General features: G+C 41.5%; 2 protein-coding genes across 2 annotated transcripts; both read right to left on the bottom strand.

The window, feature by feature from the left end:
• Positions 1–17,092: 17,092 nt before the first annotated feature.
• Positions 17,093–19,001, bottom strand: Pou4f1 (POU class 4 homeobox 1). Its single transcript, XM_048340801.1, has 2 exons — positions 18,879–19,001; positions 17,093–18,244 (listed from the first exon to the last, which is right to left on the bottom strand). The coding sequence occupies exons 1-2, from the start codon at positions 18,999–19,001 to the stop codon at positions 17,093–17,095; spliced, it is 1,275 nt and encodes a 424-aa protein (XP_048196758.1).
• Positions 19,002–29,763: 10,762 nt separating this feature from the next.
• On the bottom strand, positions 29,764–61,027 carry Obi1 (ORC ubiquitin ligase 1). The gene is made up of 6 exons (XM_048341202.1): positions 60,916–61,027; positions 52,070–52,205; positions 49,495–49,586; positions 46,729–46,977; positions 42,836–42,924; positions 29,764–31,905 (listed from the first exon to the last, which is right to left on the bottom strand). The coding sequence occupies exons 1-6, from the start codon at positions 60,985–60,987 to the stop codon at positions 30,375–30,377; spliced, it is 2,169 nt and encodes a 722-aa protein (XP_048197159.1). The 5' UTR covers positions 60,988–61,027; the 3' UTR covers positions 29,764–30,374.
• Positions 61,028–72,089: the final 11,062 nt, after the last annotated feature.

Here is a 72,089-nt window from a genome sequence, read left to right as displayed (position 1 = left end):
TGTTCATTCCAGGTGATATTTTTTTAATTGAACATAAAATGTCCCTTTTAATCATTAATGCTAGACATTTAATCTACATAATCCAATGTGAGATAAAAACTTGAATAATCTTGAGCAAGTGTAGTCACATTCTAAACACAATTACAGTGCTTCTACTCAAATAGCAAAAGAGATTTGTTTCTATTATGCAGTCTGACAAGAAAGAAAATCATAATTTAGAGGAAATGCAAAAACTATAAACCATGCTACTTTGTGTGTTTTATTGTTTCTTTGAATCTATCAAAGTCTGTAAAACATCGGAATTCAAATATTTTTAATAAAAGTTAGAAAACAGATAATTGCTAAGAATTTATCTCATTTACAAGCACTTATAATGAGTTCCCAGTTTCTTAGAAGAGTGCCTGGTTGAATTCAGAAATCTAACTGAACTAGTCCCAGGAATAATGGATACATATTTCTGTTGCAAACATATGTAAGGTAAATACTTCATACTGAGAGATCCGTTAAGAATTTGGAAAACAAAAATGATTTCCGATAGATCAATTCCTAATCTGCATCCCATTCTGAATCTCCCCAATTGCCTTGCTAATATAAAAAGAGTCAGTGGCTCTTTAACTCTGTGAGTAACTGAGACCCCTCCTTTGCAGAACTCTAAGGAGCCTAGAATCACCTTTCTGACCATCTTTCCTGTCTTCTATATATCCTCATAAAATATTTACTGTTCTTCTGAATGACCACTCTGATTATCCTTAGACTCCTTTCAGATTCCCTGATGATGTCATGGAAATGTTAAACCCATTATGCTAAGTTAGGACCTCTATCTGCAGTGACCTCTTGGCACAAGCTTCGAGGACAGCATGATATTTTTACATAAAAGTTAGTCTTCATTCAAATCTTTGAGGTCTGATCCTGAAAAAAAAAAAAAAAACCTGACAGTTCAATCAACCCTAATAAATACTTAACTAGGTCCACGGAAAAAATAATAATACAATTCACACAAAAAAATCCATTACACACTTACAATTGAGTAATAAAATGTCTATTAAATGTACAATTATTTTTACCACATTTTATTGGAAAAATAAGCATTTATCCTAATTTACAGGTTTAACCCAAAGGTGGTGCATGGCATTCTTTTTCATTAAGTGATTAGGGGAGTGATGAGTGACAACACCCAGCTCTAATTATCTTGAATGCAGTGTTTCAAATTGATCATGCATAATGCAATTACAAATCATAATTAAATTAATTTATATTGATTTAAGATTTTACAAGTGGTTAATAACTACAATGTAGTACATCTATTTCCACAGCTAACATTAATATTTTCAAACTACCCAATCATTTCCTCTTTTTTACTCCAGTGTGTTCTCATTTAAAAGTTCATAAACTTGTAATTACTTTATGCAAGTGAAGGCTAACTTCTAAATCCTAAGAGTAGATGGCAGAGATGTAGCTCAGTGGTAGAATTTGTGCTTTCTCTGGGATCACTACCACTAAAACTACCCACCCACCCCCCAAAAAAATAATCCTTATAGGTAGAATTTTGAAGGATTTAAATCAGGTTTCTCAAAGAAATGATACCTAACTATATTTGTGCATTTAGGATCTAGATCTAGGCTTAAAATTGTGTCTTTCTCAGAAGCATCTTTTTCTTCCCATCTGTCAACCATTCAGCCATACCTCAACTGTCTTCACAGCTGGTTCACATAAAATGATTGCACTTTCTCAATATTGTTTTGCTGGAATCTCTGACTAGAGAAAACCCAGAGTTAAGCAGTGTGAGGACAAGAGTCCATTCCTAGATATTGGCAAGGGTGGAGGAGAATCTGGAGGCTAATGCCAGGTCAGAGGGAACGCTGCCCCTGCAACAAAACCCAGAGGATTTGTGCCTTCCAGGTTAATCCCCCCCGCCCCCGTTCTCCTCACCAACAGTAAAGGAACTAAGTTCCTTCATAGTCTCTACATGTGAAGGTGACGTGGGCAGATGATGGAGGAAATCCAAGAACATCCCCTTGCCCTAGTTAATCTATAGAGCTGAAGGGGAAGTTGAGGTAATGAGTGACCTGAGACAAGACAGATTGTGGATGGGATAAGGGCTTTGAAAGTTACACCAGCATGCTTTTGTCACAGAAACAAATATTGGACAAGTTTATCAATTAGTCTGACAGGGATTTGCCACATTGCTAAAGGACCATTCCCTCACCTTGCCATTCTTTAGCATACTCTAAAGATAAAATCTGGTCCTTGTTTTCTCCAATAAGCCTGGGAACTGGGAGTTGGTTGCATGGATTGTTGGCTTTCACATTAAACAATAGGCCTATACTTGAGGTTGTTGTTAGTTGTTGATGCTTATTTGCTTTTGATTTCCAGTGGTTTTCTCTGAATGTACTGAATCTCTAGACGGGGGAAAGAAAATGAAGTAATCAGATTTCTAAGGGCCAGGTTTATATCATTTCTTCTTATTATTAATTATTATTATAAAGGTGATGTACAGAAGGGTTATAGGATACATAAGTCAGGTAATGAGACAATGTCCCCGCTCACAAGTTGCATCGTTCATTAGCAACATAGTGTCTAGTGAGTACCACTGCTGCCATTTGTCCACCCTTTGTCCCATCCTCAGATTGCCAGTTTCTTTTAAAAAGTGGCAGGTTTCTAAGAAAGATTCAAAGCAAACATGATAGGCAGAGAGCCCTGGTCTCAGTAGTCTCAAACTTCTAAGCGTGCAGGTGTCAACCAGAACAAGTGCAAGCACGAAATTGCCTAACTCCTGGAGCAACCTCTGCGGCACGCAGATGACTGCTCACTAGCGACCCCCGAAGGTCTTGGGGAGGAAAGAACACATTTGGGAGCTCACTTGCTCCAGCCAAGCACCGGGCTCCCTTTGGAGGAACCCGCGGGCTCTTCGCTGCTACCCGCAGCCTGGCGGGCCTCGGGTGTGGACACTTTCCCCGCAGCCAGCCTGTCTTGCCTTGTGTAGACGCAGCGCCAGATTCTGGAGCCACGATCGTGAGCCCAGGAACGGAGATTGGAAGGGAAAGGGAAAGGTGGAGATCACACCACAGAACAATCAAGATCTTGGAGCTTCCCAGCAGGAACTGGGCTGAAGAGAAAACGTTCCCCAAAAGCAGTCATAGCCAGTTCTGGGTTGCGAAGGGCGGGAACTCCAGAGCTGAGAAGAAGAGGCAGTGGGAACAAAAAGCCTTCCCTTTTATCGGTCACCTTTGGCCTAAAATCTCCTCTATGAGTGGGGGGAACCATCGCCATGATTTCAGATCCCAACAAGCTGAAGCAAGACTTCCTACATTCTAGTTATACATGCAAGCACGCGCGCACACAGCGGGAGCGAGAAATGAAAGGGGCCAAGTTAAGTGGTTTTGCCCGGACCTGATCATCTCTCCACCTTCCTGTGCTCTGTCTACAAAGCACACTGTCCCCGGCACTCGGGCCACAAACTGCGGCCCCGAGACAGGCATTGCAGCGAATGGGACAGTGCCAGTTCAATTGCTCCTGGCTTCCCTGGTCCCAGGTCTGCCAGCGTTGTCACCAACTGGTTAAAAAGCAGTCTTCCAACCTGATTCGAAAGCGTGCTCCTTTTACTCCAGCACTTTATCATAAGAAATGGAATCCTGGTTTATTCTCCCCCACGCTGCTCAGAGAAACTCTCGATAATGAACCTCTCATCCTTCACTGAACATCTCAGAAACATTCTGGCAGTGTGCGAGGCCTTTGCACTTTAAACACTCTGAAAAAAGGAGAAAAAGAAAAGTGGCCCTTGAATAGTTTCTACCCATTTCTGAAACACTTTGTTGGACTAGAGAATAAAATTCAATTCAGTCACCTTTAACCTATTATTTTCCTTGACCAATAAATATTCAGAGACATTAGCATGGGTTACCTTGGACTTGAATTACAGTCAACTGCACTCAACACTAAGCCCTGAGACCAGGCAATACCAACCATGATCTTGTGAAACTCTTTCCTTCTCTACAAAAATTAGAACATTTTCTGGAGATTCATCAGAAAAGAACTATTTTAGATTTTTTTAAAACTCTTAGTAGAGTGTCCTTACAGAGTATCATGTTTAGTATTTGTAAAGATAAGGTGAGTTCCATTTATTGTGTGGGGAGGGCTTCATTTGACTTTTTTATTTTTACTTCTATATTTTTTATCTTCTTTATAGCATCAGTATGTGTGACAAGCAGTCTGGGTTGTTAGGTTTCCAAGCAGGAATCAGTTTAAAATGCATAGATTCTATTATATGTACAATTTAATCACAAGGTATTTAAAATAGACATTTCCATCTAAAATCCAATCAGAAATCAACACGCTTCCTCCAGGCATTAGATGATCATCTCGATTTTGCATTTGTAAACTGGGAGAAATAAATGTGACTTGTGGATAGCAAGAGGTCAAGTACGGCTGCTCAAATATTTTTCTTACAAAATGACGGATTTATTAGACAAATAAGTAGCCCGGCTGATGCAAAACCCCCAGTGATTGAATTTTGACGTTAAGTCAACAACAACTCGAACTACATCAGTGCTTCAAGATTTAGTTATGATGGTAGAGATTACTGAACAAATAAGAGCCAGAAATGAATACAGATTTCTGAGGATCTGCCCCTGGCACCCTCTTCTTGACATTCTCCTCCATATGCTCCCCTATTCATACTGTATTATAATTAAAGGACTTGCCTGTGACTTGCGATTGGAAAAGAACTTTAAAATAATTAGGCTTTTTTTTCTATTTAAAAAAAAAAAGAGAGACTGGCTCAGAGAGAAAGCCAATTGAGTTTCATGCTAAATTCCTTCATGGCCTAAAAGTCACCCACCATTAGAATGGAGAGAGAATGCAGTTGGTAGGTTTTGTTTTGCTTTGCTTTTGCTTTTGCCTTTTCCTTTTAAGATTTTATTTTCATTATGAGTTCTGTTAACATACTCTCTGTGATGGCTGGTAGTCTTATAAAACACTTCATTCTGAAAGATTTGAGTGTATCCCGTTCATGATGAGAATTCACTGCTGAATAATTAAATTGCCTATACAATCCCAGGAATATTTTGGATTCACTTCTCCCAGTTTGCTGCACTCCTCCTGGAGCTAGCCATGGTGCTGAAAAAATCTTGTTCCAATCTTTGGGAAGAGAGGGCTTAAGGAAGTTTTGGATTACCTTTGTTCCTCAATTAAAGCTACATGTAAACATAATTGTTTTTGCCTATTTACGGAGCAAGGCTCTAATCTGTTCTGAGTGTAGAAATCTATGAACATTTATTCTAGATGTGACTTCCTTATTGTGAAATTGTGACTCCATTTCCAACTGACTCTTGTTGAGCTAGTTGAGAGTCCATTGCTTCTACCTTCTTCTTATTATTCCATGGTCATCAGCTGTTGTTTGATTTCTCCTCTATTTAAAAAATAACAAATATATCTTAAGAAAACAAATTTTTATCTGAGTTGAAGATTTAATCTTAGCAAAGGACTTGAGAACATTTCTCTTTGTACTAAAAATTTGCTTTCTGTATGTCCAGGATACAGACCACTTGAACCAATAAACTGATACCAGGTAATTAGCCCAGAATTTCTTTAAACACATTAGTACTTCTATTCTAAAATAAATTCCCTAGCTTCTCCCAGCCTTTTATATATTTCCTTCCTGTGTAAGCATGCACCCCTAATTTATATATGCTTTCATTATGCTGATTTTTAAGTAATCTACTCTTCTAGGCATTTTCTCTAGGTAATAAACCCAGCTTACTAACGCTAAAATAGAAATAAGATTTCTGAAGCCTAGTGGAATACTGCATAATTATTTTGTCACTCTTGTAGGATTAAAAAAAAATAACTTGTTCAATGCATCCCTCCTACTAGAGAGGGAGAGTGTTTCTGTTCTTCTGTTTAAAATATTGGATAGGACCTTTACTGCAAATATGCTTCTGTTTATAACATGCCTGAACTTATTTCTGCATTTATATTTCAATATGCTCTTTAGAATGCAAAATTCCTGTCAAATTAAAAAGTGCTCATGTTCTGCCCACTTCCAGCAAATCACTTGCAGCACCTAATAAATCCAGCTGGGGTTCCTTCCATGGCCTGATGCTGCTGAAATCATTATTGTCCTGCCTTGTTTCATGTCAGAGGCCTCTTCGCCTCATCTGTCATGAAACCAATTTCACTTTATTTACATCCATTTGCTAGTTTAATTACTGTGCTGATGAATAGCCTGAAGGAATTAAGTTACGAGTCTTTGGAAACCCAAAGCGACAGATATATGGGCTACCTTTTAACTACAGGGAAGGAAATAAAAGCTAGTGGCATGCACCAAAATTTTAAAATAATAAGTGTTCTCTCTACCTAGCTACTCTTGAAATTCAGGATGATTCTTTATGTATTTGTCATCTCCTGGATAAAATATAGGGCTTTAAATCCTGTCATATTTGCAGATTGGCCACAGTTCCTTACAATATAATTTTCTAGATTTAAATAACATCCCCTCATTTTTAAAACTAGGAGTCACAGATGACTTCCCAGCCAAACCAATAGTCCATTTTTAATTAAAGATGCCTACTGGTGTTAACTTTTTTCTGCAACTAAAAACTTCCTTCTATTCAAAGATAGATAGGTGCCTTCATAAAAGCAGGGGAAAAAATACCCAACCTACATATTACAAAGTGTCTTGCTTTAATATTGTAAACATTCTAAAAAGCTTTCATATACTACTGTTCTTGTCATTGAACTTTCACAATTATCTTTAAATCATCACTAAGAGCATTTTGCTATCTTTCTCTTTTTGCATGTCCAAAATAATACAACATTGTATATTAAAATAAAAAGCTTATGATGCAGGTGAACAGTCTGTATTTTCAAATGTATGCACATAGTCACTCATTTACATACACACAGATGTGTGTATAAAACCTAAAGTTAAATTGTGTGTCACTTTATTATCTTATAAATTAACTTCTGTGGGATCAGCCTTCTAATCATGAGACTGTTAGAGAAATACTGTTCAAGGGTATTTCTAAGTTGTACCATTAACTGTAAGTTTTAAAACTTAAAATTGATCATTCAAAATTAAAGTCTTCATGTGGTCTGCTATTATTGGCTGTCGATTAAAGGCAATAAATATGCCCAAACTAATACCTGAGTGTACATTTCTCTATCTCCAGATGCCATTGTAAATAACAAGCATGAAACTTATAAATTTAAAAACTTGAATGTTTTTCTTTCCTTGCTTTCTTGCTGCTATAGTTTCTGGCATTTGTACTTCCACTTGATTTACATAATAATGATGAGTTTTAGGCACATGCTAAATATATTCATCTTTGAAAATGAAAGTTTAGCTTTTTCTCACAGACTTAGCAAAGTTACTCATTTGTAATTTCCTCATGCTGCCTATGGGTACTTCCAAGGTTGCACAAACTTGCTAAACTAGATATCTAACAACAATGTTGAATATTCAAGCACAAGACAGACTTCTAAATAATGAAGAAATTAGCAAAATAGGAGTTTAAATTTGTTTTTATTTAATGCTTTTGCCACCTCATACACTCTGCTGTTTCATCTACCATAAAAGCAGCTTGAAAGAGGGATGCAATGTGAAGGTGTTACATTCTCTATCAGAACTAAAGGTGGTGAAAATCCATGCAGATATATACTAACAAATTACATATTCATTACAAATCCCCCAGGCACTTCTTTCCAGGGCCCCTTCCATCCCCAAATACACATTTTCACTATTCCCTGATTACTGTTAATAAAGCTCATCTATAAAACAATATACACAAGGAAAATGACTTCTTTTAGTACTAAGAGAGTCTTGGCTCTAAAAGTTTTGCAATAATAAAGAAGCCCTAAACAGAACCCTCCAGGTAAAATGTTTTTTAACGCAACAGATCCATTTATCAAGTCTTTTACAGACATTTAAGTCTTTTACAGGATAGGAAAGCAATCTGCATTGGCTTAATTATATATTATACATATTTATATTTTTTCAGTAAAAGAAATGAGTTTAAATGCTTTCTCTTTCCATCTCCCCCTCCTCCATCTATCTTATTCTCCCCCTTCCCAAGACCTTCTCCTCCCTCTCTAGCTCCTTTTGATTAATAGATCCATGTGGCTAACGGCCTGACATATGGTGTGCGAAGCAGCTTGAGATAGTACCTTAGGCATCCCCTACGGCCATTAACATATTAGGGGCTTATGTGCAGTCAGACAGTCAGACCTCATCCAGAGCCAGCATTTGCAGTAAGGCTGAGCCCAGAGCTGTTTGATAGAGTTTCAATAATGCACCACTCTTCCCTTTTAAGGCAGTTTCTTCTGGTGCTGAAACACTGGTACAGTATTGAGTGAAGTTCAAAATTAAGACTCAGTTACATCCAGTAGTGGGGGTGGTGGTGCTTACATTTGTTTGTATGTGGATATGCACGTGGAAGCACAGCTTCAAGCTCCTGAGTATTGTTAGTACACAGCATCACCTGGATTTATTTTGTTTAAAGATTGATTTTGCTTAAAGTCTTCTTTATACCCAGAACAATAACAGTACAGTAACAGTCCCGTTACTGCTAGAGATGGTTCAAAAGGAAAAACAAAGCACAACAAAGATATTTCTTTCAATCATGGAGCTTGAATTTTCCCTGGAAGAAATTAAGTGCATTTTTAGATCTGTACAGGTAAACAAAGATAAAAAGCTACGAAACATAATTAAATTTTTACTTTGAAATGTGTGACTATATTTAAGTATATTTGTAGCTCAAATCCCAGAAGAGGGAACAAATCTTACCCTATAAAATCTCAAAGTTGATTAACAGCAAATCTTGACTATCATTCTGAAAGGTGAGAATCTCTCCAGAATATGTGTCTGTGTTTATATATAAAATTTTTATATATTAAAATTTGAAGGCAGGGGATATAGCAAAAAAAAAAATCAAAGCTTACATCTCACTTGAAGCTTATTTAATTCACTTTAACCCCGCAACTGAAGCTTGAAATTCACTTTGCCCACGCTCCTCTGCCAGCCTCCTGCTGATAAGCCACTGTTCCCCCTTTTGAACTATACTCTGGCTGTTTGCTTGGCAAATAAATACTGTTCCGCCCTATTAAGCCTTTTAGGTAGTTTCATCTTTGGATTTCTCAAATATGGAGCTAATAAGGAGGTACTTTGATGCTGTTTTACTTTCAAACTCTAGCCCTGAGGCGTTAAAACGTGCAAGAAGGTAACTGGAAAAGTAAATCGCCATGAGCAAGGCGCACCCTCCCTTTCAAAATCGCCCGACCCCTCTGCAGTGCACAGCGCAACAGCCCCCCCCCCATACACACTCTGTCCTGTTTCTGTGCAGAAATAGGTCCCCTTGGCAGCCCCTGGGGTTTTGAATCGGTGCCACTGTACCCGGAGAGTGAAGAAAGAAAGGGCACTTTTAAGTTTAAAAGCCCTGGAATCCCTTGGGCTTGGGCTTGGGGGGGGGGGGGGGCGGGGAGAGGGAGGGCGGATGTTGGGGATGTGGAGCTTGAAAACCTCTCCAAAAGTTGGTTCTAGGCAATAAAACTTCCGGTAATAAAGTTGTGCACGAGGCGTGGCGGCGCAGAGGAGGTGCACCCGGACGCCAAGCGTAGCCGCGAGCTTCAAGTTCACATCTCACGTGGAAGGGAAGACTCCGCCGGAGAACTAAAGCCTGGACTACACTCGCTCCCCCGCCGCGCGCGCGGGCCCCCGCGACCCCGGAGTTGCACACTGGCATAGAAAACAATCAAAACAAATCGGTGTGATTTAAAACTGGGAGGAAAGCGCCGGCCGCTCTAAAGTGTCATCCACGTCTCAGGTTCATTTCCAAAAGAAAGGGGAAACACTTCGAGAGAGTCCAATGCACTCCGCCTGCTTCCTCCATGCCCCCACCCCCTTTTTTTTAATGCCCACATTTCCACTGCTAACTCTTACAACGCAGCTCAAAGATCGCGCGGAGCGCAGGACACTCGAGCTCCAAACGCAGTCAGTCCCCGCTCTCCTAATCACATTTAGCTTCTCTTTCTCTCATCCCAACGATTTAGTAAAGTCGCGCAAGTGATCAAAATTAACATAAATCATTATTAGTTATTAGGATTTGCTCTAAATTACACTGTGAATATCGCACCAGCCCCATCTGCCGCCCCTGCTCGCGCAGCAATAGATTGCAGATAAAATAAATGTCCTTACCCCATTAGAAGGTTCCTGTCTCTGTAGCCAAAAGCCAAACAAAAGCAATAAATACCGGGCTTTTTCCTCTCCACTATTCAGCTGTGATTCTTTTCCCCAGCTCTTCCTCTAGAAAAGCTCAATAGCTGCCTGAAAATATTGCATTTTATATCACCAAAGGGCGATTAATATTGCATTAACTGTATTTAACATTTTTTTTAAGCGCGAGTAATCTACAATGAGTTCCTTTCTGCTAGGAAGTAGAGGGGGCCTCGGAACCATGGCAGACCGCTCCCGATGCCCTTATGAACGTATTATTTGTCTCACCCGTAGTATTTTTTTTTAAATAATGTTAAGAGGGTGCCGCGCGGTGTTTGAAGTGGAAGAAGCCGTGCTAATGGTCTGCTTACAGTATTCTGACCCTGTCTGGAGACAGCCAGGTCTCTGGCTTCATTAAATGTTTATTGTCAACACTTGGTGGGGGCGGGCAGGGGGAGCAAGAGACTGGTGTAAGTGAATTTCCACGCTGGAAACTGTCAACACTTTGTTTTATTCTCCTCCATGTCTACAAAAGTTTGTATACATTTGGCTGCACTGAGGCTAAGAGGTAGTTACCAAACAAACTTTGGTCTGTATTTCGTTTTGCTTAGCAGGTACGTAGTCTCTTTCCTCCTACAGCCCTGCTTTGACCAACTCCTTTAGCTCGCGCCACGTTAGCCCTTTCCAAGTGTCTTCACTTCTTCTCTTTTCCTCGGTCGAAATGGAGATCGAGATAAAGATCCTTTCCTCCAGCTAACTCTGACTGAAGCGACCTCCCGTGGATGCTGGCTGGGACAGTGACTCTTTCTGCTTTGCTTTCTTCTTTTTCTTTGCCCCACCTCTGGGCTTGTGAGTGTTTTACCGGCCATTCTCTGACATTGCCCACCTCCGTTTGATAGTTAAGATTTTGAGCAGCCCGCCATCCTTTTGCCCAGCGTACAAATCCTTCCTTTCCTAATAAGCCAGATCTGTATCAGGACTCCCGGCAACGTTGCACCTTAGCAACCAAACCGAAGCCATGCTCCTAGTTCTACCGATCCTTTCTAACACGCGCGACAGCGTTTAGAAAGTTTCGTGGGAGGTTTAAGCTGGCTGCTGACTTAGGCAACGAGATGCGTACTGGTTATTTTCCACCCCCGTGAGGTTTAAGTCTGTCCCCTTTGCTCTGGGAACGTCCTCGGAGCGGAAGGAACCCAGGCAGAGCGATGCCTACTTTGGAGCAGCAAAGCTGGAGTTCCCCGTTTGGGGGGGTGGGGGTGGGGGGGGGGAAGAAGAGAGGCCTGGGTGCACGCAGTGCGCATGTGCGCACTTGGCAGCGCTCCCCTAGCGCTGGGTGCGCGCCCGACCCACCGTTTTCCCCGCGGTCTGCACCCGCTGGTGACTCGTACGCACGCGCGTGGGGGAGGGGGAAGGGAGTAGGGAGGGTCAGGCCATTAACCCCTTCAGATCCTACCTGGTCGGGCTGAGTTCTGGCCTGGGCCGGCATGCCCTGGGCTATCCCGCGGTCCGAGCAGGGACGCAGCTTCGGGCACCAGCCAGTCCCTGGGCCTCGAGCGGGCAGTGGAGGGGTGCAACCCGGCCCACGGCGGTCACTCCGCCGCAAAGCGGAGAAGTGCGCGCTTGGTGGCAGTGGGTCTAGGAATCTTGCGTGGTTGGGGGGTGGGGGGGGGATAGATGCCCCCCACTTCGTTGCAAATCCAACCGGATCCACTCCGCTTGTGGTTTGAAATTGCCCGCGCCAGCCTCTACCCCCAAGTTCAAAAGTTAGGCGGGAGAAAGCGGGGAGCTAGAGAAGGCGCGGGGACCTCGGAAATAGCTGCGCAGGTCCTGGGAGCGCCCGCCACCCCGCCCCAGCTACAGATCCTCCAAGCTTTGGGGAGGGAATCAGCCAGGGCTGTCTCCCCATCAAGCTGACTTGACAACAATTATGAAAGTTTTTAATTAGCTTCTTGTTATCATTCACTTTATTAATTTCCAGAACTCTCAGGCCATGAATTATTCAAAAAGGCAAGGCGAGCCCTGGTGGGCGGCCGCGCGCCCCGGCCTCGCCCGCGCCCGGCTGGACTCTGGCCTGGCACCCGGCCCTGTCCTCTCTCAGCCGGGCCACAGTGAAGGCTCGATCAAATATTAAATCACGTAAATTATTGCGACAAGGCTCATCTCGCAGGTGGAAAGAGACCCCCGCGAGAATTAGATTTCGGTTGCCATTTAAAAACAACAACAACAACAACAACAATTAAGCTTGCGGTGTCCTTTGAAACAGCCCGCTAAGATTGTGTGGCTGCGGGCTGAGGCGGCAGTGGTAATAACACCGACGGCAGAAGTAGACATAACAACGGAGGCCTCAGCTCCCCGTCCCTCTGGCCCCCAAGATCATTAGAGAAAGGCGAGGATCATTGGTGTTTAGCCAGTCAGATGCTCCAACTTCAACTTCCCGACCAAACTATGAGGACGCTTCAATCTGAGAGCTGGGACAGCCGGGAGAGCGGCTGTGTTTCTGGAAGGCGAGCCCCGGGGAGACGTGGGCAGGGCGGTAAAGGGCCTCTGGCTGGAACTAAGTGAGACCTCGCCATGCTCCGGCACACCCTGTCCTCTCTCACGCGCGAGGCCACGTGTAGGAGCTGCCCTCCCCCCCCAAAAAAAATCTTAGTTTCACAAGAAAATACAAATTGATACAGTCACGGCAGTGGGTGCCTACAGTTTATTTATGAGAGTATAATCATAGTTGAGAGCAATTTAAGAACACACATTAGACAAAAATCTATCCAGAATTTAGTTGATGGATCTTGAGGACACCGTTTCTTAGAACTTAAAACAAGAGCAGGACCCCGCGCCAGAAGTGGAATAGAAGACAAATCTAAGACGAATGGATGGCGTTAATGTGGCAGATGCATTTAACGTTGGTTTTGTTTGTTTCCTTTCCTACTCCGCCTCCTGGATTTCCTGAGAAGCTGCAAGGCAAACGGAGCCCAGCTCCCCCCATGAAACTTGGTTTGAGAGTATTCTTTAAAAGAACTGGAGTCACACATGTCCACCCTGACAGGTGCGGAGACAGTCTTCGCTTGAAGTGCCGCAGTCCAGAACCAAAGCACTTCTGAAAGGCATAACCTACCGCAGAATGACAAGCCTTTATCATCCCTTCAGGAGGACATTTAAAAAAATCTTCATGGGTTGACACTTAAGGAGTCTTGAAACAGTCTTATGATTTCTTACAGCCTATATAGATTCACTAACCAGAAAGCAAAACATTTTTTGTTCTGCAGAGCTTCCTGCCACATAGGAAATTCTGCAGAACATGTGTTTTCATGATGTTTTATTAACATAATAGTCTGCTTTATTTTCGGGGCAAGGATTTTGTTTAATACAAAACAAATGCTTAAAGTCTTAATACATACATTCACCATTATAATACAAATGTATTTGCCTGCAACGTTTCTGCTTGAGATGGTTTTAAAATGACTTTTGTAACTCTTTCCATTTGTTCAGTCAGTCTTGATTCTCTAACAATGATATGTGGCCATAGTTTTGATAAAATAACGTATATTCTTTTACAAATACATTCTATTAAAACTCTGATATTTCAAATCAATAACAACGGAAGCAAACCAAGTTTGATGGGGGCCTATTTTTACAAACGCCTCTGGTGGGGTTTTTTTTTTTGTTGTTGTTGTTTAAATCAAACAACTGTTTAAAATCACAGCTTTTAAACTGTACTGTTCTTTTTTGAACACAATGGTTTCTTTCACAGATTTGCAGGTGAAATTAAAGGTAATTAAAACAAGATGACTTCAGAAGGTATAACTACAGCTATTAAGAAACTGTACATTTGGCATCTGAGCTACTCCCAGGTCACCAAGAAATGGGGAATTTCTGGTCACTCTGGAGAGTGAGTGGCATGCTAAATGTTCTAAATGGACAGAAGCACTTGACAAGATAACCTGAACAGATCAGCGGATGATATTTGAATTTCTAACATTTTTTTTTGGTATTTTAGGAGAGGACAGTACATTAAAAAAAAAAAAAACGTTTTCAGGCCAGTTATTTATTACTCTCCACCAGTCTGAATGGAGTGCTGTGGCTTAAGAATATCTTCAGTTATAAAAGAAAACAAACTTTGATGAACACAGGCAACTAATATAGAATTCATTTTATTCAGAGCACCACTTTTCACATTAGTTATCTGAAAGTGAATTCTTATTCAGCAAAAAGGAAACAAGATAGAAAGAAAGAAAGAAAGAAAGGAAGAAAGAAAGAAAGAAAAAGAAAGAGAGGAAGGAAAGAAGAAAGGAGGGAGGGGAGGGAAGGAAGAAAAAGGAGAGATGGAGGGAAAGTAGGAGGGAGAGTGGGGAGAGAAGGAAGAAAGAAAGAAAAACAGAACACAAAAACCATGATCATATTTTCCCTTCCTTTGGTCTCCCCTTGACAACCTACCACCCATCCCCCACACACCCCTTTTTTGTTTGGTTGTTTTTTGTTGTTATAAGAATCGTTTCATTTGTTGAACATCTCTACCAAGATTTGGCCCAATATATACACAAAAATGCACCCAAATCATAAAACTGCTCTTCTTTCAGTTTTGTTTTATTTGTAAGTGTACGGGACACATCCCCCTGGTGGATGTTGACGCACAGAATGGTTCTGATAAAAGTGAGGGAGGGAAAAGGTAATAGAGCAATGACATAACCAAGGAGAAAGCTTAGCAGACATACATGGACAGGTAGATCAACCCGTGAGACATTTCAGGATTAACGCTGGCAGTTTATAACCACTGTGTGAGTGTGTGCATGAAATAAAATATTTACAATAATCTTCCTTTCTTCCTTTTCCTCTAAATACAAGAATATGACAAGTGTGTTTTCCGTGGAAACAGGCAGTAAGTAGACTGTGAAATCACACTATCCACAAAACGGTCTACCAGAAAGCTAGCCCAGTTTAGTGCTCAGTTTCAAATGCATAGAATGTTTGCGCTGCAAACAATGATATACAACATAATTAAATAAATAATGCCTAACCAGAGTGAGACCTAATTGTGTTTCTTTCTGTACCTTTCAGATCATGCATGGTTTCTGTCTTGTTAAACAGTAAAGTTTTTTTCCCCTCTCATTTGCTGTTGTTTTTTTAAGATATGGTTAAAGGATGACAACAAACAACCCACTGAGTAACCAAGGAGTTTCTTGTACACAAAGCAGGCATTTTACCTAACCACCTTCTAATCTTGTTCTCATTGTAAAAAAGAAAGAAGAGAGAAAGAAGAAATCCATCAGCAGCTTGTAAAACACCTTGATCATGACTATGAAATGCTACACATGAGTTTCTATTCGGGAAACTGATAGTGCAAATTAAAGTTTTTGCTACCCAATATTTATCCCCAGTAATAAATGACTCTTGAATAATACCAACCAAAGAAAACAGTTGTTCTGCCTTCCCCCGGGGAACATGCAGACCTCTTTGAAATAAATAGGGGAGGGCTTTAAGTCTGTCTCCCTCTCTTCTGGGAATTTAGGTGATCTTCTGAAAGCAGAAACTTCTCAGCATTTCAACAACTTCATGTTCTCCAAGAGAGGAGGAAATGGGACCTAGAAGAGCCAGATGAGTCTTATTCACTGGAGAAAAGTGAAAAATGGGAGGAACTATCTCTCCTAATAGGTTTCATCCTATCCGTGTATTTGAATAAATGGAGGGGGGAATATACAGGTTGAAATAAGTCAGACTGGGGAAAAAAGATTTTTAAATGGACAAAATAAGGTTAAATCCTGTGTGTTGGGGAGATGAATTGTTTTGAAAGTCTGTTCTGTAGATCTTAAATATGAGCAAAAAATGGAAAAAAATACAATCTTACTATAATTATATCCTTTTTCTAGAATAAAGTATTTGCTTCAGAGACAGCCGGAAACTTCTGTGTTTTAGATTGTAGTTAACTCTCCTTTCCTTAAGTCCCTCACCTGATCTGAGTCCCAGCCCAGACCACGGGGCAGTTAGCCACTGGGCAGCTGGAAAACCAAAATTCTGTGTAAATAGGCAACCAATCCTATAAGCTAGGCTGTGCCCCACTTACTTCCCCAGCCACTGAGTCTCTTGGTAACAGAGGAAATAAATCAAAGAGTATGGTGAGATTTCGAGGGGAAAATTAAACAGGCAGATCCACTAGCTTCGCTACCCGGAATTTCACCTTCCAATTCTTTTGGTTTTGGGTTTGTTTTTTTACTCAATTCGCCTGTGTAGAGTTGGGGGGTGGGGGATAACCGTGAAGCTTGCGATCTCTCTCTTTTTTTCTCTCTCTCTCTCTCTTTCTCTCATCCTTGGAGGAAAATGAAGCTGCAGGTTACTGCTCCCGGGAGCTGAATATATCTAAAGCATTTTTTTTCATTGCTTTTGTTTTACTGATTTTGTCTTTATTTGTCTAGTAATTAGTGTTATTTTGGTGGTTGGTAGTTTTGTTTTTGTACATAAATCCTTGGTCCCCAGGAAGATTTTTGATAAGTGATTTAAGTGTCTCTGGTCAAACAAAATCCATTTCCCAACCCTTCCCCGATCTCCCCCACCCTAGCCCTCAGAACCATCCTGCTCCTCAAAACCCCCTGCTCCACTCTCCACATTCCTCCCCTCCCGCTTCCCGGTCACCCCAATACTGCTTCTCCCCGGTCTCCAGCCACCCCTTTCTTCACACTCAGCCTCCTTCTCCTCTAGGCAGGACCGGCTAAGGCAGGAAGAGCAGGGCGGGGCAGGGGAAAAGAGCCCGAGGAGAAACTCCCCAGACGCCAGCAGGGTCACTGGGACACTCCACATCCATCCAACCGAGGGGGAACAGGCCAAAGAAAAGCCCCCCGAAACGGCTCCCACTCGGCTCCCCTCTCGGCCCCGCCCGGCGCCTCCCGCCCACCCCTCTCAGTAAGTGGCGGAGAATTTCATCCGCTTCTGCTTCTGTCTCTGGTTGCAAAACCACACCCGCACCACGTTCTTTTTGAGGTCCAGTTTCTCGGCGATGGCGGCGATCTTCTCGGACGAGGGCCGGGGCTGCACGGCAAAGTAGGCCTCGAGGGAGCGCTTCTCGGGCGCGGCGATGGAAGTCCGCTTGCGCTTCTTCTCGCCGCCGTTGAAGAGCTCGGGCTTGTTCATTTTCTCGCGCTGCGCGCCCTCGGCCTCCTCCAGCCACGCCTGCAGGATGGGCTTGAGCGCGATCATGTTGTTGTGCGACAGCGTGAGCGACTCGAACCTGCAGATGGTGCTCTGGCTGAGCGAGCCCACGCCCGGGATCTTGAGGTTGGCCAGCGCCGAGCCCACGTCGGCCTGCGTCACGCCCAGCTTGATGCGCCGCTGCTTGAAGCGCTCGGCGAACGCCTCGAGCTCGCGCGGGTCCGTGTCCGAGTCGCAGATGGACGCCAGGCCCGCCGCGCCCACCACCGCCGCCGCCGCCGACGCCGCCGCCACCTGCCCGGCCGCCGCCGCCGCTGCCGCCGCCGCCGCGCCGTGGTGCGCGGCCGCCGCCACCAGCCCCGGGTGCGGCAGCCCAGACGGCATGTTCATGGCGGCCGCCGCCGCCGGGTGCGACAGGTGGCCCAGGCCGTGCATGTGCGGGTGCGGGTGCGCCGAGCCGCCCAGCAGCCCGCCGCCGGGGCCGCCTCCGCCTCCCCCTGGGCCGCCCCCGGGGCCGCCGCCGCCTCCCCCCGGGCCGCCGCCGCCCGGGCCGCCGCCGCCGCCACCCGGGCCGCCGCCGCCCCCGGGGCCGTCATGGGCGCCGCCGCCGCCGCCCGCTGCGCCCGCGCCGCCGGCGCCGGCCATGAGCGCGAGCGACGGCGACGAGATGTGGTCCAGCAGGTCCCCCGGCTCGAGCGCCTGGTGGTGATGGTGGTGGTGGTGGTGGTGGGCCAGCGGCACGGTGGACGTGGACGTGCACGGCACGCTGTTCATCGTGTGGTACGTGGCGTCCGGCTTGAAAGGGTGGCTCTTGCCCTGGGACACCGCGATGTCCACGGCCGCCAGCGCCTCGGCCCGCGCCAGCAGCGTCTCGTCCAGGCTGGCGAAGAGGTTGCTCTGCAGCTGCAGGCGACACAAACCAAACCAAAAAAAAAACCACAAAACCAAAAGAAAACACACACAACAACAACAACAACACACGAGCCGGAAGGCACAACAAGCAAACACAAAGCAACCAAAAATAACGTGGCGGGGGGGGGGGGTGTGGGGGGTGAGAAGAGTGGAGAGCGGGAAAGAAGGGACACACGGGGGGCAAGTAGGGGACGGGGAATAGGGTGGGGTGCAGAAGGGGACACGGCGGAAACACATTCCGGGAACGAAATGTGGAAGACGAAAAAAGAGGGCGAAAAGAAGAAGACACGGAGATGTAACTCGCAGCTGGGGACCCGTGTCGCACACCCGAACACGCACAGCGATCGCCTGTTTTCGAGGCGTGAAATTAACAGAGAAAGTGAAGGGAAGTCGAGGATAATCGCGCCCTCCCCCCCCACCTCGAACTCCCCGACCCGGTCGTAGGCGGACGGGAACTCGACCTTAAGCTCCGCCGGACACAACGTGTCTCCAGGCGGGCTTCCTCTACCAACCCGTGCCCGACTCCGCCCGCCCGCGCCTGGAACCGCACACCCCAGCACCCGAAAAGCCGCGTCTCGGAAGGGGGGGGGGGCGCGGGCCGGTGCCGCGGGCGCGGGGCGCTTACCGGCGGCGTGGGCAAGCAGGCCCGGCGGATGGCCTCGGAGCTGGAGTGCAGCGATGGGTACTTGTGCTCAGGGAGGGTAGGATGCATGGCAAAGTGAGGCTGCTTGCTGTTCATGGACATCATCTTGGCGGCTTGGCATGTAAATCCACAAACACTCCGAAAGTCCGCGGGAAAGTGTGCGCGCCGGCTCCCCCGCCCCCGGCCTCCCTTCCGAGGCTGCGGCCGCGCTGGCTGCTGCGGGTAACGGTAGCTGCTCCGCGGGCTGCTGCAGCCGATCTGTCCGCCGCCCGATGGTCCCGTTGACCGCGCAGAGCGCCGCGCGCGCCGGCCTCGCCGGTCCCGCTTCTCCAGGAGCTCTAGCCCCGCGCGCCGACGGGATGCACTCCTCTTACACCTGCGCCCCACTTCTCGCGCCCGGCCCGGGGAGCTCTCGCGAGAGCTCACGGCCCCACCGCGCTGACAGGCATCTGCTGTCTCCGTCTGCCTGGCGCGCGCTCTACTTTTCGGCCGCGCTGTGCGTCTCTCCGCGCGCGCGCGCGCGCGCGCGCGCGCACTCGTCAGGCCGCGACCAGCGCTGGAGAGACGCTCTTGTAGTGACCACCCGTAAGGACAACGCAGGTGATGCACCTGTAGCTGTCCAGGCATGCGCACTGCTCACCCCACCTTTCCACCTAGGGTCTGCAAAGATCAAAAGGGCCGGCTATTGTCTTAAGACTAGTCACCTTTTGGAAGGAGAAAGACAGGACTTGTAAGCGCGTCCCTCTGTGTGTGTGTGTGGTGTGTGTGTGTGCGCGCGCGCGCGCGTGCATTCCACCACTCCTCTAGCAATTTCTGAATATATGCGCATTACTTAGGCACACCTCCTCTTCTGGACTCCTAACAAGCTGTTATATAATGTATACAGCTGGGCATTTGTATGTTAAATTATGCCTAGGCATTCCTCTGTAAACTGAGAAAAATAACAACATAGAAACGGGGGATGATGCTGTCTTTTGCTTGCAAGAACCTGTTCCTTTCAAGGTTTATAAATAGGTTCCCGGAGAATAATCGTGGTGACAGACATTTGTTTGAAGCAGTCAGACGCTATTGATTTCCACATAATTTAATTTCTCCGCATACTTTGTTGTTGTTGTGAATATAACTGTGTCGGGCACCACCAGTGACAGCCACTTAAGAGCCACAAGGAGCAGGTAGGTGCTTTCTACTCGAGAAAGGCTGTTGAAATGAAATTGTGCATTTCTCTTATTGTTTGTCTTCTTTAGCGGTGTACAAACCCACCTTTCAAACGAGCTCCTAGTGATCTGAGGCATCTAGTAACCAAAAGGAAAAAAATAGTTAACAGAGTGTAGTTGGGATCTTTTTTCTCCTCTTACACACACACACACACACACACACACACACACACGGGCCCACAAACGTGCGCGCGTGCGCGAGTGCACGCACAAAGCTTTTCCTGGCAACTTCAGAAAAAGAAAATCACTTGGGGGTGGGTGTGGAGAGATTATATTAAAAAGAGAACTTTCTTTTCCCTAGCTTTTTGCTCCCCTACCCCACCCCTCTTGTCTCTGCTTGCTTATGTTGTTTTCTTTAATCAGAGACCGGACAAAGCTAACCTATAGGAAAGCATGATTCGAAATATTAATTGAAATCAATTTGAAAAAAAAAATAGGCACAAGCCAGGCAAGAGCCTTCCATTTTTTTAATTACTGTGAAATCAAGATCTAAGAAGAATAAATCAATTAGCCAACCTGTTAAATGGCCCTCATGTGGCAGGCAGATCAAGGGGCTCCCTGGGGAACCACAGTTCAGGTGCTTAAGTCCCTAGGGATGCAGTGCTAGCCTGGGGTGATAATAACCATCCAGATGTTATCACATCTGCCGCCAGCGGCTAGGGGCTGCTTGTGGGAAGCAAAGATCAGATAAATAATCTTTAGGTCTCTCTCACACTAAGGAGGGTTTCGTTTCTGTCAAAGGGCAGATCTCAATTCTATAAATGTAAATCTGCATTTGGGTAGTTCTTATTTCTCTTTTGCCTTAATGTGTGTGTGTATTTAGTATATCCACTCACCCATTAGGATTCTAAGAATAGCCCACAGGCGTCACCACGGCTTTCTCTTTTTTTTTTCTCTTTCCTTTTCTTTTCTGTCCGCCCACCCTCCCTCCCTTTCTCCTAGAGGGAAGTGAGAAGGATGTTCACTGGCTGGTGCAAGAAGGAGCTGCATTTCCATCCATTATGCAGTCCCCTGGGAGTGCTAAATGCAACTTTATCTCCACAAGGAATAGACCATAAGCTGGACATAGCTGGAGGGAAAGAGTGAGTCCTGTGTTCCTTGTCTCACTGGGTGTCCAGGTTTAACCTAATCCATTCTGACACCCATGGAAGACCCCAATGCTCTCCTGCAGGGGAGTAAAAAAGAGCCCCTCCCTGCCACCCAGGGCAAGTGCCTGAAGCACACATGGTGTCTGCCCCCCCCCCCAGAGAAAGGCTTGCCGTTAGAAACCTTAAAGGGTGCAGAACAGACAGAAAAATGGACAGCATGATTTGTAACTAGGTAGCTCTGTGTGGTGTGTGTGTGTGTGTGTGTGTGTGTGTGTGTGTGATAGAGAAAGAGAGAGAGAGAGAGAGAGAGAGAGAGCTTAATACTCCTAGAGAACCTATAAACCCATGACCTCCAGTAACCCCCAAAGGGGGTTTCAGGGGCCTGAAATCAGGTTACCTTTCTACCAAGACCCCCTTCCTAGCTCACCTCTTTTTGGACAACAAAAATGCCTTTCCATCTCTAAGTGAGATTGGACCTGTGCCCAGAATGCCTCCCTCTTTGCAATGAGAAATAGATACCATTTTCCCTTTGCTTCCACTCATGGGCTTGAATGAGGCTCACCTAGACCACATTTTCCCCCACTATGACACTTGTGTAGATCATTGTAGAACAATATATGTGCTGAGGAAGGACGACTGGTCAAGTTGGGGAAAGCCAAGAGAAAAGCCGGGGAAGGTTTACTAAGCCTGAGGGTTGCAAGAAGATCCTTAAATAAGAAGTGAAGCCTGGGCATGGGGGCATGCTTGCCTCTGGCAGAGTTGTAAATCTTTATTCTTTTTCGGTAACTAGTTACTTCACCCTTCCTCATTCAGTTCAGTTGCTCTATTTTCTTTCCTCAAATGCTTGCTAAGCCCTAGTCTGGACTAGTGTAAGACACTGGAGATAAAATGAGATAGAAATTCCAGATGCTATGGGCTCATGCCTGCAATTCTAGCTAGTTGGGAGGCTGAGATCTGAGGATTGTGGCTTGAAGCCAGCCAGGGCATGCAAGCTCCCTGAGACGCTTATGTCTAATTAACTGCCCCAAATCCAAAAGTAGAACTGTGACTCAAGTGGTAGAGTAGTGGCCTTGAGCACAAAAACTAAAGGACAGCATCCAGGTTCTGAGTTCAAGCCCTAGGACCAGCACTCACAGAACAAACAACAGCTATAAATTTTGACGTTTTTCCCGCCAGGAGGTCAGAATCTCTAAGCTTGAGGAAGCCACAGGAGAAAGGTGTTTATGATACTAGTGTAGCAGGTATGATGGAAGGAATGCAACAGAGGAAGGAGGGTGATGCTTGAGGGTTATTAGTCGCATTCCTGCTGGGCCACAGCCCCAGGCTACAGAATAAGGAACACTGATGCCTCTGCCTGCACTTCTGAGGCCACAGTCAAGCCGGGTCCTGTGCCCTATCTATGATGGGTACAAGGGAAGAGAGGTGGGTCTGGACTCAGCCTTCCCATATGGCACTGCTTTGTTTTCCTGCCTTGGCAACTCTTGTATCTCGTTGGCCCCTGCCTGTGCTAATGACTCCCACATGGGGTCTGAGCCTTGGCATAGATTCCTGGGCAATTTTTTCCTCACACAGTTTTCTTATTTAATGACCAACACAGAGCCCCTCACACCCCCCCCCCTTCCCCTTCCATAGCTTTGCATTTTATCAAGAGCGGGAGATAATGAATGCATGGCTATTGATTTCCTAGGAATTTCGGTCCCCAGGGACAGGAAGTCTATCATCTGGATCAGAGACACATTTCTTTCCCTCATTAATTAATTTTCTCCTCCTCCTTTGGCAAGCCTTCCTTCACATTTCCTTTAGCAGAACCTTTTCCTTGAGCTTGGAGAGTAGATTGGTTGGTTGGAGTGCGGACTAGTGGGAGAGGCTCCTTGCTGAACCCCACACCATCCCCGGTGAATTCTCCCAGCCTTTGACCCTCGCCCCAGCCAGGCGGGGGTGGGGGGTGGGAGGGGGGAGAGGAGGGGAGCGCCTGAAAGCCGTTGCGCCCAGAGGGGGTGTCTATGGGAAGTTAGGTTTTGGCTGAGCAACCCCTCTCCTTCGAAGCTTCTCAGGTTGAATCTGAGTCGCCCAGCCCAGGTTACAGACTGGAGATGCGTCTTGGCAATTGAGGACGAAGGTGTCTGGAGGTTGAGTGCTCGGTTCTTCCACGGACTCCAGATGTCTGTCGGTATCCGTCGTTTATCCAGCAGGCATTGCCCAGTTGGAAATAAGGCACTTTTCACTCTCAGCAGACATCTTGTCTGCGGGGAACCCCGAGGCCCCGGAGACCACCAGTTTTGGAGACCACTTTGTGTAGGGTTAAGGTTCAGGCAGGAGAGAAGCAGGCTGCAGGGTAGGGATTGGATGGCGGGCCTCCTAACAGGGGCCCAATTTATGTTCCAGTGAACCTCAGTTTGATACTGTCTGCCTGGAGTGTGAAGCTCCAGAGGGATCTACCCATGGGGAGTACTTTTCCCCTCTCCTCTAAGTCACTTCCCCAGGACCTCGGCTACTTTAATCTCTGGTCTCTCTTAAAGCTTATCCCTGCCTATCTTGGCCGGGGGTGGGGGGGAAGCCCCCCCCCCCCATGATGGCCTCTGGGCTCCCTGCCAGTCCCACCCTGGACTCCCAGACCTCTTCTGGACACTCCGGCCCAGTGCTGGGTGGTGGCCCTGCCCGCGGGGGTCCTCAGGGCTCAGGGCAGCCTGGTGCTGGACGCTTTGCTAGAGGCCACTGTCCTTGACACCCTCCCCCCCCCACACACACACACTGCCTCGCACCCGCTGCCTCTCGCCTCCCTCGTCCCCAAGGTCCCGAGTGGCGGAGCTGTGTTGACAACATCGAACCTCCTCTAGTAAGTAGGGTTCCCGGCTCGACCATGCGGACCCCGGCTTCGGTGGCGGGGACTGGCCGAGGAAGTTCTAAAGTCAACGAACGGACAGATCCATTGTTTTCTTTCTTCTGGCCATTGCATTCAACTATAACTTCCATTGGGGGGACATTTTCCTAGCTGTGGACCACCTCATTCCGACATCTCCTCGTTGTTCCGGAGCCCCAGATGAAGCGTCCCGGTAAAGTTGATGGCTGTGCGCCATCTCTCATCTCCGGGGACTGGGAGCACCTACCTTTCGGAAGCCCCAGCAGTGAGGCCCGATCACTACGATCTGTCCCCGCAGGGCGCGGCCTCCCGGGCCTGAAAGTGATCAGAACCGGGGGGACTCGGGCCTGGGCCCCTGTGACTCAGTTCCCGGGCCCCTCCCTCGGCTCAACCCCAGGCAAACGCAACTAGAACTCTACTACAGACACGCCGGCCCGTGAGCCCCACGCGACGCGAGGGCCGTGCTGTCGCCTCCCCTTCTCCCTGCGGGCCGCTCCGACCCCGATGCACGGACGCCCCGGTGGCCGGAGCTCTGCGCGTGAGCCTGGGCAGCGGAGGTACCACCCCCCCCACCCCCCCCCAGGCTGCGCGGCTCCGGACTGGAGAGGCGGCCGCCGATCGCCCTCCGCTGGCGCGGCTCGGCAGCGGGAAGCAGGATCCCCAAGAGGGTCCCGAAGCGACGGAGGAAACCGCGAGGCTGTGCATCCAAACCCGAGAGAGCCGAGCTGGGTCCTGTCGCCCGGCTCCACCGCTCGCCGGCGCCGCCGCCAGCCTCCCCGCCTCCCCGCCGCCCGCACAAATCAAAGCCCCTTGCGAGGGTACTGGGAAATAGTTGCCTTGTCATGTAACACATTGCCCTGATTTATTATAAAATTTTAACGAAATCATGCATATTTTAACAGCCTTTAATCACTGCATGAAAATTTAATTCATGGACTGTAGCGCGTTTAAATAAATGAAGTGTTAATTCATTAGGATTAATTAATTTGTTAAAGGATTGTGTGCAAGGTTAAGGTGGAAAGAAAACTCTTTGTTGGTTTCGCGTCTTAATCGTCAGGTTTCTAGAGTGATCATAAAATGAAAAGAAGCCGCAGAACTGGCCCTTCGAGTGGGGCCCGGGCCCATGGGAGCGCAGGAACTCTGGCTGGAGGGGTCAGGGTGGGTTTGTCCTCCCCAGGCGAGCAATCTGACAGGAGAGCAGAGGGGAACGGAACCCGGGCTGAGTTGGCTGGGAGGGGGCAGAATGTGAGCCCAGGTTGGGGAGCCAGCCCTGCTTCCTCACCGTGAACGCCGAGGTGATCCTATGGGTGAGGCGAGGTTATCCCTTCTAGCCCTCCGAGAGCCAAGGCTTGACTTAATGGACAGTTGATAGACCGCCCCCCCGCCCCCCCCCCCCCCCCCCCGCCCCAAGCCTTCCAGCGCCCAGGGAGTCACTGTCTCGCCATCGAGCCGCCGGTTCAGGAGGCCGGGGCAGGACCCTGAGCAGCCTGAGACTTGACAAGAGGTCAAAAGCTCCACTTGCAATCTCAGAATGAAGCTCTATGGAAAGTCTTTTTCAGTCTTGGATCTCTGACTTTAGTAGGTGTTTCCTTTCTTTCTACTCTCGCTTCTGGGACAATCATATCCAGACATGCAGAAGTCATGTCCTCCTTGGGAGGGCGGGGAGAAACTCTTATTCATCCTTCAAGACCCAGTATGAAAACGCTGCCACTTTTTCCCTATGCCCAGACTCTCTCTACAAAATGAAAAGTTTGCTACTCGCCAATGTTGTAAGAAACAAATTGAACCAGAATTTTATCTTCCCTTTAGTAAATACCTAAGTCAAACATTTGCCCCATGGGGGAAAAGATTTTTACACCCCCAAATGATAATCACATACAATCCACACTTACATCTTTTTTGTCATTTAATACCATCCATCTTTATCAGAGGGTGTGATTCCTATTCAGACACAGCACACAGGAATTGACTACCTTGTCGGGCTGCAAATCAAGGTATTCTAGACCCCTTCAGTCACATAAAACCGAAGACCACCTTAGCCTGGGCTTAAGATGGATTCTTAACTCTGCATCTTAATAGATGCTTCCTTGCTATGAGTGGGGTTCCGAGAATTAGGCAATAAATGTTCACTATGCACTCTGAGATCATTGCTTAAAAGGTTTTCTCTCTGCCAAGTATTATTAAAGGGATCAAGTTACATAATGATAGGCAAAGACTGTATTGTTAGAACGCCCACAAATAGGAATAGAAAACCTGTGAGGAGCTAGGAAATTTCTTATCTAACTGGCCACACACCATTAACTGTTAATTTCAACTTGATATTTTACAATATTATCCACAGGTACAGAAGTGATGAGGAAACCCCATTCATGTATACTCTGAATAATTAAACACTCATTTATATACAGCTAACTGAATTATATTGTCCAGGACCAAGTTCTCTTGTTCACTGGTACCTTTGCTTCAAACAGGAAAGCAAACAGGTGACTGGAAGGCATATTTTAAATTAAAGGACTGTCAATCTTAGTGTACTATTTCCAGTTCTTTAAATTTTTTCCCTAGTTTTTCCTTTCAGCTGGTGCTGTAAAACACAAAATGACTTGTAACTTTTTGATGGGCTGAAACATTTTTTAAATGAAGAGGAAACCATTTTGTTTGTCCTGACAACAAACCATCATCTTTTCAGTCACATAGATGTGTCATTTCAGAAAGATCCAAACAATGAACTAAGTGCCTACATAAAATGAACTACATGCCTGCTTAACTTACCACTAGTGTTTCTTTTTAAAAATCAGCTTTAGTGAATGAACCAACTAGGAGGGGAAGGTTAAATTCACAAAAATGCCAGTGAGTGTGAATCTTTAAACTTAGAAGTGGTACACACATAGAAGTTCTATCCCTTGGGACTGGGGGTGTAGCTCAAGTGGTAGGGCGCTTGTCTGACAAGAAGTTCTATCCCTAAGCTTTTGTTTAGATCCAGAAACCTAGGCAGAAATTGAATGCTATTTAGAAAGAAGTATACTAACACACACACACACACATACTTTAATAATCATTGGGAACTTTCACATCCATTTTACCTTTGGGGCACAGCTTGGAACTCACAAAAAGGGAGATCACGAATTCAAGTCTCAGAGATAGGGGTTTAACCATTCCCACTGGGTGGGTCACTAGTCTGTGGTCTGCTTTCCAGTAATTGGAGATGGATCATAGTAAGTATCTCAGGGTTTGGAAGGGATTAAAGGAAAGGCAAAGTATTTGGCTTCAGTAGTGTTTTGTTCTGTGGTGTGGATATATAATAGGTGTATCTGCAAATCAGAGAGGTAAAGATGGATAAAGATGGTAAAGATGTGATAAAAATCAAAATGAGGGACTGCGGATATGGCCTAGTGGCAAGAGTGCTTGCCTTTTTTACATGAAGCCCTGGGTTCAATTCCTCAGCACCACATATATAGGAAAGGCCACAAATGGTGCTGTGGCTCAAGCGGCAGAGTGCTAGCCTTGAGCAAAAAGAATCCAGGGACAGTGCTCAGGCCCTGGGTCCAAGCTCCAGGACTGGCAAAAAAAAAAAAAATCGAAATGACTGTCTTCTTTAAAGGATATTATGAATTTAATGTGTACAATACTTGTTTAGGGAAGATGGATACTTTTCAAAGTGGCTGAGGAATATTCTGGTATTTTCTGGTAATATTTTTCTGAAATAATTTTCTGATAATCTTCTGACAACAGGCACACAGCTTTCATCCAAGCTTGTAATTGGCAAATGGGTCTACATATTCCAGTTTTCACAGCACAATGTTAGCATGTTATATGGATTAAAAACAGACACATGGTGGGTTATAGAATTCCTACTTTAGCTCCTTTGAGCTGTTATTAACAAAATACCTTAGATTAGCTAATTTATATAAAAAAAGAAATGTAGTTTTCACAGTTCTGGAGGCGGGGTGGGGGGGGCGGAGTTGGGAATCAAGAGACCAGCAGATTTGGTATCTGATAAGGGGTTATTCTTAGCTTCAAAAAGATGTTGTCCAAATACCTAAAGGGGGAAATATGCTCCTCTTTTGGATCTTGTTTATAAGGAAATAAAGCCACTTCCCCAAAAATCCACCTCTTAGTACCATTACCTTAGGAAGCCCCAAGTACTCAAGACTTGGCGGCTATCCCTGAGCTTTTTTAGCTCTACTTAGGGCTTTTTAGTAGTTAGCTGGAGTTAAGTGTCTCATGGACTTTCCTGTCCAGGCTGGTTTTGAACTATGATCTTCAGATCTCAGCCTCCTGAGCAGCTAGGAGTACCCAAGTGAAATACCAGCTATTGGTGCACATAATATACTTTTTTAGAGCCTAAATTAAAAAAATTGTGCTTAGCACTTACCTCTTCTTAGACTTTCAATACTTTAAAACTATACTACACATATAAAATATACATAATAAAACAAACATCATGCTCCATATTAGCTTTTTCTGGTTATTATTCTGACGGAGCATCATTTTCCAAAGTCATAAAGTGATTTATTCTATTTTTATGAGGCTATTATAACAAGGGTCAGCAAATTTCTATAAGAGGCCAGATTATAAATATTTTGGCCATATGGTGTCTGCTGTAACTAACTCTATTCTTCCAGTGTGAATCAGCCACATGTAGAATGCAAACAAATGGATGAGCATAGTTGCACTCCAACAGGACTTCCTTGAGAAACAGTAAAAATTGAATTTCCTGTGTCACTCTCTAGATTTTTAAAGACAATTTTAAGAATTCAAAAACTGTAAAACACTTTTTTTTTTTTTGCTAATAGACCTTTCAAAAACAGGTACAGACCAGATTTAAACCCAGGGTCAACTGCTAGATTATAAAATCAATTGAAAGTAAGTTTCTCTGGTCTTTATAGGTTAATTCAATATCTTAGGTAATATCAAGACATAAAGTGCTTATGACATCCTTTATTCAATTCACATAGAAAAGCATGCAGTATTAATGTAAAACAATACAGTATTAATGTAAAACGTTCAGTGCACATTAGATAAACAAGTCATTAGCATACAAACCCATTTGTAAAGGCCTACATAGGCATCCTCAACATGTTGAGAATAATACAGTTCTTTAAGACCTAAATTAAAAAAAAAATTGTGCTTAGCTCTTATCTCTTCTTACCCTCTCAATACTTTTTATTGAAAAAAAAAGTACCACATAAAATATATTCTATTAGCCAATTAAAACTGCTTTTTCTTAAGGATGGAAAATACAGCAAGCAAAAAGGCTACCATGCGTACAGTTTCCACAAAGAATAGTAACATGCAAACCTTTCCTGGGATATAGATGGATCAAGAATGTAGCAGAGTACCTTCCCAGCTGTACACATCTGGAAAGTGAAGATACGATGTTTACATCCCTCCAAACCCAACTGCTCCTTGCACTCACTTGATTTTGGACTTTACACACACAGAAAAAAGATGAGCAAATATAAGTCTGCCACAAAGTGGATATTTTCACAGAAAAACAGATTCTTGCTGGAGCTGTAATCCTAGCCACTCAGGAGGCTAGGATCTGAAAGATCACGGTTTGAAGCCACCCAGTCAAGAAAGTCTATGAGACTCTTTATCTTCAATTAACTTACAAGAAGCCAGTACAGTACTGTGGCTCAAATGGTAGATCCCTAGCCTTGAGTGAAAAAGCTCAAGGATAGCACAGAGGCACTGAGTTGAAGCCTCAGGAACAATACAAAGAAAGAAACAAACAAAAATCCCCAAAACATACTCTTTGATACTAGTAGAATATTTTCACAAAAACTGGACAAAACATAATGATACAAAAGAAAAAGTAAAGAGTGCTATTTTTCCATCATGGCCTTATATAAAAGTTAGGTCATGACTAAACATTAAAAGGGAGGAGGAAGGGGTAGAAATTTCCACCCAAGGAAAAGCTTTGAAGAAACCCATGTCTTGTAAGTGTTAAAAGTTATTAAAGAAACCATGTTCTGAAGATAACTGAGCCTCACTAACAGGCTACTGTATCTACCAGTTAAATACAACCAACTTGGATCCATATAATACCCATTAAAAAACAAAGTCCAACCTCCCTCTCCCTATTTTCTCTAGTCAAAAAGATTCCCCTTGCTCCCAAAACAAAACCAAAATCCCCACAAAAACCAGTGGTGTTTTCAACATGAATTAAGTTCTCTGGGTACAGGTTAACCCACTATTCTGACTTAACTAAAGATGATCAATTTAAGATTGTGTAGAACATTTATGAAGGAAAAAAATTACTTTAAAAACATTTCCATTCCCTTCAGGACGAAAACAAAATGACATCCCCAAGAAGTCAACTTTTGGTTGCTTTCGATGGACTGGCATTGGAAAGGCTGCTCTGTATTTTCCTTTTTGTTGATTGATTCACATTTTTATTCCTCTTTTCAGGCACAAAGGAAGTAGACCAAGGAGACTGAAGGTGGTTATGAAGGCTGTGCATGTCTGAGGACATCTTAAACAAAGAGGACCCAAACCTTTGATCTTCAAATAGAGCACGTGTACTGCTTAACAAAACATCCTGGGAGAACTCTGTCTGAAACAAACAGCGTGGAGGTTTGACTTCATTAGTAGCTGGATTCGAAGAGGAGTGGAGTGAAAAATCTTCATTCATCTCTTGGTCAGGTGGGGAGAGGAGAAAAAATGAAGTGGGTTTCCACTCATTTCCATTTTCTAACTGATCACTAGCAGTTAGAGGATCCAGTTTAGTTCCTTCTTCCAACTTATCAGGCCCCTCCAGAAAGTCACTGCCTTGAGATGACTTGGATAAACTATCCAAATCTACTGACTTGAAACCGTTATTATTACAGGGGCTCTTGCTGTTGTCCGACTCTGACATCATGGAATCCAACTCGGAGATTTTGTCAAGGTAAGCGGCATCCATTGAAGCCTCGCTGGATGTCCTCGTGCGGTTCATTTCAAAAGAACGAATACAATTCACCCTTTTGGATAAGCAGGAGCCCGATTTCTCACTTAGTTTTGAAGGTATTTCTCCAACAGAATTTGCTATTGTGCTCCCCTCGGAACTTTCAAAATCCAAGTTCTGGGCATAGCTTGTAGAGCAACAATCCCAAAATCTTGTCTTTGCAGAAGTAAAAGATTCTGCTTTCTTTTCATTTTCATTTCTACTGGTACCATCTGCAGGATCTTTGTTGCAAACATTTGTAGAATCACTAAAATCATCAAACACGAGTTTTCTGAGATGGTTTGACTGCTTTTTGGTACCTCCTGATTTGATCACGGTACTGTCTCTATTTTCTGGAGTATTTAATTGAAGGCAACTGAGAGACAAGGGAGTACAAGGAGCTGGAAGATCATAAAGCTCTTCATCTTTGTAGGGGACACAGTCACTTGGCTTATTACCCCACTCTCCTTCTAAGTAAGTGTCCATACTTGTATCTGTCACATCTAACATTATTTCTACCTGTTTAGGATAGAGGTCTTTGTTCTTAGGACAGTTTGGTTCAATTTTGCTCGTGTTTTCTTGTCTGGTAGAGCTGGTGTCCAACAATCTGCTGCTGGAAGGCTGAGCCAGGTGAGAACTGGCAGAGGCTGTGCCAGGCTGCTTTCTGGCGCTATTGCCTTGAGTCTTTGAGGCCACCTCCTCCTCACTGCTTTTGGACCCCTTGGCGTCAGTAGAAAGCACTCTCGGGCAAATAGAATCCATAGTTTCCTTCTCTTCACTTGAATTTTTCAGTTGTGCAACTTGAGATTCTAGTTCCTCTATATATTTATCACTTCGCTCCAAGGCTTTCTTCAGCCGATTGGTCTCACGTTCATACTGTTCCACTTTGGACTGAAGAGCAGCAACTGTAAATCTTCCAAACCTAGGAAGGAGAGAAGGATGGTTAATCTTATAGCTCAAGCCATTTTCTTCTCAAAGTTTAACAATGCAAAATTCCTCAGCCTATTCTAATTTCACATAATATTACAGTTCAGACCTTTGGATGAATAGGACACAAACACTGCCAATTGTAATATTGTTTTCCTACTTGCACTGTAATAAGCAAATTATAATAACAGCAAAGTTCTAATAGGACATTTTGGTGGCAGAATCAAACTAGTGGTAGCAGAGAGGCATAAACTCACTGATGATTTTGCCTTCCAAAAGCTACCTATCAATTCAGCTCATATATTCATGAAGTTATCCCCTAAAACAATGGCAAAGATTTATGATAACATTTGAACAGTGGTCCACATCTTGAAATATTTACATTCAATCATTTTCCTTTCGTACAGCACTGTTTTACAATACATTTCTTCCACAATGTCACCTTGTCAAACATAAAACACCAATTTGAAATTCAGAAATCTTAGAAGTCCCAAGAGGGGTGGTTTTAAATACTTATTTGGACCCTTTCAATTACAGCCAACCTTGATATGAAGCTTTCCCTGGCATTTCTGAGTGCTGGGCTTTAATTCATTTCAGTGCTACTTATTTTTGGCATTTTACAACTGTGTAGGATATCAATCTCATTTTTTCCAACTTTGAAATACCAAGTCTGGGCCAATGGTTGCAACAGACGACACATAAAGACATCTTTACATTTGGAAAGAAACCTTTTGGAGACTAACTAGAAGGAACAAAAAAAAAAACCTCACCTTTTGTACATGGTATCCCCCCCACCCCCCGCCCCTGCCCCAGTGTTTGAGGGCACTGGATTCAGCATAGATAGCAGTATTTTTTTTTTTTTTTGCCAGTCCTGGGGCTTAGACTCAGGGCCTGAGCACTGTCCATGGCTTCTTTTTGCTCAAGGCTAGCACTCTACCACTTGAGCCACAGCGCCACTTCTGGCTTCTGTTTATGTGATGCTTAGGAATCGAACCCAGGGCTTCATGTATATGAGGCAAGCACTCTACCACTAGGCCATATTCCCAGCCCAGATAGCAGTATTTTGAGCACCTACAGTATATATGTTAGGGGGTGTATCTGGGGCTGGGGATACAAACATGAATAAGACTATCTAGATCTTAGAAACATATGGAAGTTAAAATTCTAATTGATCACCAAAGAAAACTTGAATTTGGGGGCTTTTCTTTTTTTCTAATTATAAAAGGCATTAGAGTTAAGAAAAAGTATTAGTATTTTTTTTTTAAAGAAGAACAACCTACAAAGGAGCCCAAGAAGTTAACCATAATGAGCTTCTTAGAGCCAATGAATCACATACAATGTATTCTAGATAGTCACTTGGTGCCTATCACCTGCTCATACCCTGGCCCAATCTCCGCCCCAGCTCAGCACCATGATCTTGTTACTGAGGAGAAAACAAAAATATCAGAGTCAAAGGTAAATATAGAATCATAAAATCTCAGGATTAGAAAGGGCTTTAAAAGACATGATTGCTGAATATTGATCTGCTCACTGCAATGAACTAGACTCCCAGTGAGAGCACACTCCCTTCAACTTCTAAAATACTATAAAGGTACAACAAGGACAAAAGGTCACCAAGGTAACCACAAACTCACCATTTTTTTAAAAAAAGTATGACCTTCACCCAATGAAAATCAGCAAAATGACAGTGAGATTTTTGTTGTTGTTGGTTGTGGGGCTTGAACTCAGGGCCTGGATGCTGTCCCTGAACCTCTTTGTGCTCAAAACTAGAGCTCTACCACTTGAGCCACAGCACCACTTCCAGTTTTTCAGTGGTTAATTGGAGATAAGAGTCTCACCAGGGGGCTGGGGATATGGCCTAGTGGCAAGAGTGCCTGCCTCATATACATGAGGCCCTGGGTTCGATTCCCCAGCACCACATATACAGAAAATGGCCAGAAGTGGCGCTGTGGCTCAAGTGGCAGAGTGCTAGCCTTGAGCAAAAAGAAGCCAGGGACAGTGCTCAGGCCCTGAGTCCTAGGCCCAGGACTGGCCAAAAAAAAAAAAAAAATTGTTTTGAGCTAGGTTCCGTGGCTCATGCCTATAATCATAGCTACTTAGGAGGCTGAGATCTGAGGATCAAGGTTCAAAGCCAGGCTGGGCTTAGAAAAGTCCATGAGACTTTGATCTCCAATTAACCATCAGAAAAGTAGAAGTGGAGCTGTGGCTCAAAGTGGTAGAGTGTTAGACTTGACAGTACCCAAGCCCTGATTTCAAGCCCAACGAACAACAAAAAATAAATGCAAAAAACTTGTTTTGGTGTGTTAATTAGTCATGGACAGAGCTATAGTTCTTTGAAAAAACCTTAAAGCAGTAAAAGCCTCTGAATGTGCTCTGCAAAAACCCAAAAATGTCAGTTGCTGACTGTAACTACTCTGGCTTAATCAACTAACATATTTTTAAATGAAAAAAGTGTTCTTTTTTTCAAGTACAAATTTTGTAACAAATGATTGAGAAATCAAATAATGCTAGTAGCTAGTGGATGAGATGTTACCAAAGGAGCACCAGAGGCCAAGGTAAGAAATGAGTAATGACCCACAGGACTGCTTCCCAAAGCACCAGCAGCCTCCTCCCCTGAGTTTTACCTTGGAAATGCTGTCATTTAAGGACACAATTTGTCCCTAGATTCCTTTTTGTATTTTCTGTTGTACTCTCAGTGATTGGCCCCAGAGCCTCCCACATGCCAGGCAAGTGCCTCTCAGCCTCATCCCCCGCTCTAATTGTGGATTCTAAAGAAGTAACAAAGGATTCTGCGTTGAAGTCAATGATGCCCCTAGTCTTCGTTCCTCTCTTACTTCAGAGAGGAAGCTGAGGCACCACAAAACCTCACAACAAAGGCCAGCAAAAAAGCAAGTACAAGTCACTGATGGAGTTTTTCCATTTTCTAAAAGGTCACTGCCCCTAGGACACCAAGCTCCATTTCAATACTTCACAAGTTTATAATACTCTGAAATGTTCAGACCTTTTTACCATGTTAATAAGGGACCCATGTGATGGGAAAACCAACAGAAATGTACAGTAAAAGCCATGGGAACCAGCCAATTAATTAATCAGTCTAAGCAATTTATCTTTCTTTGGTTCCTCTGTCAGAGAAGAAGCTGCAGGAAATCAGGAAGTCTTTGTGTCATACATTCACTTCCAGAGCCTTAGAATAACTTCAGGTACACAGTACTCCTTACTAAACATTTCTTGAATACTGATCATTCTCTTACCTAAGAGTACATCAGTCTTATGTTTTAAAATATTTTCATTATCTTAGTAGTTGTACAAAGGAGTGGCCACTCAACAAAAGTTCATGAATATAGTGTGTCTTGATCAATGTCACCTCTTTCAACATTCTAACCCAGCCAGCCCACTTTTCTCTTTTTAGGTTATGTATTGAATTTTTTTGGTCATTTAACAAAGCAGTTTATGTACACAATGCATCTTGTTCTGTGTCATCCCTTCAATGTTTTCATCTCCTTTTAACCTATACACAATGAATTCCTGACTGCATTCTCCTTTCTTCACCCCCCCCCCACCTTCATTTGTCTACTCCTCTCCTCTTGGCCTCACCCCACCTCTTGCAAGTACTGATTTCTAGGTACTTATTTTGTTGGGCTTGATTTAGCCTGCCTTCCTTCCTTCCTTCCTTCCTTCCTTCCTTCCTTCCTTCCTTCCTTCCTTCCTTCCTTCCTTCCTTCCTTCCTTCCTTCCTTCCTTCCTTTCCTCCCTCCCTCCCTCCTTTCTTCCTTTCTCTTTCTTCTTTTTTTTGTTGTAGGGCTTGAACTCTGGGTCTGGGCACTGTCCCCAAGCTTTTCAGCTCAAGGCTAGTGTTGGCCCACAGCGCCACTTCGGGTTTTCTAATGGATAACTGGAGATAAGAGTCTCATGGACCTCTCTGTCCAGGCTGGCTTTGATCCTGGATCCTAAGATCTCAGCTTCCTGAGTATCTAGGATTACAGGGGTGGGCCAGCTGTCCTGGGCTTGATTTAGTCTTTCCAAAGAATCATATTCTTTGAGCTCTCCACAGAGTCTTTATGCTTCATTCATTTGTAAATGCTTGCATACTACCCAGTGTTTACTTATAGATTTATGGCAAGTTCTGGGTACCACAAGTTAGGGAAACAGGACTACAGTAAAGCTACCAGCACAACCATATTCATTGAAAAACTATTGTAGCCAAGGTTTGGAATCAGCCCAGATGCCACTCAATGGATGAACAGATAAAGAAAAAGTGGTGTACATACAAAATGGAATCTTATTAATTCATTAGAAAGAATGATATTCTATCATTTGTAAGGAAATGCGAAGACTTGGAAAAAATTGTGTTAAATCAAGTAAGCCAAACCCAAAAGAAACAAAGCTATATGAGTCTTATATTAAGATAGAGCCATTCCATGACAGGATAAGTAAGCTAAAGGTTCTTATCCTCATTTACATATATGATGACAGTCACTATCTTACTAAACTTAATGTAATGTATACTTTTGCCTGAAAGAAAAAAAACAAGATCTATAATAAAGTACAGCTTTTAAAATACAGGCTTAACATTCTATACATGTTTATCAAAATTTTTTTCCATTTTCATGTTAGTCAAAAGAGACTGAAAATGGATAAGAATTTTGACAATGACATTAGGAGATTTTTAGCTTACCCAAGATAACTATATTAAATTTAGCAAAAGGCAATTTAAAATATAGAGAAAAATTAAAATATATAATAAACAATTCTATGGGCTAATACAAAGTAAGAGTTCCTTTAGCTTTGGGTTTTAATACTGTCTCATTTATACTAATTCCAGATATTTCCATGGTACATAGTATTAAATAAAGCAATACCACAGCAAGCCAGAGGGATTTCTAAAACCATTTACCATACTTCCTTTTCCTGAGCACATTTCAAAATGGGGTATTTTTGTAAACATTCCATTAGAGACCAGAGGCTTTGATTTTCAAAGTAGCAGTGATGGCCAAAGGCTTCATTATGCAGAGAAATACTGTAGAGCAGTTTGGGAGCAATTGCAACTGATACTGGAAGTGGACTCTGCCAGAATCTCACAGAATCTTAAAGGGCTTTTCACTTTGTAAATGCAAACAGAAGTAGATACTCTGGATAAGAGAAAAAAAGATTCCAGGTTCAAAGCCAGCCCTTGTCCAAACAGCTACGAAAGAACAAGACTTGTTCATGACTCTACTACAAGAGAAATCAAAGTCCTACAGATACAATCTTTGAGGCCTTACAACTACAGTAAGAAAGTACAATATTCCCAAGACCACATTTTTTTTCATAGTTCATCACAAGACAGAACCAGATGTGACTGAAGAGGGTCAGAAGAAAATAAATGGGACAAAAATACCTATCAGAATCAAGTATCAAAAGAACTAGGCTCGGGCTGGGGATATGGCCTAGTGGCAAGAGTGCCTGCCTCATATACATGGGGCCCTGGGTTCGATTCCCCAGCACCACATATACAGAAAATGGCCGGAAGTGGCGCTGTGGCTCAAGTGGCGGAGTGCTGGCCTTGAGCGGGGGGAAGCCAGGGACAGTGCTCAGGCCTTGAGTCCAAGCCCCAGGACTGGCAAAAAAAAAAGAACTAGGCTCTAGTACTGTGCTGATATAACTAGTTGTGGTTCTTTAGCTGCTCGGTAAGTAAGTAGTAAGGTTGCTTACTGCTAAGCCCACTGGGCTGCAAGGTTACCAAACTTAAGAAAGGCCTTACTGAAGAACAACAAGAGGATCTACACATTTCTAGGCCATAAGCCCTTGATTTTATACCTTTACCTTATTTGCTAACTGACTTACCTATAAAATAATGTGAAAGCAAGTTTTAGATCTGGACTACCTTTTTTGGTTTTGCCTCTATAACAGGTCTCCAGAACTGATGTCCTTGTTTAACACAGTTTCAACATGCAAAAATACCAGTTACCCCAACAAACAGGCTCAAATCCCAGTTAATTACATTAACTGTAAGCAATTTCATGAAGTGAAGCTTCCACATCTAGCTTTTCAGCCCACACAAAGGTACATAGATAACAGGTGACTAGTGACCCATCAGATCACCTCCTTCATAGTCAGTCAGTGATCGTTAACTACACATCTACTAGGCCTTTAACACAAAGAGAGCAAAGTGTGTTACCCGTGTGGCTTCCTGGTTTCTCAGTGAAAACACACACACACACACACACACACACACACACACACACACAGAGACATTTAAAAAAGTAGACAAGCAAGAGACAGAAATGGCCCACAAAGATGAAGGTGTCACACAGAAATGTAAAGTGCTAATGCTATAAGTGAAATCAGAATCAGATGAAAACACAGTTGTGAGAAAAAGAGCTACTGAAATATTAAAATGAAATTCCATTTAAGAGACTAGATTTGCCAGGCAAAGTTAGATGCAAACCTATTGACAGAGATGATAATAGTAGTTGCTTTGGTGCAAAGAATGAAGAAGTCTAATGACAGGTGGACCAGGAAACAATAACAACAAACAAACAAAAAGATTATACAATAAATCATATGGAGTGATATTATCAGTCTGTAATCCCTCTGATTAATGAGGTTGCTTAGATATTATTATATATTGTAGGCTTCTATAATATCTTATCAAGACAATAAAGACAAGGTGACAGAAAACTGCAGCAACTACCACCAATTAGGTGAATATCCAGAGTAGGGCCCTGCAGGCAGCCAAAGAGCCAGAGCACACAGGACTGTCTCAGTCTGGCCCCAGGGTATCATCAACCTCCCCTGACAGTCTACAAATTCCCCTTCTGGGAAAACCAAAGGGCATAGTAAAATCAGTCATCAGATCAGGCTGAAGTCAAATACCAGGAATCATCAAGTGTGTTAGGGAAGAATTGAGAAAAACACAGAGGCCAGAATAGGTCAAAAAGGGACAACAGTCAAAGCTAGCTAGACCAGCTCCCTGATGAGGAAGAAGAGGTCATAGTCTCCTGAATAGCTAGGATTGCAAGCATGAGCCATCAGAACCTAGCTGAAGCTCAAAACCCATCCTGATTAGTTCTTTTGAAGTGGTAGTACAAAATATTCTAGTTTAAGGATGCCTTTCCTTTGCAAGGGCCCAGAGAAGGAACACATATGCACTCATACACATGCATATATATATATACATATATATGTACACACACACATATATACACATATGTGTGCACACATATGCACATATATCTATATACGTATATATGCATTCTGTATAAATATATATATATGCATGGACATTGTAGCTAAAAGATCAACCAGATGTGACAATCATAGAACTGACAGGTATGCAATGAAATTATTCAAATAATGGGTATGAGTATAATTACATGTACAAGAGAGAGGGTTCCCTGTTTATGGAAATTATGGAATGCCTCACGAATGAAAGTGACATCTGGTATAATTTTAAGCAAGGAATGGGAATTAGCTAGTAAGAATAAAGAGAGGTCCCTGGAGTTTGCCAGAGAAGGTAAGGAAGAAGCATGAATAAGGTAAGGTACATAATATGGCTTACTGCAGAAAGTATCAGTCCAGTGAAAAATTCAGCAAGGGGATGGGGTGGGGGGAATTACAGCAAAGAGGCCAGAGGGTTAACCTGAAAGTCCTATAGCCAAAAGCACTACATATCATGAAAAAATTTGGGTTTAATATAGAGGCAATAGAGATGCACCAAAAGTGATTAAGCAGGGCAGTGAGAAGAGTATATTTTAGAATTCAGGCAGCAATACAGCAGGAATTCAAGAATTTGTCATGTGGAGAAAAACAAGGTAAGCAATCAGATGGTTGTTAGCATAGGAATAATGTGGACCTAAACTAGTGGGAATGAATAGAAAGCAATCACTGGGGCATTTACAAAAAGTAGATTTAGAAAAACATTCTGAACAGCAAGGTGTGGCATGATGTGAGAAGAAATGATGGAGAAAACTAAGATTGAGGTTTGTAACTAGATAAACAGTAAAGCTATTAGGAAGGAGAGGAAGAAGGAAAGAGGATAGTGTTTTGTGAGATGAATGAGGATAATGGATATGATCATTTAGATACACACAAAACAAATGTTCTTGCCTCAACCTCTTTTCTATTGCAGATTCTACCAAGCACAGCAGATTATTTCAATAAGCCTTTCAGTAACATATTATTCACACTTTACATAAAGAAAATAATGATACCAAGAAACTAAGCAATTTACTCAACATTGTTTACTTATTAGTTCAAATATTCAACAAATATTTGTCAGGTGACTCAGTCACTGGAGTTTTGGAAGAGAAAGAGACAAGCAGCAAAGTTCTCCTGTGGAGTTTAAGAGTTTACCTAGGGTAATGTACAGCAAACATATCAAGCAATTAAATGCACATACAATTTCAGAGAGTGATAAAGGCTATAAAGACAATGATACTATAACATTGGGTGAGTGCTAACTCTGAACACTGTTCGATGTGCATTTCAAATTTAACTCTGGCAACAACCTGTAAGTTAGACAAATACCATTGGATTCATATCATAGAAGACAAACAGTGAGATGCAGAATGGTGAAATATCATTCCCCATATCAGGGAGCTGGTACGGAGCCAGAGGCAGTGTTTAGTCTGAAGGAGTGTGGATTCAGAACTTGTGTTCATAACCACACTCTACTGCTTCCCTCCAGTATGATTCTACTAGTACTTTATCCTAAGACAAGATGAGGGAAAAGGAAGTGATGAGGGGAGCACTGTTTTCAATGTAATCATCAGAAGACCCTGTGAATGGGCCATAAAGATCGGGAAGCAGAACACTCTAAACAGAGGAAACAACAAGCCCAGCACATTTCAAGATGGGGGGTGGGGAGGGGAGGAGGACAAAAATGCTACACTGCCAGGACAGCTCCAGGAGCAGGCAGAGTGGGACTGAGATGAAATGGAAGAGGACCAGCTTGTAGAATCTGGATTTCATTTTAGGAAAACATTGGATAGTTTCAGGAAAAAGATCTAAATAATTTGTTTTATAATACTGGATACTTTTGAGTATGGTGAAAATGAATTGGAAAGACAAGGTCCAAGCGGGAGAATTTAAATTCAAACCAGGTGCAAGGGGAGCACTCCAGTAGTCCTGGCCACTCAGAAGACTGTGACTCAGTGCATCTTGGTCTGAAAGTCAGGTGAGACAGAAAAGTGTGAGCGAATCCATCTCTAGCTAATCAGCAGGAAAGGCCAGACAAGAGGCAAGACTCAAGTAAAGGAACAAAATGCTGTGCAATTTTGAGATTAAGGACCCACAGTTAAAGTTCCAAGTATGGAAATATCAGTTCTGGGGCTTGAACTCAGAGCCTGGGTGCTGCCCCTGAGCTTTTTTTTTTTTTTGGCCAGTCCTGGGGCTTGGACTCAGGGCCTGAGCACTGTCCCTGGCTTCCTTTTGCTCAAGGCTAGCACTCTGCCACTTGAGCCACAGTGCCACTTCTGGCCGTTTTCTGTATATGTGGTGCTGGGGAATCGAACCCAGGGCCTCATGTATACGAGGCAAGCTCTCTTGCCACTAGGCCATATCCCCAGCCCTGCCCCTGAGCTTTTATGCTGAAGGCTAGTATCATATCACTTAGGCCAAAATTCCACTTCTGGCTTTTTAGCAATTGATTGGAGATTTAGAGTCTCACAAACTTTCCTGTCCAGACTGGCTTTGAACTGCGATCCTCAGGTCTCAGCCTCCTGAGTAGCTAGGATTCTAGCCCTGAGTCACTGGTACCTGGCTTTACTTTTAAGTTCCTGAAATTTCATATTTTTTTCCTGTACAAATAGAAGTGCTCTCCATTGAACCATATCTGGGTATTTTCAGCTGTGGTCAGCTTCTCTTTAAATCCCACTAGGGTTTGGTGATACAGAGTAAACAAGGCTATAAATCAAATGAAATGCATTTAATACCTCAATGCATTGCAAATTGATCTGGAACACAACAGGTCAGCTCAAATCACTTTTTAAGTGAAACTGTTCCCTTTTTATGAAGGGAAAGAATGGAAGGTGACTATGGCAAATCATGCAGTTATATTAGATTCAGATACTTTTGCAAGTAGACAGAGGCTGGGTTTCTTCAGATGAAGTTCTCTATGGAAAGCATGGCTATTTAGAAACGGCATTAACTCTGAAGTATGGTGGGCAACTTTTCAAGAAATAAAAGCTACAAGCAAAATAGCTTTAGTTCCTTCCATTCAGCCTGCTGTGGGAAATGGCTAATGGACAAGCATTACTATGACTGGCAAGGCGAGCTGCCAATAAATGATAGGAACAGAGATTCAAACTACCACATAACAGCAATGCTTCCTAAGCTTATTTCATAATTTGTCAAAGTAGGACATTATCTGAAATGAAGAAAAAACAAGGATGGAGAGCATAGGGGAAGGAACTATTGAAAAGCAAAAATCTATGCCTTTTCTACTGGTTAGTAATCTTTGCTTTGTGTAATTATGGTTTACTTTTACCATTTCCTGATACCATATTAGACTTTTTACTAGAAGTAACTTTTCCTTTTTCCCAAATGATAAGCAAACATCTATTTGTGGTAGGATAAATTTCCCTTGCTTATTCATGCTTTGTCGGTTTCCAATAGAAAGAAATGAAGTCTAGTGGCCTGACACATGGCTGTCATTTAAATGTAAAACCAAGCGAAGGTTCTCCTGTCTTAGGTCACATACAGGAATCTCTTGTTAGAGAAGGAAAAGGAATATGTGTAAAATCTTGTCTTCAAAATTAGCCTCAACTGAAAGGAAGATTTTACCAATAACATAATAAGACATGCAGTGGACTTGTAGAGGCAAGACACTACTAGTTTAAATAAGAAGAGTGACATGAAAAAAAAAACAACAAAACAAAACAAAGCACATGATCTCAGTAGACTAGTCCAAATCTGAAACTCTGCTCTGTGAGCAAAATACATACTTCTGTGGTGATCTGTTATCAGCTTCAGCCTTCAGTCGTAAATTTTCCCTCACCAAGCTGCCATTTTCCAATTTCAATTTTTTATTTGCCTTAAGAAAAAAAAGAGTTGAAATAATTAAGCACAAAATAAAACAAGTGCCTTGTAAAAATTATAACATAAGCCATTTGCAGTTTTTAGAGCAATAATTATCAGAAAACTACATACTAGAACATGGCCTTCAGAAACTTAAAAATCACCACTGGGAATAACACATGAAACTCAGAACACAACTAAGCATTTAAATCCATATTCCCCAAGCACTTCCCAAATCTCCTATCCAGGGGGGGAAAAAAAAAAAAACAACTTAGACACACAGACACATACTTTCTTTTGTATAACAGAATGCTACGCAAACACACACACACACACACACACACACACACACACACACACACACACATTTTTCTTTTACATAACAGAATCCCAATAAGCACGGTGATATTATACCAAAAGCAAGTATTTACAAACTAATGCCTACAGTTTTTCTCTTGAGCTACTACTAGACTTACTTCCTGATTACTTCAAAATATTTTTCTAGTGATAACTATATGCTTATTTGTTTTCATCTTCAGAAAGCTTTCCTAATTCTCTGGCTCACAATTTCTGGAACCCTAAAAACCGGGCTTTTTCTAAGAAATCCCATGGGTTCTCCCTTGTTTATTGTTAAAATATCTAACAAGATACTAACAGCTAAAAAATCTAGGGGTTTGGCTCAACATAGTGCACACCTGCAATCCCAGCACTTCGAGGCCAGCCTGAATTACAAAACAAATAAAAAAGAAAACAAGTAAAAACAAATAAAAAATGAAAAATCAAGCTCAATCACTTGACAAGGGAAAGTGTGTGTGTGTGTGTGTGTGTGTGTGTGTGTGTATACACTAGTCTTGGGGCTTGAACTCAGGACCTGGGCTTTATCCCTTAGGTTTTCACTCAAGGCTGGCACATTCTATCACTTGAGCCACAGACCCTCTTCTGGCTTTTACTGGTTAAGTGAAGGTAAGAATCTTATGGACTTCTTTGCTCAGGCTCGTCTAGAAAGATGGTTCTCAGATAAGTAGCTAGGATTCTAGACAAGAGCTGCCAGTGTCCAGATAAGAAAATTTCTCTGATTAGAACATTCAAAGTTAATGAGTCACAAGAACTATTGCGAAAAAAGGTTCAAGCCAGGCACCAGTGGCTCACTCCTATAATCCTAGGTACTTAGGAGGCTGAGATGTGGGGCTCGAGGTTTCAAGCCAGCCTAGGCAGAAAAGTCTCTCTTACCTCCAATAACTACTCAAAAACAGGAAGTAGTGCTGTGGCTCAAGCGGTAGAGTGCTAGCCTTGAGCACAAATAGGCTTAGGGACAGCTCCCAGGACCTGAGTTCAAGTCCCATAAGTGACAAAAAAACTCTTTTTCTTTTCTTTGTTATTTTTGGTCAGTTGTGGGGCTTGAACTCTGGGCCTAGGCCTAGTTCTCCAGCTTAAGGCTAGCACTCTACCACTTGAGCCACAGCACCACTTCCCTTCTTTTTCTTTTTTACAAAGGGTTAAGCCAAGAAATCTTAAAAATATAATTTTACAAATGTAAACAGTACTTCTTAACTTCCAGACCTTCAGATTGTATTACTTGCCCATCTGCATGCAACATATCACAATGGTCACAAGAGTGACATTCTTTTGGGCATAAAGTCTAACACCCTTAGGCTTCTCCAGGTTCCTTTTGTACTCTGAATACCTGTTTACTATCTTTGTGGTAGTACACCAACCAGAACTGTGGAGGGTTAATTCTTTTTTAAAAAATTTATTGTCAAAGTGATATACAGAGGAGTTACTGTTTCATATGTAAGGCAGTGAGTACAATCCTTTAAATGACTGATAAACATCATTATTGTTCCTCCAAAGGCACAAGGGAAGCCATTTACTTCTTCGTACATACAGACAGTGAATTAAGCTTTCAAGCATGGAACCATAAAGGGAGGCACTTAGTGAACAATTTTTGATGATGGCAAAATTAGAAACTCATTTGATTTCCAACTCTCTTCCCCCAATACTGTACTGCTATCACTATTGTTTCAAGGTCTCTAACCAATCCTGTGGCTTTCACTATTTCTCCTTATGTGCTGGGTAGTTCTTCAACTATAAGAAGTATTCTCAAGTTCATGAGAGTTAGGTAAGTAAAGGGTACAAAAAAGTAGAGTTCTGTCTATTTACTGTACCTAAAACAGTAACAAAGACATCAGGTATTCTGTACTCTCAACTCTGATTAGGTAAAGATAGTTAAAAACTTACCTTGTCCAGGAAAACATTCTGTTCTCAAGTAGTACTTTATTCTGTCTTTTATGTTCCTGTACTTGATTTATAGTATGCCATTATTTTGTACTCCACATTTGAGGTTTATTTCTCTACTGTAGTCCATATTTTCTTATTCATTTATGCTCTGGTTTAGAGTCTATTATTCAATACTATCACTAGGCATTCAAAATGGGTTTAGTAAATGTTACAAATAATTCTGTAGTACTGAATTTAAAACTCTGCTTTATGTACTATTCTTTTACATAGATTCCCTATACTACACCTATGAGCCCAGGTTAATTTTCATATACAGCCTCTTGCCTAAAACTGTAAAACCACCCCCCAACCTCCCCCCCCCCCCGAAAAACCCCTGTATTACTATGAAGGAGACCATGCAGAACTTACTGATGGCTTAAGAGAGATGGAAATTGAAGGAGAAAATACAAGATTGAAAAATACTGTAATTTCTCAGTTGATATTCCTTATTGTCCTCTTGTCTTCTAACACACCAACATATTAAGCATTAGGGTTGGCCAGCAATACATTAGAAACTGTACACTCCTCCTAAACTTGTAACAAGCTCAGTACAATTGTGTGTGCAGTTCCTTTTTTTCTGAAAGAACTCTTCTCCTTCCTCTCATTTTGGTCCTTTTAGTGCTCATTTATATGTGGAAAATGTTTTTCTCTTTTAACCTCAATGAAGATCTGAGAGCCAAATATAGTGGTATTTCTGAAAATTATCATATAGAGACCACTAATGATTTTGTCATTCAACACAAGAATAACCTTTTAAAGGAGTGCAGGTAGGCTGAGTATTACAAACCATCGCATTCAACACAACTTTCCTCCAGGGCAGATAAATCAGAAGTCAAGCTAAAGGTTCTTGTTTGGTCAATCAAGTAGTAAAACACCTGACTGTCACTGCTAGTGTAGACGTCATGGATATGACCTCTCTTCCCAGACTGGAATATCTTGGACCTTCCACCTACATTCTCTTATCTTATATGGATGGAAATATAACTGGAAAAAAGAACGCCAGTCTCATAAGGCACAGTACTCTTTTGGATGGAGCAGTCTTAAGAAGGCTCTCAAAACTCTCTGCACTAAGCATTTAACTTTTAGCTATCTAGAATCTTAAACATCAGATAATAATAGTGATAGAAAAGATATGGTCAAACCTTTTCTTAATAGGTTAGGAAATGGCTATGTGTTGTTCTATGAGCAGGAGGCCCTCACTATGTAAGTCTTAAAAAGAATTACGGCAGACCACAAAAGGGAGGGAAGCAGAAACAAATCCTTTAAATTGATGTTACTCTTCCAGAAGATGCAGTCTCATATAGAAGCACTATAGTCACCAATTATAGGCACAAATGGAACTACCTGATAGTTCTTGGCAGCTAGTGATATCTGATGAGAAAGAGTTTTCCTACTATATATAAATGATCATCCAGGGATTTCTGCTGTTCTCACACACATTTTCTAAGGATGAGTCAAGATAATGTGGCTACTGATACTTTTGAAGGTGCTTAAAATACCACGGAATTAAGAAAACAGATTTTTAAAAACTATCACAACTTACCTCTTTTAATTTATCCACATCATCTTTCACTTTTTCATAGATTTCTTTAGCTGTTCTGAGTTTCTTCTTCCATTCTTCTGCAGTATCTTGGTCGGTTTTATTTGGAGTATCTGCAACTGGATGTTTGTCTTCATTTTGATTGCCCTGCATCAAGGTTAAAGGATCCAGAATAGACTTGATCTGCGACTCCAAGCTGAGATTTTTACTTTTAAGTTCTTCTACCTCTTTCTGCAAACAATCAATTTCATCCTGGAAAAATTATCACAGAGTCACTAGAGAGACATGGACATTAAACACATCAACACACTAAACCATAGCTAGTATGCTTTTGAATTTTATATTCAAATTTCTGTATATATGTGCACATATATATTCTTTACATTTCATTACAGTTTTATAAGGAAAAAGGGTATACTGTTTAAAATTTCAAAATATATACCACCTCTAATAAAAAACTGACATTTATGGTGCCAGTAATTTAATTCAATGATAACTGTGGTTTTGAAAGTAAAAATGTGTTGAGTGCTGGTGGTTCATGTTTATAATCCTAGTTACTTAAGAGGCTGAGATCTGAGAGGATTGAGGTTCAAAGCCAGCCAGGATAGGAAAGTCTGTGAGACTCATTTCCAATTAGCCACCAGAAAACTGGAAGAGGTGCTGTGGCTCACAGTGGTAGAGCCCTAGTTTTGAGCAAAAGAACTCAGGGACAATGCCCAGGCCTTGAGGGCAATAGCTGGACATTGGGTTTAGAACTCTTCTGTGATGTTCATTTATTTACAAGATATGGCACCTTAAACTGAGGTTGTTAAAAAGAAACCTCAAGCATTTTTAGAAAAAAAGCTTGAAGTTAGGTATGATGGTTCAAACCTGTAATCCTGGCTCCCTGGGAGATGGAAATTGGAGGGACTGATTCATGGCATCAGCCTGGTGGCACCATGAGTCCAGGTGACATCTCAACCAATGGCTGGATACAGTGGTACATGACTGTCATTACAGCTACTTGGGGAAGCACAAATAGGAGGATCTTAGTCCAGGGTGAACTGGACATTAAATGATATCCTATCTTAAAAAATAATGAACACCAGCAGGGCGCCAATAGCTCACACCTGTAATCCTAGCTACTCAGGTGGCTGAGATCTGAGGATGGAAATTCAAAGCCAGACGGGGCAGGAAAGTCTGTGAGGCTCAGCTCTAATTAACCATCAAAAATCCAGAAGTAGAATTATGTATGGTTCAAGCGGTAGAGCGCTATCCTTGAGCAAAGAAGCTCAGGGCAAGGCCCAGAACCAGCAGAAAAACACAAGCAAAAAAACCAATGCCAAAAGGGCTAGAGGAATGGCTCCAGTGGTAGAACACCTAATTATTAAGTTCAAACCCTAATACTACTTGGACATTGAAAAAAAAAAGCTCCAAATGTAGTGCTACAATTTAAATATCTAAATGTCCCTCTTAAATTCATGTTGAAATTTAATTGCCACTGTGACAACATTAAGACATGAGGCCATTAAGAGATGTTCAGGCAAGGAGCCTCACCCTCAAAAATTAAATTAATGATGTTATCTTAGAAATAAGCTAGTAATCAGGGAGAGGCCTCCTGACAGTTGATTCTTCCCTCGCTGGCTCAGCTGCTCTAGTTCTTTCTTGCCCACTTGTTATCCACCATGGGATGATGCAGCACAAAATTCTCACTAGATGCTGGCACAATGTTCCTGGACTTTCCTGTCTCCGGAACTATGACCCAAATCAATTTCTGCTCACTATAAATTGCCCAATCTAGAGTATTCTATTAGAGCAACAGAAAGCAGATGGCAATAATGAGTGATCTCTCAAAGGGTTAATCTGATTAGTATCTATGTCAAATATTTATATAAGAAAGTCACTACACATTACTTTAAATGATAACACACAGCATTAAATAGCAGTATAAAATTACTCTGTTAAGTTATACAAAAAGAAAAAGCACATACAGTTATGCATTCATATATATGAAGAACACATATATGAATGAACATTTATTCAATCAAATATTTATGCTTCAATGCCTTTCGAAAAAAATTCTGAGGTAGCTCCCAAGTACAGTTTAATATAAAGGTATTCTGTATCAAAACAGGAGATCAATAATATCCTCCCTTTAGTCTCAGAATGACAGCTGGGCTTAATGTCTAATATATATGTATTTATATATATATATATTCCATTAGCATGAATTTATTTGGAAAAATTCCACCCTCATGTCAAATCAGCATGCTCATTTACCTTAGACAACTTGGAAACAGCATATTTCACAAGGAAATCTGTGCAGATAGTTGACATAAGCAATGCTTACTGTAACAGAATCAGTGAGGCTTGTAATCATCAGTGAAGTTATAGACAGGTACAAATGGTCATTGTGGATTCAGAAGGACTTGCACAGAACAACTCAATTTTAAGGGAATAAATACAAATCATCACCTCTGTAGAGGGGGAGATATTTTCAATTACTGAAAAAGAAAAGAAACCGAAAAGGAATGCTTCTCCTTTTCCTTTTCTCTGGAGTTCTGTTCTCCATTTATTTGCTACTAAAAGAAAAGAAAAAGGAGGAAAAAAAAGAACGAAAACCATGCTTCTCTATTTAAAATAGAAGACAAGAGAAAACATTTATTAAGGTGTTTTTTTAAACTGGCATTCAAAACAAGGTTTCATTGGATATCTAGGGAGGGACTGAGTTAATTCAGTTTTACCTGAAATTCATTGCTGACATCATGTAAAACTTTAATTCTTGTTTACCTCATATTCTTTATGGAGTAACTCGAGCCTCGTTTTCCGAAGATGCTTCCTAACTGTATGGCTTAGCATAGGTTCACTTTCACTTGTTCCTCCTACAGGGAGGAAAAAAAAAAAAAATCCTAAATTTTATTCTGATTGTGGCAGGAGAATTAAGTATGAACTCTCTTCTTCATTGCGTTATGTAGACCTAAGAAATACTTACGTAAGAAACACTTTTAGTAAAATATATTATGTTTACTTCTCTATACATTTTGTTAGAATAAAGTCAATGGAGGAAAAGGCTATTTATAATTATCCTGTTTGGACTGGCAAATGTGAAAACTAGACCATGTTAAATAATGAAACCAGTAACTATGCTGTATTTAGCTAAAAGACTATATAAAGACTCTCATCATACAAAGACACCTCATATATACATGTATATATTATATTCACATATGATTTGTTTCTGGTAATACAGTTTAAAACTGAATGTGCATTTCACTGATCCTAATTACCTAAATATTATGAATCATGGCATCAATTTTATATTATGACTTGTTAGAAATATTCAATCTGAAGTTTTTCTGAGAATTTGTCACTGTGGTTACCTTCTTTGGATTTCTTAGTGCCATGATAGTAAAAACATTTTATAGACCTTCTTTTTCAGAATATTTTACTCCAGTGTAAGGATGGATGAAACTATTTGACTTGAGAGAGTTTATGAAATATCACTTAGATATGAGCTAATGAAAGCATGTAAGGGAAAGCTGATGGGGGCGAGGGGGGAGGGGAGAACACATTCCAATCATTTTAATTATCAAGGCTCCTGATGCTTTGGTGAAGGGTCTGTAGGTAAAAGTGTAGAGACAGAGGTTTCTCTGTAATGACCCTAGCAGAAAGTTAGTACTTGTTCTCCCTGAAGCCAAGAGAGAAATCTTGGAGCCAACTGTGATAGCTCCTTTGGATTTTTTATTTTCAAAGCCCCTCTACTTCTTCTTTTGCTCCTTAGCATCTTTTCCTTTCTATTTCCATTACAAAAATCTCATTTAAGTCAATTTCTCCTAATTTTCGGCTATTACAATGCCTTTTTAAGTTTTCTTGGAGGTGTTTTCTGTGCAGGCTTATTATACATTCAATGTTTATTGAATTAATGGCTTGTTAACATTTGAATGTGTCCTAAAGCAAAAACAAACATTGCTTTAATTTTTGTAATCTAAAAGAAATTATGTACATGAGCAGAATAAAACACTAGCAAGTATCTTTAAATATTTTCTTTTTCCAAGACCTTCTAGTTCAAACTTTAACTCTTTCTTACCTGCACTAATGTAGCAATTTTTTGTGTGTACCAATACTGGGGCTTGAACTCAGGGCCTAGGTGCTGTCAGATTTCTTCCTTAAGGTTAGCAATCTACTACTTGAGCCACAGATCTATTTCTGGTTTTTTGCTGGAGATAAGAGTCTCACAGACTTTCCTGTCCAGGTTGGCTTCAAACCTCAATCCTCAAATTTCAGCTTCCTGAGTAGCTGGTGTGAGCTATCAGTACCTGTATAAGTTCATTTATTTTAAATTATTAATCCAGTTTGACATTCTCCCTTACTTGAGCAAGAGCCTATTTGGGGTTACATATATTCATTTTGTCTCTCTCCCAGTCCAGTCTATGTATCACTACCTGAGCAACAGTCCTAAAGTACACTTCAGATAATACTCTCTGGCACCCCCCAATCCTATCCTTCTTCATACCCACACAGCAAGTCCTTGATTGAGTCATCATTCAAGGTTCTCTAAGATCTCAATTTACCTTTTCAGCCTTTATTTTAGTAATCAGATCCAAATTATACTGCTGGTCATATCCAAAACCATGCTATTTTCTTGTATCTAAACCTTGTTCATGATTTATTTCCCTGCATAAATTGCCCTCCTTAATCTTTAGTAGTTGACTGGCTGGCGGGAAAGCCATCTATATCCTGAAGTCTTTCGCAATGCTCTTTTGCTTCCTAGCATGTGTTCTCCTTTCTAGTTCCATTACGAAAATCTCATCTATGGCCAGGCATTCACCTATAATTCTAGCTACTCAGGAGGCTTAGTTCTGAGTATGGTATTTCAAAGTAAGCCCAGGTTAAAAAATTACATGAGAATCTTATCACCAATTAACCAACAAAAAGCCCAAAGTAGAGGTATGGCTCAGGTGGTAGAACTCCTGCCTTGACAGAAAAAGCTACTATGCCAGGCCAAACCCCAGTAATGGCACAACAAAAACTGAAAAAACAACAACAAAAAAACTTGCTTGCCTAAACTCTCTGAGCCTTCCCAGCCCTTCTTTTCACTGTAGCATTTGATACTTTATTTCTTCCTACATGCAACCTCTAATGGAATGTCAGTTCCACAGCCTTTAAGCAGTATTTCTCTTGGAGTTTCTTACATTATTTTTGCCTTTCAGTTGCCCCATATATACACTGTACAAATTATCAATTCATTCAATATTACATTGATCACATAACATCACTGAAAACTATCTATATTGGTCTTTGCCCATATCTTCATTATTTGTAGATAACTTCAAATCTATTGTGCTTATATATAATATATTCTTACCAATTATCTCTTTGCAAGGATTTTCAGGAGTGATGGGGACTCTGCAAGCAGGACACTGGCCATTATTCTTCAACCACAAATCGATACAAATAGAACAAAATACATGGTGGTTGATGCATATGACAGGCTGGCGTACCTTTGAAAAAAAGAAACTTACTCTTAGTACAGGGCAATAGTCATAGATTCCCAAAGGGTTCATTTTAAAGTGAATTGCTTCCTTGAAGTACAGTAAAGAAGTTGCTTAGGAGGCAACACCTAGGACTTAAAAAACACTGCTTTAGTTGACCACATTGTTACTTACACATACTTAACAGCTTGTATTGAAGACTGAAGCCCTGATATATTATGAAGCACTTTATTCTGTAAACATCATGATCAAGTAAAAAAAATGCTGTATGTTCCATGAAAGCTGAGGAATTATCCCTCAAACTACTTTATATTAGAATTATAGAATGGCAGAAAAGTGGAAATATTTTAAAACAACATTTTCTCAATCATCCATCTGGATGCTTCAAGCCTTTCTGATTCCACTACATCACAAAATAAGAGCAAGCAGCTAGTAAGTGCTGACGTCTGCCAGGCTTTCAGTGTCATATGTCCTGGCCAAAAAACCAAGAGTGAGTCAAGTCTTGAAGGAATGATTAGTTCCCATGAGAGCTGGTTGTTACAAGAGTGAGCCTGGCTGCTTGATGCTCTCTTGCTCCCTGTCTCACCTACTCCCAACCACTCCTGCATACACCTGCATTGGGACACAGGCCATGGGACTTTTGGCACCATGCTGCCATCACTTTTCAGTCACCAGAATCATAAACCAAATAAACTTACTGTCTTTATTCACTATCTAGGTTCCAGGTATTTTGTTACAGCAACACAAATGGAATAAGAACCTCTTACTATAAATTCCCCCAAACCACACAAATTAAAAAAATCCAAAAGGCATGAATTCAAATCCCACATGCTTTCAAATGTAAACCTCAAACCACGGTGACAGATAGATATGTGCGTATGTGTGTGTGTGTGTGTGTGTGTGTGTGTGTGTGTGTGTATAACATACAAATCCATTTTATTTGTTAATTATTATTTATGTACCTTTACATTAGTAACACAAGGAAGAATTTCACTGTTACACTTCTACATCTACAGCATATTCCTGGATTCCATTTTAAACAAGAACAAATAGCAATACTTTACATTTATATCATATTTTACAAGTTGCTTTCAGATATACATATTCTCTTTCATTCTCTCCCCATCCCATATACAAGCCCTTTGTAAAGTAAATACAGTAAAAAAAATTACAAATATTGTGCTGGGCTGAGTGTTTTGGTTGTAGTGTTTCAATAGGAAGAAAACAAAACAGATAAAAGTATATTCTTGTTACATACAGAGTTTTAGCTAAACCCAGAAGCCAAACTCATTTGTCATAAACTCATTTTCCAAAGTTCTATCAGGAATGAATGCTCATCTGTGAGGTAGTTTATGGTCAGTTTCAAGTGGCAGGTGAGTCTGAACTTTCATTGCTGCTGTTACAAATCACAGCCTCATGTATTCTGTAGCCTCTCAACTCCAAATATATTTGCTTTACCCCCTTAAATTTAAAAAGCTTGGCTAAAGAAGGAACAGTTATAACTTTTGATTAGTATCTACTTTAATAACAATGATGTAATTTATTATGGTGGAGATGGAAACCTGACAGGGCACTGAGAAACAATGAAAGATGAAGTAAAGACAGAATACTGATAACTCCTTGTAATTTTGATGTAAAGGAAGGCAATGACAAGAATTCAGAAAGGGTATCAGTGATGGGGGTAGGGATATCATAGCCAGAGGTAGCAAAATTCTTTAAAAAGTCAGAGAAGGGAATCTAGAGTATAAAACTTTGCCTTATATAGGGGTAAGGATCTGTGTTCTGTTGAAACAGGTGTGTACATGTATGTGCATGTGTGCACACACACACACTTGACTAAATATAAAGGGGTTAGGAGAGCTACTGGAGGAAAAGATGAGGGAATTTGTGTTCCAGTGGTCCCAGTTGCTTATTTGTGTCATCAAACATGAAGTTAAAGAGTATCAACGAAAAGTGCACAGTCTAGGTGGAATACAGATTTGAGAAAATGAGAAGAAAGCATTTATTTTGAATATTGAGAAAGTTGAGTTTATTAAGGCTACGTAGCAAGACTGCTCACACTGTTGAGTTCCTATTTGAGGTCTGTGGTTTTGAATGCAAAGAAAAACCAATTAACATAGGTGTGTATTTTTCTTACCAATATTTAGCTGTTCAAGTTCAGGAAGGAAAGAGATAAGTAGTTTGGTTTACCCAGAGTTGGGGTTTTGCCAAGGAGGGAGAGGAAAGGAACTGATGATAACACATGACCATGCACAGTGAGGAAATGAGTACTTAAGTGGTCATGATGGTGGTGCACCAGTAAGTCAATGGACAGGTCTCAGGGAGGCTGAGGTGATGCTGCGGAGGGAGTGTGAGGAGAACAAGATCTGACCATGAGCTGCATAGACTCAATACATGGACTCATCACAGGCACAGAGCTGCAGAAGTATACATTTGTTTCAAAGGCCTCCTGTTGAGTAGCAGCTACATCACAGGATGAATTCCCCTGTGTTCAGCCATCAAGACACTATAGCAGTGGTTGACAACAAGGCCCCACCCAGGACAACGTGTTCTGGGTACAACTTGACCCAGTACAACTTGCCCTGAGACTATCCAAGCATGCAGTCATGGAGGCTTCCACTGAGATCTCAAAGGCAATCCTGGAGGGCAGTGCCCAGTGGACAAGCTAGATTTTCAGCATGCAGGCCCTAACGTAAGAGATTGTATGAAGCTATGAGACTGAAACCAAAGCTGTAATTAGAGACCACAAGATAGCTAGAAATGCCAGTAATATGGAATGTCTATCTTTGTATCTTAGACACGTGTAACTTTAATTTTTATTTTAAATTACAGGCAGGCGAGTTGGTTCTGTCTGCTAAGGCCTATTAACAATATCATCCACTGGCAAATCACTTACACTAAGATGCCTGGTGTTATTACTATCCTTGTGTTCAAGTTTTGAAACAGTTGATTAAAATGATTTGTAGATGGTGGTATAAATTTAGCTTAGATGCGAAATTTACAAAGGAGAAAGAAGTACTAAAACAACTCATTTGCCATTTATCTGACTGTAACCTGCAGCAGTAAATATAAAGAACCTGCAACGTAAAAAAAAACAAAAACAAAAACAAATCAAGTAGATTTTTATAAATCCCAAGACATAGAAATGATCATTTATCCATGTTATTTATTAGCCCTTTCTATTCAATGTACTCTCAAATGACAATTGCAGCAATAAAAACAGTACCCTTATGAAATTAAAAAAAAATAACACCACAATGGCAAATGGCATGTATGATTCCAAACTCATCTGGACTAAACACTAAATTACTAAACACTAAATTACTCCCTAAGGCTGGCAAGATAAAGGAGGAGGAGGAGGAAAAGACAAGAGTAAGATGCACAAAGCAGCCTCTTCTCACTGGCACAAATAGAAGAGGACAGTATTTGCTGCACTTTTGTATTATTTCATTTTGCTAGTCCTGGGGCTTAAACTCAGGGTCTGAGTGATGTCCCTGAGCATTTTTGTTCAGGTGGAACTACAGTTCTACTTCTGTCCTTACGGTGGTTAGTGGGAGTTAAGAGTCTCAAGGACTTTCCTGCCTGAGCTGGCTTCAAACTGAGATCCTCAGACCTCATCCTCCTTAGCTAGGATTATAACCATGAGCCACTGACACCCAGCCAATAGTTTAGTCTTAGCCAATAGTTCAGCATAGCAAATGCACTTGCAAACAGGCATGTTTAAAGTTGTTGTGCATTACTATTTTCACTGCTGACATTCAGCAATCAGGAGTCACACATTGGTTCTTCTCATCTTGGCACTACCAACACTATGAACTACATTTTTTTTCTTGTTCCATGTAGAGGGCTGACTGGTATTATTAGAAGATAATGAGCATTCAGTACCCCTGGGATCCAACTACTAGACGCCAAGGGCACATCCCTGGGGACAATCAGAAATGTATTTAGACACTGCCTGATGCCCCTGGGGGTGAAAAAACTACCTTTATCCCACCTAGAAAGATATTCCAAAAAAAAAAAGAAAAGAAAGATAGTCCCAAGAATCTTCCTAAGTTAGTGGTATTGCTTGTATTATATACATTTTTGGCTATGGAAAATAATTGTATAGGATAAAAAAATGATGATATAAGTGATAGAGGCTGTTTGTATTCATTGTTATTCAAGGGTAAAATCATCAGCTCTTTCTTCCTTAGAGCTGGTCTTATAAACAATAATTTGAGAATAAAAAAATAGAGAATGTACACCTGAAAAATGCAAGAGGCTGGGCACTGATGGAGAAAATGGAAGTAAAGAAGCTACAATGCAGCTTTGCCAACTGGTCTGGGAATTATCCTCAAAACCTTTGCCCTTTGGACATCCTTGCTAAAGACAAGAGCCAACTTTGCCTTGTAAAGGAATATGATTTTTGAAAAAATATACTTTTTTTTGGTGCCTTGCTAAAATTTTATGGATGTCCCTAGTAAGACTCAAAAGAACTGTGGTACGATAATGCCTGCATAGAGACCCCACTAATTCACCACTGGGTATTTTGATTTATTTTATTTTACTTTATTTATTTTTTTGTGGTATTAGGGTTTGAACTCAGGAACCTTGTCCTTGCTAGGTAGGTACTCTACTACTGGAGCTATGCAACCCAAAGCTTTGTGTTTTAATTTTTCAGGTAGGGTTTCCTGTTTCTTCCTCTTGATTTCTTTTTGGCATGCAAGGTTTCTGTCTGTATTTGCACCTATTTATCTTGGAACGGTAATGTGTATGATCTAAGCTTCTTGGATGGTAACTTCCTTAACTCTAGTACCCTGTGAACATTTTCCTGGGTATCCTTATGGCAACCTGATAAGGGAGATAACATTTCCTCCATATTAGAATGAGGAATCTGAGGGTCAGAAAGGTTAGGTGACTTGCCCAAAGCCAGATTCTAAGGAGATAAGCTTGACTCCCACAACCATATAGCTCCAAATCCTATTCTGATCTATAGGAGCTTCTCCAAAGGAACTATGCACACGCCTACTTAAGGACCTTGTTAAATTGTGACCTAGGCCTGAATCTTGCACTTGTCACATAATTCCAAGGGCAGCCATGGATTTGGCCTCTGGGCCATATTTTGAGTAGCAGGGTCACTGTCACTTGTTAACAATTGTGAGAGTCTTAAATTGCCTTTTTTCCTGAACTTTGAAGGTTTCAGTCTAACCATCAAGCATATATTTGTAAATTGCTTTCAGCAGGTTAGAGGTTCTGTTCATAATTTGATGGGAATTTTTACCATGAAGAGATGTTGAATTTTGTTACTTTTTCTTCATGAATTGTTGTAAACATATCTTTTAGACATTCATGGGACAATTAGTTGATTTTTGAAATACTGAGATAACCTTGAATAATAATCTTCAAAAACCAGTATTTATTTTGTGTTTAAATCCTTATGTGATATATGCTTGTTGTAGAGCATTTATAGAACAGGAAAAACGTAAAAGTGTAAATAAAAAATCACCCCAAATCTCACGATTCAGTGATATTGTTACTGTACTGATGGATTTCCACACCGTTTTTATTTATTTATTTATTTTTGGATTTGTGTGCTTTCTTCCAGCTGGACCATGCTGCTAATCATACCCAGTTTGGGAACGAAATTCATAACTTTGGGCTGACCCAGGAAAAGCTGGCCGGCATGGCTAGGCTGCAGACGTGACTGGGATGAGGGGACTCCTTTGCCTCTCTTTGGAGTCCTGTGTGGCTTTCTTCCAGGTCGGGTCAGACTATAACTCTCCAAACAGTTTTTAAAAAACCGTGAGGTACTTAAGAGTTAGGATTAAAACCATACAATTTTCCTATCTGCAACCTTTCGTGTAGCTGAGGTCATGTGGCGGCACAACTAGCTTATTAAATGAGATGAGTCTTCATAACTTTTTGCTTAAGCTGGCCTTGAATCACAATTTGCTGAATCTATACTTTCTGGGACGCTAAGATTATAATGTTTTTAAGAATTTGAATTAAGAATAAGAATTTGAAAACAAAAACAATTCTTGAACTACTTCACTCTAGAACTTTAAAACTATGAATTAAGTAATCTAATAATGATGCCTAATAATCTGGGTCTCTGTTCCTATGTAGGTAAAGAAGCGATAACCCATCTCCCCTCTCCCACCTTTTGCTCTGGAAAGGAAATGTTTCTAGATAAACTGGAATCCTATTTATAAAGCAATTATGTCAGCTATTATATAACAACCATGATAATCCTTAGGAAACCACACGTTTTAAAGGTAATTATTAAATCATGCATTAGGTATATTAGAAGGACAATGTGACTTTATTCTTCAAGCTTAATTTGGAAAAAGAGATAAAAATATACAACTTGTATTCCACTGACAAATGACTTGTGATAATCACGTGCAAGGCTTGTTCTTAAATCCATTCTTGGGACGTTGAGGTAATGAGGACTCATACATGGACTTACAAGACTGTGGTGGATGACTTTCCGATCAACAGTCCCCAGGTAACACTGGTTAATGAATTTTTGTCAAATCAGAGTGAAAACTTGACACCCATAGGCTTTATCCCTTGCATATTTTTTCAGCAGTTTAAATCAATCGTAAGGGTGTAAGCTATGGTAGTGATAATTTTCCTGCAGAAAAACAGCCAATACTGTTACCAAATTGCTGGGAAACTTGTTTACATTTCCACTATTTTAGCCAAAAAGCTTGCCATTAATATCAAACAAAAACCTTAATAATGGGAAGCACAAAACTTGATCTCCTTCCAGTGAAAAGCACTTTGTCTGGTACTCCACAAATATGGTATGTGTGGGTGGATGAATAGCAGGAGCAGATTGAACTAGAAAAGTCAACAGTAACATGGAACATTGCTTGGATGTGGTGGGGCACGTTCCACAATTGGAACATGGAAAGCATGGTTACTGGACAAATTTGATATCCTCAGCTGGAAAGCCCATCTCAATAACCAAAGAAAAAGCTAACAGTTATTGAATAGTGTATGTGCCACCTTTTATGCTAAACATCACATCTGTTTCACTCCCCACAAATAGAGCTGATACTATTACCATTCCCATTTTACAGGAAAGGACATGGAGTCTCAGAGGAGTTGAATAATTTACCCAAGATCAAATAAGCAGCAAATGGTAGAACCTAGGTTAGAACCCATGGAGTGTGAATGATGAATAAGGTATTTAAATGAATGAGAAAGTATTCTGTAATCTGCAAATGTCCCTCTTCTGAATCCACTCAGACATAATACAAGAAATCCTCTTGAAAAACAAACAAAAACTTAATGGTAGCCACTCTGACCTCTGTACCCTATTAGTATTCCTTCTGTTAAATAGAAAACATACAGCTTCATTAAATCAAACAGGCAGAACATACTGCAACATAAAAGGCAGCTTATGAACTCATGAAAAGTAGATATGTACAACTAAAAGTAAATTACCTACCCCAGGACCTTTTGATGAGCTTTAAGACTAGTGTGGGGGGAAATTCACTTCCAGTTTAATACATACTTCTGGGAAATATGTCATATTTCCTCTTCCAGCAGCTATACATATAAGTAATGGTAGCCAAAGTCAGTTCAAGAACCACCCTTGAGGAGGCAATCCACGGCCTCCACTCAGAATGATCAACCCATTTGATTTACATTTGATTCTCACAGGTATTAAGAGTTAGCAGTTTGTGTACAATCTTGACTTCCTTCTACCATCTTTAACTCAGCAAAGTGACACACTCAAAACACCCAAGGCAGGTGACCATACTGGCTGGCTGTTAAACCTTTGCCCGGTGAGGCTGCCATTCTCAATTCTAAGCCTGAGGCTGCAGTTTCAGGCTCCAGTAAGGGCCTACACACCCGGACACACCACAAATCTGATCAATAATTCAGAGTGGAAAACAAAACAAAACAAAAAAACCCCAAAATGAAACTGTGCCAGTATCTATGCAGGTTTTGATCCACAGGATAAAGGAATGAGCTTTAAAACACTGAATGGGAGGTACGAACGGAAATGAAGGAGGGGGAGAGGAAAGCACGAGGACATTCAAAAACTCCATTTCTAATGGAGAACTACTTTCTCCACCACATGGTTTCGCAAACACATTAGGCACCACCGGCATCCCAGAGAAAGAGAGACGGTACTCTAGATCTCTGAGCTGATCTCTCCCAGGAGTTTAAAAGAACCCTACCTTTCGATCTAAACACTACTCTGGGAATTATGTACTATTTATTTTCCAAATTCGGACCCCAGAGCAAAAGCAATCCTCAAGGCCTCAAGAAAGGGAGAGAGGATCTTGAAATATTTAGCATCGTAGGCCCCAGAACAGGGACACTGAAGGCACAGAGGGACTCAGGGACCCAGGGTGAGGCTCCCAGAAACGTGCTCCGAGGGCTGCAGAGCGCCCGGGGTTGCACAAGGGCCCGAGACACCGCGTGCAGGCGGCCCTGCGGGGCCTGGGGCCTGGCCGGCGTGCGCCCGGAGCGAGGCCGCCGGGGGTGGCAGGGCCGCCCGGCCCCAGGAAGCTGTCAACCGGCTCTGAAAGGCGCCCAGCGGGGCCCACTAATTGCTGCACACCTGCCGGGCCCTCCCGACGGCGGCCTCCCGCGGTGGTGGGATTAGAACCCCGGTCCGCCCGGCTGGCACGCCGCGTCCCCGCCCACCATCGCGCCCACCCTCCGCTCCAGCGGGCCCCGCACCCGCCACTCTCCCGTCTCCCACCACACCCTTTACCTTCCCCAAGCAAATGTGGCATGTGATGGGCAGAGTGAGAGACAACGTAACGTTCTGCACGGTCTGCGCCATGGCAGCGTTCAGAATCCCGCCAACACGGAAGTCCCGCCGACCCGAGCGCAGCGCCGTCTCCACCGCCGGGGGCGCGCGAGGCCGGCTACGGCGGCCCGGAGGGGACACAGCCCGCCGCCCGGAGGACGCGAAGATGCGCAGGGCCTTTCCCAGGGGCGTTGATCTCGAAATACTTAAGTAAATAAATAAATCTTGAAAATCAAGAAAGAAACTCTTGTTGTTTGTTTTCTGCAAGGTGCTCGAGAACAGGAAGGATGATGGTTTCACCCCCAAGTCTTGAAGATCTGGAAAACTCAGGAGAAATTGAGGAGGGAGGAGAGAGGGAGATACAAATAGCAGATTCCCAGTCCTACATCTTCTCCCAGGAAATTAAACGAAGGAAGGGGAGCTTTTCTCCTAAAGATTAAACCCCACAAAGTCGATTTTTCTTCTTCTTATGCATCTCCTTATTTTCTCCTGATTCAGATGAAATGTATCTGAATACATGACAGAGATATATTTAATGAGATGTATCTGAATATATTTCATCTCAGATCTCCTTGGAGACGAACATGCACTGTTAGTCCTACTGTGGTTTCTACCCAAAGGTGACTTAAGGATTGCAGCCAGGACTGTTGATTCACCACCACAAGTGAGAAAGATGCAAGTAGTGTGAGCTCCCCACCTGCAGAACACATTTTAAAGCCTTCATTGCAGGTAAGTTAGATGGATACCAAATATCCTACTTGTGCTGGTGAACTCTACAAGTGAACTTGTGAGGTTTTAAATGAGCACATACTAATGAGGAAAAAGTAAAAAAAAAAAAAAAGAAACTTAAACATTCCCAAATGAATCTTAACTATAAAAGATTTGGAAATTAACTGCTTATTTGCTTTAAGTACGGAGGATGCCAGCAATTTGATAGGATGTGATAAATATTGCAAACAAATAGATTCTGTGAGTTTGGAAACTTTAAGAAAAAAGAACCAAAGGAACTTGGAAGAAAAAAAAAGACCAAAAGACTAACCTATGTGAAAAGTAAGAAATATATCAAGCAACCTCATAGCCAAGAGTCAGGATTTCTGGGCTTCATGAAAGATGGCTCAGTAGTTAGAGCCCTGCCCAGGAAATGCCAGGTCTTTAGTTGGGATGTAGATACCAAAAAAGAAAAAAAATAAAGGCCATGATTTTTTTTTCAGAATGCTTAGCATAAATGTCATCTATTTTCTTTTTGAAGGCAAAATCACATTATGTGATAGCCTGAATTCTCATGTGTAGCTAATGCATGTTTCAAACCTCTGGATGTGAAACTCAAGCTTCAGAATAAGATGTTCCAGCTATCAACCCACTGTCATTCAGGTGCTGCTCATTCCCATCTTGTTGTTTTCTTCCCAGGCTTGTAGATATCATGGTACTGAAGACCTCCTTCGAATGCCTGTGAATGGGTTGTAAGACTCAGGATGTTCTTTTTTGTCACACCCATCAATGGAAATAATACAGCAAAAAGATATCTGAAAGATGCTGCTCTAAAACAACTACAACAACCACTTCCATTGCTTAACATGCAGGTTCATTACTTGCAAATCATCTGATGCCTGTCAGTATTTTGTTTCCAAACAAGATAAATTTGAAACATTAAACCATACATTTTATGTCAAATTTATTTCCAGCAGCTCTTCCTATATGTATTGTAATTGTCACAACTTCTCTGTTCTGTTTTAATGACCTATCCTTATAGCTATTTTTGTATTGATCACATACTATTATATTTGATTGCATATTTACCATCACAACAAGCTATACTTCTTGAGATCAGGATTTACAGCTAATGTATTACCTAGTATTAGGTCCTACGTAGTTGTTTTTCAGATAGTATTATTTCCCTTATGTATAGTGTACAGTCACTATAAGCCCGGGCTGTTTTAAATAAAGTCTTGTTTCTTTTTTAAGCTTCAAAATGGAGGTTTATTATTAAGATACTAAGAATTGTTTCAAGAAAATTAAGCAAGTTAAAATTACAAGAAACATTAAGCAAAAGTTCTACTATGCTTTTGCTCTTTCCTATGTAGTATTTTAATTCATGTATTACTATATATAAATAGGGTCATGCTATAACATATCTATTTTGTCTATTTAACACCTTTTAGATAAATACACATATCCTTATGTGTATGTACACTTAATGTTACACATATGCCCTTAAAATATTGCTAGCACTGCAGGTGAATTAGGATTTTTCTCTAGGTACAGATTGATTCCAGGCCAGTTCCTAGTCTTTGCTTTTAGAAATGCAAGTGATTGGGCTGGGGATATAGCCTAGTGGCAAGAGTGCCTGCCTCGGATACACGAGGCCCTAGGTTCGATTCCCCAGCACCACATACACAGAAAACGGCCAGAAGCGGCGCTGTGGCTCAAGTGGCAGAGTGCTAGCCTTGAGCGGGAAGAAGCCAGGGACAGTGCTCAGGCCCTGAGTCCAAGGCCCAGGACTAGCCAAAAAAAAAAAAAAAAAGAAATGCAAGTGATTTAAGGTGAAGAACTATAAGGGTCAAGAACTATTTCTTCTCTTTGCTCTTTGAAGCTCATTTCTCCAATAGACATTGTTGGCCCAAATCATTAAAGCACGTTGCTATTACTCTAAAAGAAACAGAAAAATTATACAACTCATAAAATATTGGCCTCATTTCTCCTTCTTAATAACCTGAAGAGGAGCTTTGTAATGTGAGGAGTTTAATTACAGATAAGACCTGGAATAGATGGTCTCATGAACCCTTAGAATTACAAACCTATAGAACTAGAAAGGCTCTCAAGGGTTGCTTTGAAGGCCTTGCCTTTCACAGATGAGGAAAGTGAGGCCTAGGTAAGGTAGTTCATCAGATAATAGTAGATTAAAGATAAATCCTAAATCACACTAAATGGATCTCTGAGATTGTTGGCCAAATGCCTTTGTGTAAGTGCAAGATATATTATTATTAATAAAGTAGTTCAGTAATAAAAAGTCAGTCATAATTGAATTTCTTTGCTAAGAAAACCATCAAATAGCTATGGAACACCTTTTCCCCTTGTTTAAATCAGATTCATTTTAATGATAAATTATTTAAAAGCAAGTTAAAAAAATATAAAATCTTAAGTGCTATTAAAAATTGATTAGGAATGCATTATTCTTTCATTGACCCAGTTCAGATTGTTTTTTAATTTTTTTTTTCTTTTTGGTCAAAGCTAATAAATTTGAGTAGATGTTTCAGACAGACGTTTTGTAATCATTTGGTCATCGGTCAATTAATCACAACTTCATAAATATTGATTTCAGATTGCATTTATTTTTCATTCCTTGAAAGACGATTTTTGTTTGTTTTAAATTTGTATACTCCCCCAACTAGGATTATGGTTAAAACTGAGAAAACTCATAAAAACTGTATTAAAAATTAATCAGAGGTGCTGGGCCAGGTGCATGGACATCATATCAGGTACCACGGTCTTATAGGCTGAGAATTATGAGCTAAAATGTCCCTAAGATAGTGACAGTAAAGATGCATTTTTACTGCAATAGGGGAATTAGGGGTTCTTTTGTACATCATCTCTATTTTTTATTTAATTCTAAAATAGATGGACGTGTATTATCATTTGCTTTGCAAATCTGCATGTAATTTAATTATGTGTATTAAAACCATGAAGGAACAATTTGCTTAAAATTGTGTTTCCTGGAACTTACATTCCAGGAGAAAAGGCTAGGCTGCATGAGTGTGGAGTGACACGTGGGCTCTCAAGTAGCAGTGGCAGTTTTCATACCAAAACCTGCACGACACATTGACATGTAATCACAAGGCAGTGCAAGATGATTAGTTCTTTATTTGGTCATTTCACCATTATTTAAATATTTTTTCATGTGCTAGCTACTGGTCTAAGGGGTAGGTATACAAGTGTGAAACTGATAAAGAAGATCCCTGCCTTTATTCATCAAATATTATATGGCTTATCAATGGGCCAGCCACTGTACTGTTCATGAGCCACTTTATAAAAGGAGCAACTGAACCCATTCTGCCCTACTGTGCCTATTTCTACAGAAATTTCTCTTCTAGATCTTCTTATGGTTGCCTTGCCTCTGGCCATTGTGACATAGCAAGTTATAATTTTAAATATTTAAAGTTGTTGCAAATTGGGTGATTGTTTTAAGTTAGGTCATTTTAAGAGAATATTTTAGTTCCACCTACGGCTAAGTGTTGCTTCACAAATGTTTGTTGAGTCCTGAAGAATAAATGAAGGGAGTATCACCTATGGGAATATTGTAACAAGAACCATCAGGGTTGAGAGGTTGTAGGATTTGCCAAAGTAGCAGAAGAGGGAAGCCAGCTCTTTGATACCAATTCCCTTTGACTTCCAGTTCGCCATCAAAGCACATTTATCTTTCCTTTTCCCTCATTTTGTATGTGAACAACACTTCCAAAGTGATGTTTCCCCATAGGAACCTACATTCTGACCCCTTTAAATAATGCTACCATTTTTATCTGCTTACTGAGGATCTACAAATAATTACATTCTGTATGAGGGCATCTCGTCCACAGTGACATTCGCCTTTGGCTATGGAATATAGCAGCTGGCTGGGGTTTTGCAGAATGGCCTTTCCTGGAAATAGGGCTCACCATCTCTTACGCACTCAACCCTCCCAGCAAGTAACTTGTCCTAGGATGCAAAACTACAAAACATTAGGGGAAGGATTCATATGTTTCCCTTCACTAAAATGGCCTAGATGTCTCTGCAGAATAGTATTGACATTTAAAGAACATTTAAAGAACTTTGGGTATATTTATGACACTATGAAGAAAGATAAAGCAAACATGGACTCCACCATGCTCATATGATACTTAAAGTTTAGTGCATGATCTGGGACTGGAAAATCATAAGAGAGGTTAAAAATATGTGGCAGTGGGAAGTGGGAAATGGGAAGTGGAAAGTAGTTTTGGTAGAGTGCTTGTCTAGCTTGTGCAAAATTCTAAGTTTGTTTCCCAGGTTCCTTCTCACACACCACCTTCCCAAACAAAAGCTTCATAAAACCCTCATTTGAGCTGGTTCTATATAGGCCTATGGAGGGGGGGGATGAAATTCGGGGGGGGGGAAATATTCTACATGGAGGTGATAACATATACCAAGTCATGGAAATAACAAAACATTGAGGATCAGACTACAGTTTAGTTTAGGTGGAATAAACTCTAGGAAGTAAAAAAAAACACAAAAAATTTCTAAGCAAGTATCAAAAAAGAAAGAAAAACCCTAATACTGGTATTGTAAAGATAGATTGGATCATAGAATTAAAGGTAAAAGGTATGTTAGTCTATGTGACCTGTGTTGTAAAGTTAGGTAAATGCACCAAGAAAGAAGTAGGATGGTAAACCAAGCATAAGGATGGAGCTTTGGAGGCTAGAACACTGAAAGCTTTCCTGGAACAGAAATGACTTGGTTTAGGCTTAGATGCATGGTTAGACGTGCAGGGGGAAGGCCTTGGAAGATAAGGATGAGGGGAAAGATGAATGAGCCTATATTCACATCAGGGCTATGGTCATTTTTTGAACTAGAAAGAGCTAGGCATTTTCAGTAGCAAAGTGAGAGGACAGCAGTATCCTGAGTGAATCCAAGGCTTCAGAAAACTCTGAAATCAACCCAGGCTGCAGAGATGATGGCCACTTATACCTCTGGACTGGGTATCTGAATCCAAGAGCAAGTTCAGGCCAAAGAGAATGTCTGTCACCACTCTGGGGTTCACTAAATGATGACCAGACTCTACAGAGCAGCCTAGACTTTGTGGTACTTCTAATAGCACTGCCACCTAAATTATTGTCATGGATTATAGAGGATAGAGGGAAGAAATCAGACCAGGTGGCTGGACAAACCACATAAGCTCAGCCTGAAGCAATATAGCTATGTGGTAAACAGCTGGGAAACAGCTGCAACTGACAGCCCCTGCTGGCATGCTGCTGTTAGCCACAGGCAAGCTCAGTACCTGGAGAAGTGATGTGGAATGTTCAAGGCTAACCAAGGGAGACTTGAGCCTTGCAGGCTGGGCCTGAGATAGACATAAGGCGGCAGGCCTCTTTCTACTAATTAATTGGTTGTAATTCACTCTTCCAGCAAGGGAAAAATATCAGCAGATTATCCTGCTTAGTTCCAAAAGGAGATTAAGGAGGCTCAATTCTGAGTCTTATATTGCACAGTTAGCTATACAGCAGCTATCCTATAATTAGTTGGTAGACTCTGACTTAATAATGTGCTTGGGTTTTAATAACGGACCAAAGGGTTGTCTAGAGTAGTTTTTCAGTTTACATTTCCACCAGCAATGTATAGAAATTCCAGTTGTCCACAAAATATAGTCACACTTTCGTAAGTCTAGTCAATAGGTATATCGTGATACCTCAATTACATTTCCCTAAAGAATCTTTACATGAAATACTTGCCATCTATATATCATCTTCTGTGAAGATGCTTCTCAAATCTTTTGCTCGTTTCAAAAATTGACAGTCTTCTTTATTAGTTCTAACAGTGTTATATTCTACATGTAAGTCCTTAGAAATAATTTTGCAAATATTTCCTTCTGTTTGGTGTCTTTTCATTTTTTTCACACTTATTTTGAAGAGTAAAACTGATTAAATCTGATGAGATTCTTTCCTTGTTTTCTTTCCTCTTTTTCTCTGACTCTTGAAATGTATGAAGGGGCTTCATCTTTGCTGATATTAGAAAAAAATCATATCAACTCATTTCCTAGTTTAATCCAGGTTTTTTCCTTTCTATCTGTTTCTGTAGCAAGAAGTGAGGCAAAGAGCGAAGGAATATGGCCATTATTTATTTAACCCAAACCAATGGATTTTGAGAGTTTCTACTATTCAATGGAAGGAGATTTCTTGACTATCTTCTTGGAGTCCTAGTGTCCTTTGAAAAAAAATCTGAGTTACAGGAGAAGCCAAGAAAGTTTGAACTTGAACCACATGAATTGTGTTAGATTTCTTTGAAGGAGTCTTCAAGTGATTTTTTAAAGTGTTGAATACTCTTAATCAAATTGAGTCATTATCCAACCTATTAGAGGCAACTGATTTGCTTTGTGATTATTTCACTCATCCATTCATTGACTTAGAAAGGCAAGCTTAATTTTTAGGAAGATGTCAAAAATATCCCTTAAAACGATATTTTATGTTCCTTAAAAATTGTTTCTTAAAGTGTCTTCTGGTGTCAGAACCAAATAATAAAAACAAGTATGTTTCCAACCTCATATTTACTGTATTTCTGTGTAGGTTGTAGAATTCTATGTGATTTTTTTAATTTTTAATTTTGCCGGTTCCATGGTGTGAACTCAGGGCCTGGACACTGTCCCTGAGGCTTTGTGCTCAGAGCACTCCACATGAGCCACAGCACCACTTCTGGCTTTTTCTGAGTAGTTTATTGGAGTTAAGAGTCTCACAGACTTTTCTGCCAGGGCTGGCTTTGAGCTGCTATCCTCAGATCTCAGCCTCCTGAGTAACTAGGATTGCAAACTTGGGCCATCTGCACCCAGCTGTATAACTCTTATGTTTACTCAAATTTGAGAACTATAGATAGAAATAACTCCCCTTGTATGATTTTTTTCCCCCAGTTTTACATTATGGATCCTGGATTTTGTGCTAGAGCCAAAGTGTCATAGAACGGCAAAGTTTACTTTTAGTCTCATGCCTTTTATAATAAAAAATGTTATGCTTCTGAAGAGATCCTATACCTGCCTCTGGGAAAGAAGGAGTTAACGTGCAGGATGCTAATGGTCTGGGCTAGCTTATTACCTGCTCCAGGCAGGAATGCACCTAAGCCTATTGGCTGCAGGCGACAGAGTCCCTAAGGGGCATGGGGCAGAGACATCTGTGGTCAGAGGCATTCTTTTCTGCCTGTTCTGTGGGGCTGAGGAAAGTGAATGTCATTTTATTGAAGTCAGGAGTAGAGGAGAAGGGCAGGAGTTTTTTCTTTTTTTCCCCCAGAGGTTTGACGTTTGGTTGCAAGAAGTATAACATACAAAAGAGAATGTCTTCAATTTCCTTTTCTAACTTAATAAAAAACCTTCCAGAAATTGTTTATATTAACTGGAATGTAAGCACAATGCTAAAATAGAAGTAGTGTTTATCATGAAATAATAAAAAGAAAACCTGCAGGCAATATGTATTGTTTATCTACTATGTAACACCATCGAAAGTCAACAAACTTTCTAGTCTTAGATTGCCTAGTCTTTTATTGACAGTCTTATCCCCCTCTCTACTATTGTTCATGGATTCCAACCTTATTCTTACTACTATTTTGTTCACTTAAATGCCAAAACGAACTTAAATAACAGACTTACCAAACACTGCCCTCTCCACTCCTATCCTCTAGCTTAAAGGTTCTCAACTTCTTGCTGCTGTTTTCTTTCTTAGAAAAACTCATGTCTTTGCCACATGTATCTCCTGGCTAGTCACTTTACACAATGCTAGCCATAGTCTTAACAGTTATCTCACCGTACTTACCATTTTTCCATTGTCTAAAATGCTTCATTCCCTTTTCGTTTTATATTTGCTACTTGCTATTGTCTATATCTTTTTTTCTTTTTTGAGGTGGTATACTAGAGTCGAGTTCAGGGCTTGACCCTTACTAGTCTTCTACTACTTTATCTAGGATTACAAGTATGAGCCTTCCCAAACATCCAGGAGTCTTGGTCCCCAGAAGAGCATTACTGCCAGAACCTTAGGAGGTAGTACTAGTTAGGTTTTTAGAGCACAGGAGGTTGCTTTTGTGGGACTGTGGGACTTGAATCCCTTGCTCTTCACTTCCCAGCCAAGAAGTCAGCAAATTTGTTCTCCCAAATGCTCATGATGGACTGTCCTACCACAGAACTGAAAACCATGATCATGGTCTGGAACTCCCGAAACAATGCATCAAAATAAACCTTTCCTCCAAGATAATGGTCTCAGGTATTTGTTACAATGGTAGAACATCAACTAGCATATTATTATTTCAACATTACCCACATTTTAAGATCAGAATATATCCCGTGTCTTCTCACGTTCTTGTCTATCCAAAGAAAACCACCATTGGTTCTGTCTCTTTTGCTACTCTTGAGTCAGTAACTCTTCTTGGGCATTTTTCCCCATAATTTACATGATTTATAGTATTTTATGTGTCTATAATTTTCTGTATTGGAGTACTGATTTTCTATATTGGAGTAATACAGTGTTCTATGTTTGTATATACAAATGAGACTGATATCTGAGATGTCCTTTTGACATCTCTCAAGAAGGTGACCATCTAGAGGAGAAAGACTCACATATCTCTTTGTATTCCAAGTTAACAATATTTGTGAAATTAATGATTAGGAAGAGCTTTCATATATCACTAAAAAGCATGGCATATTTCTCCTAAATCATAACATTCTTTTCTTGTTTAACTATTTTAATTAATTATTTATTTATTTTAAAAGTTTTTGTGTCATTATTGGGCTTGAACTAAGGGCCTTATACCCTTGGCTGGCTTTTTTGGTAACAGCTGATACTTAACCACATAAGCTATACTTCTAGCTAATTGGAGATAAAAAGCTTCTCTATTTTGTCTGCCTGGTCTAGCTTTGAACCTCAATTCTCAGATCTCCTTCTGAGTAGCTAGGATTATGGGCATCAGCCCCCAGTACTCAACTCTTCTATGTGTTTTTAAGACTGTAATATGATGAATAGAAGTACTTATAAATGGATACGATACTTGATATATATGCTGTGGTTTCACACCTATTAAGTTTTTGTCTATGTAGTTCCCTCTATCTGTAATTTTTTTTCCATCTATCTTTCCCTGTTCAACTTAAACTCATTCTTCAGGGACCAGCTCAACTACTTCCTTTAGGAAATGTCAGGACCTTTAGGTGTTATTGCCTATGTATGCATTGCATCCTGTACACATCTCTGTTTTAGTTCTTGTCACACAAGTGAAAACGTCCTCTCCATGTATCTGTCTCCCTCAATACACTGGAAGTTCCCCCAGGTCTGAATTGTTTCATGCTCTACCTGTTATCTCTGAATCTAACTTTTATTCACTCTTCTTACTGGGTCTGGTGTAATATCATAGGCATTCAATAAAGCATGGTTCTTAACAGGGCAGTAGTTTCATTTGATAGTGCCTGTGGATACTTTTGGTGGTCACTACTGGGAGGAGGCAGGGGCTACTAGTGGCATCTGGCAGAGGTCAGGGATACTGCCAAACATCTTGTATTGCACAGAATAGCCTTTTCTCTACTCTATGGGGAAACAAACGATATAGCCCCAAATGCCGTAGTCCTACAGCAGAGAAAGCTGACATTAATTGTGATATGAAAAGATGTTGTTTGTTGCCAGCCATGACTCAGAAATTTTAGAGGCTCCATTTTTATCTCTATGCTGCTTTTCTTTTTTTCAAGAAGTCGTTTAGGTATATGTGAAAGTTGGAAACGAGCTGTTATAATAGCAACTTCTGATTTGCTGGTGAAACAGCTTGGTTTCTAAGTGTGATCAATGTTGGAAATTAGAACTTAAATGGTTTTGTTCATGCCGGGTTGTGTAGGTTTACTGAAAACCTCTCCATACAACTCTGTGAATTAGTTTTAGGTGAATTTACAAAGAGTGGCTCTTTGTATGTGAAAGATCAATCCTATAGGGATTTGCAATAGCCTCTCCTGGTCATTTATGCACTGAACCAGGGAACTTCGTGCATTTTATGGACTCAGTGTAACCATACTCCCACATAAAACTGCAGGGGGAACTGTACTTACGCAGGAGAGACTCTGGTATGTAACTGCCTGCAAACATGGCTTTCAAATGACTTCAACTCACCTACTTAGGCCAAAGAGGCTGTCAGTTAATTTAACAAACTATCCCTGTTCCCTGATCTTTGGGCCATAAAAATTGTTCATCTGCTCAGTCACAGGCCATTTAATTTTGGATGTATCGTTGCCAGTTGGTTACAGTAATTAGCATTCCCTGTATTGTGGCAGCTTCCCCGAAGCTATGCTAAGTAGGGTTGCACTTTTGTGTGGAAACATAAGCTGGGTTGTGCAAATGAGCCTGGCCACCCATCTTAGAGACAGAAGCCCTAACTACCGTCTTCTTGGCTCGGGGTGCCTTGCA

The sequence above is a fragment of the Perognathus longimembris genome, chromosome 3 (assembly GCF_023159225.1).
Source record: "Perognathus longimembris pacificus isolate PPM17 chromosome 3, ASM2315922v1, whole genome shotgun sequence".
Taxonomy (NCBI): Eukaryota; Metazoa; Chordata; class Mammalia; order Rodentia; family Heteromyidae; genus Perognathus; species Perognathus longimembris.
This window is presented reverse-complemented; position numbering and strand designations above follow the sequence as displayed.

What these genes read in the sequence shown, in the direction of transcription:
- Pou4f1 (XM_048340801.1), bottom strand. Translation starts at nt 19,001, where the DNA reads ATGATGTCCATGAACAGCAAGCAGCCTCACTTTGCCATGCATCCTACC. An exon ending in CCTGCTTGCCCACGCCGCCG is followed by an intron (nt 18,245 to 18,878) that starts GTAAGCGCCCCG and finishes TGTCGCCTGCAG; the next exon opens with CTGCAGAGCAACCTCTTCGC.
- Obi1 (XM_048341202.1), bottom strand. Translation starts at nt 60,987, where the DNA reads ATGGCGCAGACCGTGCAGAACGTTACGTTGTCTCTCACTCTGCCCATC. An exon ending in GCCACATTTGCTTGGGGAAG is followed by an intron (nt 52,206 to 60,915) that starts GTAAAGGGTGTG and finishes TTTTTTTCAAAG; the next exon opens with GTACGCCAGCCTGTCATATG. An exon ending in GATAACAGATCACCACAGAA is followed by an intron (nt 31,906 to 42,835) that starts GTATGTATTTTG and finishes TCTCCTTCCTAG; the next exon opens with GTTTGGAAGATTTACAGTTG.